Source organism: Diadema antillarum, unplaced genomic scaffold (genome assembly GCF_040938485.1).
Source record: "Diadema antillarum isolate AM-2024a unplaced genomic scaffold, OU_Dant_1.0 scf00000017, whole genome shotgun sequence".
Lineage (NCBI taxonomy): Eukaryota > Metazoa > Echinodermata > Echinoidea > Diadematoida > Diadematidae > Diadema > Diadema antillarum.
In genome coordinates this window covers 5,124,915-5,176,027 of record NW_027270906.1, presented here as the reverse complement: position 1 = coordinate 5,176,027, position 51,113 = coordinate 5,124,915, and the positions used below count along the sequence as shown (strand labels likewise).

The 51,113-nt window shown below is 39.5% G+C and overlaps 3 protein-coding genes across 3 annotated transcripts; 1 reads left to right on the top strand and 2 right to left on the bottom strand.

Moving 5' to 3' along the window:
• Positions 1–10,195: 10,195 nt before the first annotated feature.
• Positions 10,196–17,119, bottom strand: LOC139725947 (uncharacterized). The gene is made up of 6 exons (XM_071637033.1): positions 17,083–17,119; positions 15,980–16,213; positions 14,574–14,963; positions 13,657–13,755; positions 12,931–13,052; positions 10,196–10,363 (listed from the first exon to the last, which is right to left on the bottom strand). Exons 1-6 carry the CDS (start codon positions 17,117–17,119, stop codon positions 10,196–10,198), a joined length of 1,050 nt encoding a protein of 349 aa, XP_071493134.1.
• A 1,406-nt stretch (positions 17,120–18,525) lies between these two features.
• LOC139726807 (DNA polymerase delta subunit 2-like) lies at positions 18,526–27,958 on the top strand. Its single transcript, XM_071637801.1, has 11 exons — positions 18,526–18,552; positions 20,345–20,533; positions 21,250–21,371; positions 21,750–21,873; positions 22,430–22,544; positions 23,732–23,927; positions 24,390–24,470; positions 25,104–25,261; positions 25,648–25,775; positions 27,236–27,337; positions 27,828–27,958. Exons 2-11 carry the CDS (start codon positions 20,353–20,355, stop codon positions 27,956–27,958), a joined length of 1,338 nt encoding a protein of 445 aa, XP_071493902.1. The 5' UTR covers positions 18,526–18,552; positions 20,345–20,352.
• A 6,115-nt stretch (positions 27,959–34,073) lies between these two features.
• On the bottom strand, positions 34,074–43,910 carry LOC139725937 (ubiquitin carboxyl-terminal hydrolase 1-like). Its single transcript, XM_071637023.1, has 8 exons — positions 43,780–43,910; positions 41,359–41,722; positions 40,610–40,713; positions 38,396–39,684; positions 38,275–38,284; positions 37,718–37,894; positions 36,379–36,584; positions 34,074–35,224 (listed from the first exon to the last, which is right to left on the bottom strand). Exons 1-8 carry the CDS (start codon positions 43,908–43,910, stop codon positions 35,004–35,006), a joined length of 2,502 nt encoding a protein of 833 aa, XP_071493124.1. The 3' UTR covers positions 34,074–35,003.
• Positions 43,911–51,113: the final 7,203 nt, after the last annotated feature.

Genomic DNA, 51,113 nt, shown 5'->3' with positions numbered 1-51,113 from the left:
AAAAATTTTGCGCGCCGGAATGGTCGCGGAATTCGTCGAGGGGGGGGGGGGGGGGGGGGCAAGGTAAGTTAGGGTTAAAGGTCCAGTTTACCTTTGGGAGCAGTGATTTCAGAAATGTTCAAGATATCACATTTGATGCATATGTCTAGGTCTGTTGTATCACAAAACATGCTACCATATAAAATTTTTGCAATAAGGCCTAAAATATAAGGAGATATCAGTGTTTTTCTCAATAAACTGTAACTGTAGACGGTTTAGTCTGAAAACATTTTTATTATAACTATTGTTCACATTTTGTGTATTTAGCGACACTTAACATTGATTATACGGATTCAAATTTTTACAGTGGTTGTTTCTATACCAAACTCACATTTTAGAGTTATTTTGAAGCACTAATGCTGGATTTTTGTTTCACCTGCAAATGGTAAATTATGCCTTTAATATTTCACGAAGTTGAAACAGTTTATATATTTGTGAACGGGTGGCTTTACTTCAAAGTTGGAATGTTAGACTGATAAATGGTAACATTTCTCACTCCTTATCCCCATGAACTCTGCTATTCTCTACCACTCTTACATACACTGTGCAGTTCTATAAACGTTACATGTCAGCATCAATGGGCTTTGTAACTACCTGTGTATACAGCACACAACTCCACAATTGCGCAAGAGACACTATTTAGTAGAGTTATATGATTACCTCCTTTGGTGTTTCACACCAGCCGATGACCATTTAAAACAAAAACAAAAATGACTCAAACATATTTGATGAATGCTCAGAAATGTTCAAGAGTTTGTGCATTAAGATATAATTTACACATTTTTTAGGCCATGTTTTACACAAATATTCCACGGAATGATAATAATGAATTCCTTTAACTTCTACAGGTTGACAGCATCTGGCTTGAAACGTAATGCTGCATCATTTTATTTGGCCTTGCTGTCTACATGTAATGCTTGATAACAAAGTCGTAATCACTGCCGCTGCAAATAATGCAATTCCGGCTATAATCACGTCGTATCCTGCTGAGATTTAGCAGCAATATTTTACCAGGCGATACTCATTTTGTTGTTTTGAAAGCAATCCTGACTAGAGACATCTCTGAAACATGATCAACTGAGATACTGCAAGCTACAGAGCAGAGTGACTTCAAAGACAATATTGAAATGGAGAAACAGAGACACAAAAAAATAATCTGTAACTAAGTTATAATGATGCTATCCCCCTTTTTATCCCCCTGTGACTGTATCTCGTCGTCATGGTAACCTGACCTCCATGCATCCCTCCACTAGTTGCAGAGGAGCGTGGGCGGCACCCAACCAAACATCATGAGTGGAGGTAGACTTATATAGTTTTGTGGGTGGGTATACCGCTGTCATGACAACCACAACGGCATGTAGCCACAGCAAGAGATAGCATTTAATATTTTTTTCTTTCTTTTTCTGACATGTCTTTTTTTTTTTTCAATTTGAACATTCCATTGATAGCAAACTATAAAGCTCTTTTATAATACTCTCATGCCAGATTATGAACAAGTGTAAGAGACATAGGTGCAGGAGAAGGAAAATTTTTCATTCCTCAATTTTCATATTTCAGATGCTCTTGACTTTCAATTAGTGAATGTTGCAGCAAGTGTGGTACAACTAGTGGATGCAATAAATAAATTGCTTTGTGCATCCTCTCTTATGAATAGTGCCTTTGTTTGAAAAGATAACAGGAAAAAACAGCAACATTGCTTTAATAAACCATGAACAATGTAATGTGCTATTTTGCTCATGCATGTATCATCATTGCTCGAGAAGCAAAACGGCACTAATGCAACAGACTTTGAAGAGTACTATAACATATCCTCGTCTGGCACTCATCAGAAAAATAATTTTTCTGACATATTTTTGCTTTTTAACCCATTGAGGGCAAGCTGATTGTGCTATAACATGCATTTCCTACAGACACCTGCCCAAGTGTACTCAGAACTAGTCTTTAACGGGTTAATGCTCTCATAACCATAGACACCTATATGCTGCATAAAATATAAATTGTGTTTTTCAGAACTCATCCTGAGGGGTTTTGAAGCTTATTGCTACTAACAGCATGCCTTGGTTTTTGTGCACACAAAACAGAGTCTATTACTACCATGTGCAGTGACTCACTAAGTCATCCAATCAGCCATATTATGGTGCAGTATACAGAAATTACAAACCGTGGTCATATTCAAAGGAATGTAAAATACCGCCTATCAAGAGATTAACCAATGTAACATGTCACCACAAAGACTTTATAGATCAACATTTTAAATTCTGTTGTTGATGGTTGTCATGTTACTGGACAAAATGAAAACAGTCTTTACTCCATGCTAAGACTAAACTAAATCTGCATTTTTATTGTTCAGAAGGGGTGCTGGATGCAAGATCTCAGAAAAGCAATACAATCCACAGGGGCTGTGGCAGAGAAGTGTTTAACAGGATTCGATGTGGATTTAAAACCATGAATATGGAACAAGTGTATACATTGCACCCTGTGTATGTTACGTGTAAGCACACAGTGACCTTTCTCATTTAAGTTCTACCCTCATCAGTGCAAATAAGGCTCTAATCAAATGAGCAAGTCTTTTATCATATCACTATATACTGTAGTATAGCATTCTATGATCATCCTTTCCAAGGAGTTTCACAAAAAAAAAAAGACATGTTCTGAGCTCACCATTTCATGCTGATGTAGTTACAGATTTCATCCCATTCAATTCAGTACCATGAGAATCCAAGATGTTGTTTTCTACTCTTTGATGTTGAGAAGACAACATGTAGCTGATTTTAAATATATCATCATGCATACATCTTTCCAAGGCATACATGCAAAAGAGAGAGACTGTGTGTACAAGCGTGCAAGCGTTGACTATCTATAGTGTAAGCTGTTATGCACTCTTTAGTGCATAATATGGCCATGCTTGTTTGCAGAAGAACACAATCTTTTCTTCTTCTTTCTTTTTCCAGGCTGATTGCAAGTCTCTACACTACGTACAGAAAACCATGAATGTGATGTGATATAAGTCCTGTGTGTATAACAACTGACAAATCTTCATGTACTATATCCACAGCTGTACATATAGGTCAACTCCTGAAGCATAGTCAAAGTCATAGTAGAAAGTTTTAATGCAACAGCCGAGTCATACTTTCAACTATACCATGTTTGCTTTGTGCACATTTACGTTATGTGATGTAGAACTGTGTATAAGCTCTAACAGTGCTCTAGCTATAGGAGGTATCTCATGCAGTGCTACAATGGAAAATAACATTTTTTAATGAATCGGCACATTCAAAGCCCCTGAGAGAAACTGACTCTGACAAAAATATAGATGACTTTATCAAATATAGATGATGCTTTAACTGTCATGGTAATAGTGGGTACACATCACAGACATCATATGACAATTAACATTCCCTCTACACATGAGCATGAGATTAGATAGCAATTATCAAGGATTTTATGGCAGAAATGGACCTAATTCACTGGTCAAGATTTTCTCTTCTGAATGATTATACTCCTCTTTATTGAAGTATGATCATGATGTCATTATATTCACATCATCCCCATGTTCACCAAGTCCAGTATAACAGAGCTGTGCACTCAAGCTTGTCATACATTCAGACCCCTGTTCAGCTAAAATGTGGCCTTGGGATTGTCTCTGTTTGTGTATATATATGTGTGAATGATTCAAAGCCCCTTCATGACGTGTTTACACATGAGCTTCAAGGCAGCTTGAGCAGCTCTTCCCTCGCAGAACCTGGTTCCCCCCCCCCCCCCACGCTTAGGTTGGCCTCATGTTTGCTTTCCAAACTCTTCCATTGGGGTGTCAAGGTTATTAATTCATTTATTTATTATGATTATTTTTCCCCCATGCGTGTAATTTTTCAGTCTTGATAAAGAAGTTGCTATTACATAAGAAACTTAAGGCTATGACCGAGGTTGAAAGAAGGAGAAAAAACAGAACACAGCCTAAACGCCAGTTAAGCCTCAAACCAACCCCAAACTTTACATGTTTCTTTTTTCCTCTCAGGTTAGTTCTTGATGGTGGGATTATCTTTGATGTTGATAATGAGATCTTTCACTTTAATACGCAAATGACATGAACAACCAACTCTTCTGGAAAAAACATGCACCACATTACTATAAAGCAAATCTGGACAAGACATAAAAGCATACATTGTATGCAGTGACATGCACACTCACACCCATACCATGGGCGTCACCAGGGGGGGTGCGTTGGGTGCGAACGCACCCCCCTTCAGATCCTTAAAAAAAAAATAAATAAATAAATAAATCAGTCTGCGAGCGACCTCAACGCCGGACGCTAAATAATTACTCTTTTCTAATTTGTTTTTATATTTTGCACCAGGGACACACACACACACACACACACACGCACAAACACACAAAAATAATAATAATTCGCACCCCTGGTTCTGGCAGCACTGATTTTGTACATATCTATTAGTATTCTACAGTGTTTACTATTTATCGACCGTACTGTACATCCGTACGATACGGAGCACTTATACACGTTTGCCCCATCCCACATAATCATAATTCCCGCGTTGAAAAGATTTTCTTGCTTTTTTGTTAGAATTCAAGAAATCTGTTCACCCAAAAGCAGTGGCGTAACTACGGAGGGGGGGGGTGCTAATATAAAATATATAAAATATAGCTACAAACGGCAATTTGGGGACTGTAAAATGTCAAAATTTTCAAGATCGCTCGCTCCGTTCGCTCGCATTTAATCTTTATGCCATTCTTCTGATGTTGCTGCCAGTAATTGCCTGCAGGTGCGCCCGGTGCGCCCCCCCCCCCCCCCTTAACTTCCAAAGCGAAAAAATATGGCTAAGAACGGCAGTTTTGGGACTGTAAAATGTAAAATTTTCAAGCTCGCTCTCTTCGCTCGCTCGCATTTAATCGTTATGCAATTCACCTGGTGTTGCTGCCCATGACGCAAATCTCTCGTTTGAAGAGGCTACACCCCAGTAAATAATGCCAGTGCATATCTTGGCAATCAATGACTTAAAGTCAAAGATATAAAACACCTGTTTCTTGACCCTGGCCTAATCTAAGCATCAGTCATCGCCACAGCGCCACAGGAGGGGGGGGGGGGGGTGGGGGGGGGGGTGGGGAGCACCGCGAGAGGAGGAGATTGTTTTGGTTTTGGCATGGGCCATGTAGCTCCATGGTGCGTGTGTGTGTGTACGTGTGTGTGTGTGAGTGTAGACATTCAGCGTATGCAGACAGAGCATGCCTGTACTGTAGTGACCGGAACTATTGTCATTCCATTTTGCTCTCCCCTTCTCCCTCCCCCATCTCTCCCCCCTCTCCCTCCCTCTCTCCCCCTCGCTCTCCCTCTCTCTATCTCTCTCTCTCTCCCTCTCTCTCTCTCTTTCTCAATGATCCAGTCAGCAGGCTGATTGTAACCAGGGAGGTAGTCTCACCTCCCCGTTGTAACTCACTGCCAAATAGCACATTGTCAGCACCGGCAAACTGGCAATGCTCTCCTTCTTATTCCTGTATTTTCGTTATTTAGGGGTCAATTTTTTTCGTTCGAAATGTAAAATGGATGACCATAGAATTTCTCAATAGAATATAAAATTGAAAACTTTAGAAAGGATAGAGAAAATTGAGTTCACTTTGAATGGTCTGCCACAGGCAGATATCCTTATCATGCTCTTACGTAATACGACAGCTGCTTTCTCAACGATCCAGTCAGCAGGCTGATTGTAACCAGGGAGTAGTCTCACCTCCCCGTTGTAACTCACTGCCAAATAGCACCGGCAAACTGGCAATGCTCTCCTTCTTATTCCTGTATTTTCGTTATTTACGGGTCAATTTTTTTCGTTTGAAATGTAAAATGGATGACCATAGAATTTCTCAATAGAATATAAAATTGAAAACTTTAAAAAGGATAGAGAAAATTGAGTTCACCTTGACTGGTCTGCCACAGGCAGATATCCTTATCATGCTCTTACGTAATACGACAGCTGCTGGAGTCTTCAAACCCTGGCTTGGCCTCCAGGTTTGTCACGCCTGAGCAGAAAGTTTATTTGCAATGAACAAGTACTTCGACTCCCAACTCCCAAACGACAAATATACGCACCCCACTTTGGGTATACCTCAGTTGGAGACTCGCCTCAAACGAGGGATTGACGGCATGCAGTAATTGCCAGCAGTTCCGCCCGGTGCCCCTCCCCCCTTAATTTCCAAAGCGAAAAAATATGGCTAAGAAAAGAACGGCAGTTTGTGGACTGTAAAATGTAATATTTTCAAGCTCGCTCGTTCCGCTCGCTCGAATGTAATCATTATGCTCTCCTGATATTGCTGCCAGTATTTGCCAGCAGTTGCGCCCGATGCGCCCCCTTAAATTCTAAAGCGAAGAAATATAGCTACAAACGGCAGCTTGTTTGTTTGTTTTTTTTACAGTAAAATGTCAAAATTTTCAAGCTCGCTCGCTCGCTCGCTCGCTCGCATTACATACGCAATTCTCCTGATGTTGCTGCCAGTAATTGCCGGCAGTTGCGCCCGGTGCGCCCCCCCCCCCCCCTCCCCCCACCTCCTTTATTCCCAAAGCGAAAAAATATGGCTCCAAATGGCAGTTTTGGGACTGTAAAATGTCAAAATTTTCAAGCTCGCTCTCTTCGCTCGCTCGCATTTAATTGTTATGCCATTCACCTGATGTTGCTGCCAGTAATTTCCAGCAGTAAGATGCGCCCGGTGCGCCGCCCCCCCCCCCTTAATTTCCAAAGCAAAAAAAAAAGAAAAAGATACGGCTACAAAAGGCAGTTTTGGGACTGTAAAATGTCAAAATTTTCAAGCTCGCTCTCTTCGCTCGCTCGCATTTAATTGTTATGCCATTCACCTGATGTTGCTGCCAGTAATTTCCAGCAGTAAGATGCGCCCGGTGCGCCCCCCCCCCTTAATTTCCAAAGCAAAAAAAAAAAAAAAAAAATACGGCTACAAAAGGCAGTTTTGGGACTGTAAAATGTCAAATTTTCAAGCTCACTCGCTCACTCGCTCATATTTAATTGTTATGCAATTCTCCCGATGTTGCTGCCACTAATTACCGGCAGTTGCGCACGTTGCGCCCCCACCCCTCCTTTATCTCCAAAGCGAAAAAATATGGCTCCAAATGGCAGTTTTTGGACTGTAAAATGTCAAAATTTCCAAGCTCGCTCTCTTCGCTCGCTCGCATTTAATTGTTATGCCATTCCCCTGATGTTGCTGCCAGTAATTGCCAGCAGTTGCGCCCGGTGCGACCCCCACCCCCCTTAATTTCCAAAGCAAAAAAAATATGGCTACAAAAGGCAGTTTTTGGACTGTAAAATGTCAAAATTTTCAAGCTCGCTCGCTCGCTCGCATTCAATTGTTATGCAATTGTCCTGATGTTGCTGCCAGTAATTACCAGCAGTTGCGCACGTTGTGCCCCCACCCCTCCTTTATCTCCTAAGCGAAAAAATATGGCTCCAAATGGCAGTTTTGGGACTGTAAAATGTCAAAATTTCCAAGCTCGCTCTCTTTGCTCGCTCGCATTTAATTATTATGCCATTCACCTGATGTTGCTGCCAGTAATTGCCAGCAGTTGCGCCCGTTGAGCCCCCCTTAATTTACAAAGCAAAAAATATGGCTACAAACGGCAGTTTGGGGACTGTAAAATGTCAAAATTTTCAAGCTCGCTCGCTCCGCTCGCTCGCATGTAGTCGTGATGCCATTCCCCTGATATCGCTGCCAGTAATTTGTCGTTTCACACCGTCATTCCATAATCCATCTATAAGGGGTATAACCCTCTCCGGCACTTCCACACCCTCCCCCCACCCTTGCTCGCTCCCTCGCATACTAACCCCCCCCCCCCCCCCAAGATGAAATCCCAGCTTCCCTCAAAAAACAGTAAAAGTCTAGGGATTGAGAGCTTCCTATATTCCAAATGTCTGTCAAAAAAATCTCGTAAACATTTAGTGTCAAAACGCACCCCCCTTGAAAAAAAGCTGGTGACGCCCCTGCATACACACACATACATGCACTCACACACAAATACACTCCCTTTAGCAGCCGCTATGAACAGGTTTGACTGTATACATATAAACCTACCAGAAATTTATCAAAGTTGCAATATTACAGTAGGGCAAGATTTGGAATAATCACTCTCCCTTTCTTCTTCTTTTTCTTCTTCTTCTCTCTCTCTCTCTCTCCCTTCTCTCTCGGCTATTGCTGTACAGATCAGTATTAAATATCAGCCGGTAAAGTACTCCACCATTATTCGGTGGACAAATCGCGTATCAAAGTGCACATATTGCCTTAAATAGGATACAATCTTTGAGAGAAACTGACTGATATACAAACATTTTGCTATAAATTTTGCATATTTGTTTGAATACTATAAAGTTCTTTACAAACTGCTAGCCAAAATGAGGTCATATTGATAGTATTGATAGATTGAAGGCTTCAGAATACACTATTTGTTACTCAATCTAGAAAAGTTCCATCCATTTGATAACAATTAAGTTTAAAACGACAAACAATTAGGAAGGTGCCACTGCACTGTCTTGCAAATTCCATTACAAAATATAACAGTATTGATCTTTCATGACAGTGAACCTACATATAGGATGGAATCATCATAACATTATTTGAAACTTTTTGTTTTAAATGGTATTAAAGATGAAAGAATAATACAAAAATATCAAATAGAATAATTGTTGCAAAAATATTCAAATTTGTGTTACCGGCACTGATCTTTGCTGGAATGAAGGCTCAGTAGATAATCTAACTTTAATGCTAAATATCACTATTATTGTTCAATCAACAGTGACACATTTTCTCTGAAGTCCATCTGCTTTGTTTGTAGCCTATATGGATTGCTAAACTTTTAAGTGTTTTAGTCAGTGATGTCCATTTAAATTGAAATGCTGAGTGAACCATGCTATTAAAATGAGTTTAAGTCTTAGTGCCAAGATGACATCATGGCAATTTATGACCTCAACCAAGCAAATTTGAGAGCATTCTCAATTCATTTACTTGAGTGTATTTTACTCTCAATCATTAATCTGTGCTAAAAGAGAAAAAAGGGTTTGTATGAACCAGGATACTAGTAGGTTACAAATATTGCAAAGAAAATAACTTCTATACAAAAAGAGTTGAGTAACCTACTCTGAATACTGTTTTCAAAGTGAATTATTGTTCGAACAGCTTGCCTTTTAATCCTCCTGCCTTGACCACTTTGTGAAATAATGCCACCATTAAATATCCTCAGATTGAACTAACTGTAAATAACGCCATTTCAAATTGACACGCACATGCACAGAGATACAGAAATACAGCACATCCAAAGGAATGTGACAAGGAAGAATATTAACACACTTTCTGGCTAACTGAAAGGAAACACAGGATATACTGAGTGCACTGAAGGGCTTTTAGAAGTGAAGTGAAAGGAATGAACGTAATATTTACAAACTGGCTATGAAGCACTATGCACCTTACTGCAATTACCTCTGTAAATAGGGCAGCACTGATTTCAGATTAACCTATGTACATTATTTACACATAGAGGAAATGGTTTAGATTGCATTGAGCGAAGAGAGACTATTACCCAGCTATTTCTCTCATGAGGGAAAAGTGTTCCTCATTTGGACTGTATGGCAAGAATATGCGAGTGAAACAATTAGGGGGATACTTACTTGTTGGATGATGTGCAGGTGTCACAAATTCCATGTGAACCCACACCTCAGCTAAATGCATGGAGTATTCTGAGACATTAGCTGTCACATGAAAACTCCCAGGATAAAGTAGTCTGCATAAACCTTGATAATTTATTTGTTACAGTGACAATCACATTCCCCTACTTCTTCTCATAAAGTAACAAAACGCTTTAATGGCACAAGGACTGCTCTTTGTGCATGTATTTGCAGTTGAATCTGGGGTGACTTAATTCCTTATCCAGGTACCACAATTTTCTCATGGTTTAGAATAAGATTTATGGCACTTCGGATGTACGATCTTCAGGTTTTTCTACCCGTCTGCTCAGTTACTGTGAAAAAAAAGAAGAAGAGAAAGACAAGAAAAAAAAATCCTCCAAAGAAGTATACCCTGCTCCACTTTTGAAATTGATATCTGCAGTCTGTGGTGGGTCAGCTCAAGAAAATGTTCTGACTTGTTACCATGGATACTATGTACTCAGGATGATGCTCTCAATGTCGTTTGCCTGGATCTTGGCGTCTATATCTTCCCCGGCGACCCGGAAGGAAATCTCCGCATCGTAAGAGATGCTGATCTGCCCACACGTTGCATTCCACAGCCATCCCTCGCCACCTCGCTTGTAGATCGTCACAGTGACCTAGTTTTCATGTCGTGAAAATCAGAAGACAGGTGGAAAGAAGATTGATGAACATATGACCAAGATGATTTGACAGAAGAGAGATTTCCTATCTAAATGATGCAAAGAGTATTCTCAAAGAGAGACTCTTTCCTCTATGGATCATGTGACTAGTCTGTCACATGATCCATAATACTGCCTTTCCCGCCATTTATAACAAAATATCTGACTGCTTGCTCCGTGGCCTTATTAGGGAAATCTAAATTGAAATCCAAATTCATTAAGATTGCTGTCTAGGATATTGCTCCTTGTGATCACATAAATTTGAAATAACTAATGGAAAAAATCAAACATTATATCAATTTCATGAAATTCCACGCATGCAAATAGCTGAAGCAGGGCTGACACAATTTCTTTCAAATGCACAAAAATGCAAGTAACATGTTGTAAGATAACTATACTCCATACATCAGTATTTTCCAGGTTTATTGGAAGCATTCAACTTCTTGGTATCATGATTATATGTTTCTGCTACATGACTATTAACAAACATATAATTTAGATGGGTGTTTCAGAGATATTTCTCATAATAACATTTCACAATGAGTATTCAAGAGAGAATTAAATCCAATAGCTCTATGCAAAATCATATCACACTCTATTGTGATTACGGAATCTTCAAAGCAACCAGCACTATTACTCATCAATGTCTACTGCATTCTCATCAGTGCGTCACACACACACACGTTCAATCATTGAGATTATATATATCTGCATAATATTATGTGATGCTTGAAACATCACTACCATAATTGCCTTAACCCGTTGAGGACGATTTGATTTTGCTACAACATGCATTTCCCATAGACGCTTGCCCGAGTATACTCGGGACTCGTCCTCAATAGGTTAAACATCACACATGCCTACACAAATGCTGAGCACTATATATTAAAAAACAACAACAACAATACCCAACACAGAACCTAAACCATTAACGACTTCATATTTCCAGCAAGGCCTCACTGCTCTGCTTGCTTTTATTTTCCTTAATAAATTTTCAGAAGTGTAATTGATACCTTGTGTAAAGAATAGATGAATATAGATGTAGAGGCAACTTACACTATGCAAGCTTAAAACTTCTTGCAGTTACAATAGGTTACAACAACACTGCATTATTATGATCCCTCATAAATGATTGGAATTTAGACCTAAAACATACATTGTATGCTTCACTAAATTACTCTTGATCTGCAATTGAAACTGCTCAGTCCAAAACAAAAACAAAATGAAAACAAAACAAACAGCAGCATGAATGGGACATTAATAAGGAAATTGCTTGAGGTGTCTATATTGCAGGTTTACCGTATCAGTGTACAGCTGCCCATTCCCGCAAGCAATATACACAATGTATTCTTACCTGAGCAATAGGTCTTCATATTGTCATATTTGATAGCTAAACCACAGTGATAATGCTAAGGTGCGAAACTGAGAAAAACAGATTGCTTTCTTGCTGATGCTCAATCATGAAGTAAAATTGTAAAATGTTTCCCTCATCATGTAGTGACTCGATGAATAGATCTACTATTTAAGCTGGGGTTTTTTGCGTACAGATATTTTCACGAATGAAGAGCAAATTGATACCGAGGCTATTGTAAATGCAAGATTACCCTAGCGCATCGTGTCGTGTCGTTGAATTTGCAATCCAACAATGATTCGCATATACAGTATACAGAGGGTACACTTGAGTAAATATTTGGCATCAAACCTCAAATGAAATTGTCATTATGAGTCACATCTCACACAAATTGACAAAAACTAAAACTAATCACAAAAACTATGCACTGAAACTCAGGGATGGATTGAGCACAACTTCATCCGACACAATTAAATACCAGATAGCAGGTGTTTGTAATTGAATAAATCTTTGGCATGAGTCCAAGCGATACAGCTATGACATCTGTTTGTCACTTATTGACTAGGATGTGACCTCTTTCCCTAGTTAGATGACATGCAATGAATACCTAGTTGACCTTTATAGCATACGAGTTGAATCCTTGTATGGGTCATTTCCTATTGTTTTTGCAAGAATTGACCTTCTGAGTAGCTTGCATGCAGACTGTAACAATTACTTTTTTTCTCAACAGTCTGCAAAAAAAAAAAAAAGCAACTTAATTGATGGAGAATTTCCTTCTTGTTGGGAAATTGAAATACATGCCACTAGTTTTGAAAATCACATTCACCCTCTATTTACAGGGAAAGTACATTAGCTGATGAAGGTGACTTTCAACTGGAAAGTCAGTCTTTAATCCCTTTTCTTTCTCTAAATGAGATTCACATACGTGTATAGTGAATTGTAGGGACTGCTTCTGCTTCTTTTATTGTTTTCATATGGAAATTATAACTTCATGGCATGATCCCAGCATTATTCCAAATGTGATAAGACAGATTTTCCTCATGCAAATGACAGCACTAATTACTGTACACTTGTTTAACGGAATATATGAATGCCATTACAGCATGTTTGCTAAAGAGCATGCTGCACATCTGTTCTGTGTCCTGCAAAACAATTGAGCTGCACAAGGTCATACCTGTGGTGAGAAGCCCATAATGGCCCACATTGAGCCAAGAACTGAGCTGCGTTGGTGGCTGAATTCCATTCTGCATGCTGTCTTCCTGTTGAGAGTTAGGTCCTTATTGCCCTTGAAGTCACCTTGAAACAGAGAATAATAACATACGCCACAATGCTAACAATACAATAAAAATTTGAACATGATGGAAAAAACATGTCACAAGCAAACATTAAAATTCTTTCCAACAAATTATAGTACTCTCTGCTATGCTAAGCTGTGGAAGAAACACAAAACTTTGACATTGGTAAGAGATCTTTAAACTCTGCCTAGACTTTTAAATAGTATGTGCTGTACGGTCTGCTTAGAAATAATCAGGTTTGTCAAAATTCGCCACGTGTTGCAACAAGTGCCCTCTCAACTGCAGAGATAAGGCAACTGCACCTTTTTTAAGAACAGACTGCAAACTATAAAGAAATAAGACAGCACAGTTAATTAACCACTTGGGTTCCAGAATCTGAATTTCTGAAGTTTGTTCAAATTGGCAAAAGTTTTATTTGTTAATTTAATGCCAAGATAATAGTTTCCACAGCATAATTCCCCTATGACTTAATGGAACCTCTAAATCAGGCACTGCACAAGACAGTGCAATACCAACCTTTATACCAGTCCCTCCCCCCCCCCCTTGAAAGAGGAGGAATTACTAAACATAAAAAATGTGTGGAGTTGGGGGTAGGGGTGGCTTACCAATGATCTGTTTTCCTCCGTTGAGATTCACAATGTCCCATGTGCCGATCTGACTTAATACATTCCTTGCGGCCTCCATCGCACTGAATGACAACTGGCCTGTACATATTTAGACAGCAGGGGGAAAAAAAGAGCAAATTTTTTCACTTTAATACTGCATTGTTTCCACATGATGAAAGCTGCTTGCTGGCCAAATATGCATTAGTGTGGCCATAACAGGCCTCTTCAGTGGCTACTGCCTCCATCTAAAGTTTGCAGAACAAGCTCTTCTTAAAGATCTTTTATCCAGCCTGTGTTTTTGTAAAATACAAAATTGGTATGAATTTATTACCTTTTTATATACAAGCTCCCTAGCTCACCAGTAACAACTACATAATCTGTTGCATTTTGAAATCTTATTACTGCCTCTAAAAACCCCCCACATACAATAGCATGACATCCTACCGAAGTATGATGCAAGCATATTAGTTCTCATGTACACCATGCTTTGTAATATTTGATCTAACTGTATGAGAAGAAATTCCAAAGATAAGGGAAACTCCCATCTACTGTAAAAGTTGTTACTTTCGTGCAAGTAATTTTTCGCACTGGGCTGGGTAAGATGAATTTCGTGTGTTTTTAATCCCATAGAATCAAGACATTTAATAGTGGTACATACAGCAAGCAAAAAATATTCGCGTAGGCCTACTTTTATTTTCGCACCAATTTCCATTTTTACAATACTCATCATTATTTACCTTTCTACAATATTGTTCAACACAAGGATCTGAGACAGCGTTGATATACAGTGACATATCAGTGTTTTGCTTGCTGAGATGTAGATCGAATCTCTTCTGGGACACTTTGCCTGGAACAATACAAAAAACCCCACAAACATTTTCCAGAGTAATGGACACTAATAATTTTGATATTCTCACCGGAAATAAATGATGGTACCATCGAGTTTGCCAGCTTCCCAGCGTAACTACGGCAGAAGGACTGCACAAAGGTGTCGTAACGGTCTGGTGTGATGACTTGGTTCTCTGTCCAGAGGGAACTGTCCAGCTCTGACCGTTGATTTGTGAGCACCACTCGTGGGGCGAAGAACTTTTCTGCCAGGCACACCCCCTGCCGGACCAGGTGGTTGCGAAGGAGCTGGGACTTGGACCTCACTTCGTTGAGGGCGTTGTTGTGCGAGGCGTCGTACGTAACACTCGACTGGGTGTTTGAGTCCTTGATGTGTCGCTGCTGGACCCACGAATTGCCGTCCTTGCTGAGAGAGATCTTTCCAGACCAGTTCTTCACTTCAATGGAGTATATCCCATATTCTGAAATCATATACAGAGAAGAAAAAAAATAAGTGATATAATAATTACAATACTTCTTTACTACCACTTACAACAACAACTAATGACAATAAGTAATATGGCACTAAAGGTATAATAAGCAAATAATCAACGTTGGTGAAGGTGAGACAAACTATCACTTCCGAGGCGATCTGGATGTAGCTATCTTTCCGAAGCGCAGCTGAGGAAAGATAGCGTACACATTCAGATCGCCGAGGAAGTGATAGTTTGTATCATTGCCTGAAACTAAAAGTTGATTATCTGCTTTATATTCCACATCTAGGGTCCTAAAAATTCCCATTTTATTCCACATCTGAAACCGTTTTAGCTGTCTTTAGGTATCCTTAGGGCTTAGGCTACGTGTGCGCGTAGATGACAAAACAATGAATTTGCTGCGCGCACCGCGCGGCACCGAAGTGAAAGTGCGTTGCACTGTGTACTATCAAGTGACCTAGGTCACATGATAGTCCACAGTGCAATGCACTTTTATTTCGCACATACTCATCTTGCGTTAGGACTGTGTGGACTGTGTGGAGATCAACATAGAGTGTAACAAACTTTTCTTCTCAGGTGATGTGATGGGCAAAACTACGCTTCGTCACGTGATCAGCTCTGGACCAATCCTATTGCAACATTCTTAGTATGTGGAATATAATTCTAACTATCCTTCTGTAACAAGAAAAAAAAAAAAGCCTTGGATTTTTTTTTTCTGCTGGAGGATTGGCTGAGAAACTGAGGATCATCCCTATTTTTTGTCTTAACAATATTTTTTTTTAGGGTGACTTTATTACATTTGAACATCAGGTTCCTGTCGTCATAAGTGTACCAAGCCTCTTGACAACATGGAATTTGAGCAAACAGACCAACATTATGAAGCAACAAAAGATGCATGACAGCAACAATGCACATCAATAATACACTTTAGCTCTAAATTCACACATAATTTGAGACACAAAAAGACTATTTTGGCAAAGTTAAGTCATGAGAGAATTTTGCACCTGTCAGCGCGACAACGTCGATTTCATGGCGACTGGTCTGAAAAGTGTCCGGGACCCTGAGCCTCCTGAAGATGTGGTCATAGGGAATACTTCCCCTTGACACTAAGTCCCTGATTAGCTTCTCCTCTGCATCTCTCCCAGCTCTGACCGCTTCGTCTTCGGTGTGAGACATTGGGTTGCTAGCCTCCTTGGCCTGCACAATTCTGTTCGTAGACCGAACATGACACCCGATTCCTGTAAAGAGCCAATGCGATTCACAATCAGTGTGCAGCCGGTCAGAGCTGTTATACACACACACGTGGTTCCAAAGTGGGGGAGGGGAAAGGGAACAAAATGATGAATGAAGATGTCTTACAGCACTTCTTGGCAAGGCAAACTCCAACATAGAATGAAGAGTAGGGTATTGGTAGCGCTATATTACACAGCATAGAATGATCCACCACATTCTGTGGTTAACTTGAACTCAGATGAAAAATTAATAATCTTCTCACAAGTCATATTCACATCATCCTCTTAGTAAAGCCACATTCCTCCTTAAAGTAAGCACCTGGTCAAGTCAAATTCATCTACTGTAAAGTGGAAATTTTGCAGTGTTGAAATTTTTCGCGCAACCAGAAACTAGCGCGAAAATAAAAGCATGTGAATGTACTGCTTGCCATTGTTCCAGTAGTTGATGTCTTGATTCTGCGGAATTGAAAACATGTGAAACTCATCTTACCCTGCCAAGCATGAAAATTAGTCGCCTGAAAATATCCACTGCACTTTTACAGTATGTGATTCTCTGATAGGCTGCATAGCCCTTTGAAGATTATGGCAGAAAAATACAATACAAGCTTGTAGAAACATAAAGAAGATCTGTGGTCAGTATACAAATGACGCACAGGTCTGAGTGCGTCAGTCGGAATTGTGTGCATAAGGTAACTATGGAATGCTTAACCCACGAGGCGAAGCCGAGTGGGTTTAGGCTAAATTCCATAGTTTCCGCAATGCACACTATATTCCGACTGACGCACGAAAAGACATGTGCATCATCTGATTTATAGAATGGGTAATTTTCTGTCAAAAACCCATTTTTCTATCGTGTTACCCGATGACAAAATTACTGGATGCTTTTCCTTTTGGCTTGGCATAGACGACCATGTATCAGTTTTTACTGGACGCACGGCCAGCCATGCATCAGTAAATACTGATGCATGGTTGTTTTAGCCAATAGGCATCTCGTACTGAGTGCGTGAACGCTTGCTTGAGTGCGCGAACCTTTGTTACAAGTACGCGTACTCTTGCTACAAGTGCGCTATAACGTGTTTACCACTGTGACTCAGCGTGCGGCCAGTAAAAATCAACACATAGCTCTCGACCAATGAGATCACAGGATTCTCGCTATACCCATACTATAATATAACATGATTGTATGCCCCTGCCATCCATCATATTCACTATGGTATGATGCACTGCTTCACATAGCCACTTCATGGTAAAATTCTAGCTTAGAAAAATAAAATTTAGAGCATTATCCACGCTAAATTTTAGTTTTGACAACACCACTGAACACAATCTCCTCAATGACAGAAACGAAATATCTGTGAAGCAAACTGAGGTCTACTGAGACTCAGAGCTAGTCAGAACTACTTACCTGGATTGCACTGGTATTGGACTATTTTACAAGACTCATCAAAACGTATTGCACAATCCAAGGAAATAGATTACGACACAAGCATGGCATGGCAAGCAACCACTGGCACTGCCACTGACATTAAAATTTTCAGGCCAGTGTGAGGGCATGCATGGCTTAGATATAGAACGTCGCTTTACACAAGCCTGCACCTATTCCTCTGCTCAAAATGCAAATCCTTTCGCCTTCATCGATCTGCCTCTCTGGCTGGCAAACTGCTAGCTTCTTTATTGACATGCGAGAATGTTTACATGTTTTGCTGCTGCCTTATTAAAGGCTTCAACTATCACAAGTTTTCTTCACGAAAATGTGTGGTTTTCTACTCACTTTTACGAAACTACTTTTGCAATAACATCACCATCATTTGGCTGCACTTTGCATGACTTGCTGCCGCTTATCTCCGGCCAGAGCAGTCCATGGACAACAGAGGAGAATAGAAGTATCTTGTGACAATGCGTCGATTGTTGCCATCTATTACGGAGATTAGCGGGACTTGAGCTCAGGAACGGCTGGTGAGATGGTGCATGCTGTGACGCATAAAGCTTTTCTGTGCTGAGCGTCGTGTGTGACAAAGAAATCCATATCGTGTAGATCGACCAGCTGCTCTGATGTAAACAATGATGACGTAACTCCGCAAAAACCAATACGCGTGTAAAGATTTGCATCCCATACATTTTCCATTTATTTTAGTTTTAAAGAACAGATAAAAGATTTGGAAAAAGGTCAAAATTATAGTTCATTTGTCAATCATGCAAAGATTGTTTATCTCAAAATTCCTAAAGATAAGTTAGAAATATTGTCATATTGCAAAGTATCTGAGAACAATGCATGAACGAGCCTAATAGGTAAAAGCAGCGCGCGCGGGAATCGCAGCTTCCGGTATCATTTCAAAATTTATTCGGTAAGTTGCAGTTACTATTTACCTAGAACTCTGATTGTCTGAACGTGTAAAACCAAGTTAAGCGTCACCGGGACACTTACAGCATTTAATGTTACATATTCCCCTTTTCAACATTTTATCTTATAGAAGGGCAGCTGTCTACTAGGTAGTATTAATAAGATTGAGATTGTGGTTGGAAAGTACGTAATATGAAGGATGGGACTATTGCTGAGTTGTGCACCCGTGTTCAGATCAGGTGATTATGAGTGACAAAGGAAGACCGTGCCCTTGAACAGTTTTAAATCAACTGTTGTCATCGTATGCAGAAAATCGGCAATCGTAGAATGTTTTCGTCGACGTCATAGGCTTACTACACATTTTGTCGAACGAAGCGATGTTTAGCTGAGCAGCTGCTGGACTGAAGGTGCTGAACAAAATGATACTGTGATCATGCTGTTTTAGTCGTAGAAAATACTAGTAGAATATAGACCTACTAGTTCTAGACGCGTGGTGGATAAATTTACAACTGACTGGTCTAAAGTTCAACTCTTTGAGCGATATTAAATGAGGGCTTGCCTTTGACACATTGGTATTTACAAATCAATGTTAAAACCACTGGACTGCCAGAAATAAATAGAGGCAGTGTTCCTAGACCAATATAGAACTCTGAACAAGGACATGATACAAGTTATGACGGGGTAACTGTTAGACTTTTTCGTACTAAACCGAAAGATCAGTCTGCAGTGTAAATAAATTATTCATTGTCTGGCCCCTGGTGGGTCTGCAGAGACAACATTTAGCTTTACAGAATTCCTCTCATGTAACGTTTACAGACTCTTGTTCGACCTAGCGGGTACCAGTAGTACTGTAAGTGTAGGGGGATGCTCTGCCCACAAAAACCAATGTGAGTGGCTAGGGAATGCGTTCACTGATGATCAGTTATCAGCTAGTAGTAGTACAACTATTCAGGGTGGGGCCAGGTGGGCTGCGGAACATTTTTCAGGGTAGGGAAGCTGCGGGGGGGGGGGGGGGGGGGGATGTTGTGGTCAATGATAAACTGCCCCCTGCCTGCTTAGGTGAAAAGAATCAAAGACAGAACCTCTAGAAATTCATGGATAACCATGTTTTGATTTTTTGTTCCAACTCCCTCCCCCCCCCCTTTTTTTTTAAATGACCCGAAATGGTGGGGGGGGGGGGGGGGGGGGCTGCTGGAGGGTGAGGTACTGTACTTCACTAGCACATCCAGCTATATAGGGACAGTGGTTATATTATTATTAAGCATCCCGCCACACCACGGTCTAATGAGAGGCTTCCGTCTCGATTCTCTCTCGGAGGAGAACCATCAAAGTTTTAAAAAAAAAAAAATCCTGCTGGAATCCCATTTTCTTTGCTCATTTCCAAAACAAAAAACAAAAAAAAAATGTTACAAGACTCCTCCAAGCAGACGGATTTTTCTGTCTAGGGCTGGAACAGCTGGACCACTATAATTACTGTAGTCATGCACACTTGTAGTACCTACTAGATCTAGTACTACTTCTACTTGTGCTCAAATCGCACTTGATGAGTTATTTATTCAGAAAAATTACAATTTATACTGCCCCCCTTCATGCATTCTAAGCTCTCAATATTTCTTCTTTTTTTTTTAGTTTGTATTTCATAACCCTGTGCAGTGTTTCTTATGTCATAAAATTGCATGTTTTCTATCAATTACATGTACATTATAAACTTACATATCTGATTTTTTTTTTTTAGGTTTTTTTTTTTTAAAATTCAACTCCTCATGTATATTCTTGCATTGAAATTGCTGCTAAAGGGTTGACAATGACAACAATGCCTTCGGCTGAACCTGCAACTTTCCAGCGTCCCTCTTGCCGGTATGAGAACCTCTCTTCCCGCTTTGAGCTGAAGAATCGCAGCTTTCAGCGCCAGTATGCCCACCTCTATGCAGAAAGGCTGAGTTGTATGAGGCCACGCTTGCAGAAGGTGGCCCAGGAAAAATGGGGTAGGCAGAGTTTCCAAGCAGTCTGTCTATGCATTATTTAGTATGTTTATTTTTTTTTCTTCAAAATTGCTCAATTTTGTCTCAGGTGAGAAGGAGGCAATTCTATGTTTCTTGCTAGATTTAATGATAATGCTAATCTATATGTACATTTCCTTGCCAAGTATGGGATGTGTATTTTGTGATTGCGAGGAGTAAGAAATAAAACCAGAAATACATGTACATGGAAGTTGGGATTGTGTAGATCAGATACTACATATTCCACAGTGTGTTTTCATTGTTGTTTTGCTTTTATATAGTTTTGAACTAACATAGTATACAATCTGTAATAACATCAGTTTTGTTTTGTTTTGTTATTTGCTCTTCATGTCGTTTCTTTTTGGTCTTAATACCTTTGTGATCATTATTATCATTTTTTGTGAAATATTGATATTATTATCAGTATGATTATGAGAAGTAGTACTACTAGTAGTGTTATTATTTTCATTATTATTGTTATTATTATTATTATTATTATTGTTATCGTTATCAGCACTGCAGTTTTATTCTCATTATCATCATCGTCATCAACATTGTTGTGAAATTTGTATCTTATATTCAAATGTAAAGCTAAATTATTCTGTGCCAAATGTTTCTGTATAGTATCATGTATCTGTACAGATAGATCTGTATGGGAAAGGAAGAAAGGAGATAAGACATTATTGTCTTAATCTTTCCAGGTCAAGATGCTCCCCTTCGTCAAATCTTCCAGCTGAAGAAGGGAGAAAAATGTTTTGTCATCGGGACGCTGTTCAAGAAGATGGAGCTAAAACCAAATATTCTCAGAGAAATCAGTGAAGATGTAAGTTTAGAGCAGAATGCATTGCGAGTCATCACAGCCATCATATTTCTGTCAGCTCTGTGTGAATAGCCAGTGACAAATGGAAGGTGTCTCTCAGTTACTTTTATGAGTATTCAGAGTTACAAAGCGTAAAGAGTTTTTAAGTTATTCTGATTTTGTACTGAGTCTTCAGGGTCACCTTGAAGTTTAGATGCTTCTCCTGAATAGTGGGAAGTGGCCATCATGATATTTGATGACCAAAAAGATGATCAAAAAAAAATTGATTAAAAAAATAGAATCAGGTGTGATAACAAGAGGATTATAAGATTCCAGCAGTGTAAATGTTACCATGATATTTGATTGATGTTCTCTTAAAATATGTTTTATGTACGCTTACAGAGAAATCTGACACCACAGCCTCCCAGAGAGCGATTCACATCCGATGATGATTTTGTTGTGCTTGAGGATGAGCTGCAGAGGGTGAACTTGGCCGGTGATATCAATGTTCAGACCACTATGACGGGTGAGTGATATACATAGAGGTGAATCCATTCATTTGTACTGATGGAGGTGTGTGTGTTGGGATGATAGGCAAACACACCAATTCTGACTTTGCCCAAACATCACTTATTACAGATAGCAGGTCTCCCAGCAAAACAAGTTGCATTTCCAGGATGCTGATTTGCTTAGATGATGAAGTGAAAAATTTTGTTGAGATATTACTAAGATATGCTAAGGCATGCATATAATCATTTATGCTGTTTGAATGTCATAGAAGTAGTATATTTGTGATATTCCGCGCATATTTTTGTTCCGCCATTCTACTCTTTTGCACACAAATAGAGTATGCAAGAGATTGGAACACGTCAATATAAACAAAATGTGAATAATTCAACACTTTTTAAGACAATCGATGTCTGATTTTCACTGAGTGTTTCTCTAATGTTTCAAAATTTTACTGAGTCCATGCTAGAAGGATATTCAATGGAAGAGGTAAAAACTGATGTGACCAGGTTCTGTGTCTGTTACATGGCACATTTCGGATCATCAAACTGGAATCTTTTTGTCTTCATGTGAAGGTGTGGTGATGGCTGTCCTAGGGCAGGAGAATGAGGACGGCATGTTTGAGGTGGAGGATACATGCTACGTAGACCTGGTTGAACCTGACGTCGTGCCCAAGTTTGAAGAGGATAGGTGGGTCATAAAGTGTACAATATGACATGTTTGTCAACAGTTTGGAACCTTCACTGCTTTATCGTGCCAGTTACATTGATGTCACCACTTATGTAAACTGTATACTGGAGGTGACGGTGCTTAACCATTCATCTTCTAAACTGTTATTGATGATATTATTAATGACCATTGGTATTTTTTTAATTGTAGTTGATATTGGTGTTGTTCTTGTTGAACCATTTCAGTCTTTAGAAAGTTATTGTAAGTAAACTGAAGGATAAAAGTTTAAATATGACTTACATGCATTCATACATACATGATTATACTTTAGGCATCAAAGCAGGGGAACAAAAACTGCAGTAAATGTGTGAACAATTTATGCTCACTTATTTGAAGAAGGTAGGATCTTTCATACTCATTTTAAACGAAAGCACCAAAGAAAAGTACAGATAAAAACAAAAACAAGGACAGGACATATGCTAGTGCCACAGGCTTTCCCTGCTATCGAGTTTCTCCAAGTTTGTGTGTATTCTTTGTGTGACATGTATTGTGTCTGAAATGTATGTTCAAGCTTGTACAAATTAAAGGACAAGTTCACCTTCATAAACATAAGGATTGAGAGAATGCAACAATATTAGTAGAACACATCAGTGAAAGTTTGAGGAAAATTGGACAATCGATGCAAAAGTTATGAATTTTTAAAATTTTTGTGTTGGAACCGCTGGATGAGGAGACTACTACAGCTTGTGAGTCATATGCGTACAACAGTATAAAGAAAATGTAAAAGAAAATTCAACATATTTTCACTTTTTTCGCATAATAAAAGAGCTCTTGACTTGCCTCTTTCTAAAGGCAGGGGGAATAATATTGCCCATAACATTTGTCGGTAACGAGTCAGGGGAATGTGTACTTTTTTCAAAAGATGGAATTTTGTGAAATTCTCTTTATATTTTCCTTACATTGTTGTACGCAAGTTATTTATACACTGCAGTAGTCTTCTCATCCAGCGGTTGCTGCACAAAAATTTTAAAAATTCATAACTTTTGAACGGATTGTCTGATTTTCCTCAAACTTTCAATAATGTGTTCTACTAATATTGCTACATTCTCTCAATCCTTATGTTTATAAAGGTGAACTTGTCCTTTAATGTGAAATGGTGCATGTGCACCATTAACTTTGCACCTTCAACCTTCCTTTTGTTTTGCCAGGTACATCGTTCTGATGTGTGGGCTGGGAGTAGGGAGCGAATCTACCGACATGATGAGCCTCCAGCTGATGTTAGACCTCATCACGGGCCAGCTTGGCACCGAGGAGCAGCAGGAGATGTTCTCCAGGGTGGTGCGGGTCGTCGTCGCCGGCAACTGCCTCAGCAAGAGCATGCAGGACAAAGATGTCCTCACCACGGTAAGCAGAGGAGGAAAGCAGCTTGAGAGTGTTGTGTATTCTGACAAGTGCTAATTAGGTCAGGTGATGTGTGCTGTTGAGCCTAGAAATATTCGTGGTTCAAGTTCACAGGAGTTGTTTTGGCTCAGGTGTTACGACCAAAGACTACCAATCATGATGCTCCTGGTTCAAGTCCCTCGGCTGTGGTGATCGTGCACCTAGCCAAGGCACTCTAGTCTATCATTGCCTCGCCCTTCACGGGAGGCTTGAAGTCGACAGTCCCATGGATGCTAGCTTACATGCATCTGATGTTTCATTTATAGTAGTCACATATGATCAACTTAATATTACATAATACCGCATTCTTTATGTGGAAACATTTGTCTTTGCATATTCTTATATTTTTTCTGTTTACTGCATATTGTTTATTCATATCTATTGCCATCTATCTCTTCCATTCCCGCAAATGTTCCACCTGATCAGGCCAAGTATCTTACCAGGAAAACCCAAGCAGGAACTGTAGAAGCAATGAAGTCTTTAGATGACTTCCTGATTCAACTCACGGTGAGTAAATCTCGCATTAGTTTTCTGCAGTTTTAGGAACATCATGATCTTTTGCTTACAACTTGCTTTGGTCTAGTCAGTCACCCATGTACAGTTTACAAGATGTTGTTCTGGTGTGGGTTAGAGTGTAGTGCAAGATGGAAAAAAGTTACAAGGGTAATTATTAAAAGACAGCTGAAAAGTGCATGAGAGCCAGATTATAACCGACAAATGGACTGAAAGTCTACCCTTGGGAAGGCATCATGAAAATTGCTTGAACTTGCTGTAGTGACATAATAGCAATTTTTGAAAACCAATTGAGCTCTCCTGAGATTCTGATTATCATGTTATCCATGTAATTTCAAAACAAGTTACAATCAGCCACTGGAAATGGCAAGAGAAGCTTTGGTGCCATATTAAAGTGATTCCTGGAACCTCTGGACATAGTTCATGAAGAAAAAAAATGCTGTTGTACAGCATCTTGAAGATGACCTCTGCCGCAATATTAATCAAACAATCCTTTTCACTGATGAATTCAGGAAATATTGATTTTCTCAGCATTCCTCAGCATTTTGTTGCAAACTTTAATATGACTAAGTTTACTGCTGGTTGCACCACCTAGTATTTCCCTCCATTACTGTTTTCTTCATGTAGAGCTGTGTGCCTGTTGACGTCATGCCCGGGGAATATGACCCTGCCAACAGTAGTCTTCCGCAACAGGCTCTTCATCGCTGTATGTTTCCCCAGGCAGGTCTCTACCCAACCTTCAACTGTGTCCCTAACCCTTACGAGGCCAAGATCGGAGGAGTTAGGTAAGTCACATCCATACCCAATATCTACACACAGAGTGATAGAATTAAATACTCTTCCTGCATGCTCCAACAGGTAATTAGTCAAGTGTCTGATTAATTGATAGAGACAAGTGCCGTCATATTTTGTCTTCCTACCAGTGAGTCTGTGTTGTTCCTGATTACCAGGCCTGTTGGGTACTACAAGTAGATTACATGGTTGACAACAATTCAGTTTTATTTACCCTTGCTGAGACTTTAATACATTCGTTATTTATGGCAAACATCCACTCTGTTAAAATTGCTATTACTGTAAATTCCATAATGTAGTCGCTTCCTAATGTACCCGTACTCATTCCTTACATACTTGCTTGTGATTCTCATATCCATTTGTTTGTTTGTTCACACAGAGTGCTTGGCACATCTGGGCAGAACTTGACCGATATCTATCAGATTACAACGATGGACGACCGACTCACGATACTGGAAGAGACACTTAAAGTGGGTCACCTTGCACCAACAGCTCCAGACACGTTAGGTAGGAGCAGTCACATCTTATGAGGAGGGGTGCTCACCAAACTCAAGTTGTCATGATCACAGTTGAGGTGTGAATTTTCTTCAGTTTGTCTCCCTGTGCGAATGAAATTTGTAAGATCGCAGCTTCTGATCTGTAGTCTAACAAACATCTACTGCTTTCCGGGCAGCAACACTACCACTAGGCTATCCCTGGTTGCTGACAGTGGCACAATGAACTTGAAACAAATACCCAAGCTCCAAAATTCTGACATTGTTATGTTTAGTTGTCCAAGGTGGACAAGGCATTAATGAAGCAAGAGAATATTAATCAGAGGGGTGACGGTCATCATGTCACTGTCGGCAACCAGGTATAGCCTGGTGGTAGTGTCGTTTCCCGGAAAAGCAGCAGATGATAGGTTCGAATCCTGTGGTTCCTCTTTCTGACATGTTTGTTAAATTACAGATCAGCAGTTGAGATCTTGTAAATTTTATTGTAGAGGGAGACAAATTAAAGAAAAGTCACACCTCAACCGTGACCCCTCTGATTAATATTCTCTTGCTTTCATGATCACAGTTTGAAAAAAAAATAAATCCATTAAATCTTTGTGTGTGATAAAAGAAGACCTTCAGATCAAATTTGTGAAAGATACATATCTTCAGTTGTCATGTGTACTCTTGATATGAAGAGTACATTTTATGCTCACCTGAGCCAAATAGCTGAAGACCATGATTTGATCATGGTAGCCATGCTGCACCCTGATTGTACTGCCTCATAGCTGTTAAAAATAGTGTTGTCATATTGCTGGTGAATATGGTAGTTTGCTGCAGGCGTGGAGTGTCAGAAAAGCGAATTGTTCTGCTCAGGTGAGAACTAGACCTGTGGGTCTCTTGTTCTACTCACTAGGATTCCCATGGTCATGGGAAACTTGGAAATGCCATGGAATTTTAACAATGATTTTCCAAGCCTGAAAAATTCATGCAAAATTTGTTTTGCCTTTCAGTGATCTTGTGGTTTTTTGCCATGGTATTTTGCTCTTGAGGAAAACATTTCATCGAATGAAATTGGACCTACTTGTCTCCCACCTACAGTGTTGATGTGGTATACACACCAACATTTTACATGGACACTATTTATCTAATAGCAATTTCCAGTTATTTAGCATCAAGCGCTTAGGTTCTTATGAAGTTACTGCCTGAAAAAGGGTCCTGGATTTCTGAAATTTTACATGGAATTTAATTTAGTAAAAGATGCTGGAACCCTGACTTTCTAAACCTGAACAAAGCTCTCCAGTCTATGTAACATGTCCTTATGTGGTGTTCTTTCATTATTGAATTCATGTCTCATTAATGAGTGCAGGGAGGTGAGTCTCATCTCACCTCCCTGGCGGTGGGCATCTTTCTGTCTTTTCCTGCTCTACGTCTGTCTAATCCTCGTATCATTGTCTCACCACCCCCTTCTCTCCCTTCATGTTATTTCTCCAGCGTGCTACCCCTACTATGACCAGGACCCGTTCATCATCAATGACTGCCCAGCCATCTACTTTGCAGGCAACCAACCAAAATTCCAGACTAAGAAATGGACAGGTGAATATGCAAATCGGATTTCTCTCATCAAAGAAGATAAATATATCTAAATAAAAAAATTAAAAAAAAAACATACAAATGTATCAATGAGAAAAGACTTACACGAGAGTATAGTGATAGGATAGTAGGTTTGTAGAAAACATAAAAAAGAGCAATTATATTAGGATATTTTAGATATGACCAGAACAGGCATAATCTTCGACGACCATAAGAGAGCCTGTAAATGAAGTGTATAGAGAAATATATGATATATGTTGAAAACTAGAATGTGATATTAGCAAGGGAGTGTAACTGTTGCATCGCTGTAACAATAAATGTAATAAATTTGCTTTAATATTTAATAACAAATGTCATCATAACAGAATATCAAGTTACTTGGTTGAGAGAATAAAAATGAGCATGCACTAGCATGCACTAGCAGTTTCAGATTGATAAAACATATTTGAATTCTCGAAAATGTTGTTTCTCTATCAATATTTCATCCTCTCAGGATCCGGTGGAAAGGATGTACTGTTGGTCACTGTGCCAAGCTTCCACGAAACGAAATCCTGTGTGTTCGTCAACCTTCGCACGCTGGACTGCCAACCGTTAGTCTTCTCTTCAGACCTCAACGCGAGCTGATCGGCCAGACAGTTTTTTTTTTTTTTTTTTGCTGTTGTTTTTTGGAGATCCATCAGGCCGGAGCACAATGACAGCAAGGAAGGACAATGGACTGATTTTTCTTTTCTCTCACGCAGTGCCAAACACATTGTGATGTCATGAAATACTCTTCCTCCAAGCTAATCAAATTGCATCTTGGGATCCAAAATATTGTGGCAGTGGCACCTCAGTGAGAAGATTGATGGGATTTCTGTATCTAGTACATCCACAGTCAGAAAGGATAAAGGATAGATGTCTGGTAGAGTGTTATGTACTGCTAGAACTGTAATTTCCCTGTTCACAAAGTGTGTCTTCAATATCTTTCAAAATAGAGGAAAATATAATGCCTGAGCAAGGTAGTAACTACCATGCTAAACTGAAATTCCCCCTTCTGCTTTGAAAGACAAAGTGATGTCTATGACATGGCAAGAATTTCATGGGATATTCCAGTTTTGTGTACCTGTGAATGTAACTTTGTGTTGTAGAGGAAAATATTGAGCAACAAAGAGCAATGGCTGAATACTGTTATTGTTTTGTCGCAGTAGTCCTACCTTTATGTCGGGGCACTTACAGTACCCTGTTACGTTTCAAAGGAAAGTACATGTAAATTATAACTCTGAATTCCAATTTCTCCTCTGTATCAATTAATCATTGTGGGAACACATGAGAATTTCTACAGCTAACCTGGAAGTCAACATAGGGATATTTTCAGCCTACTCACAGACAGGCAGATTTTTGTGCACTTGGATTTAATTATTCTGTCCATCGGGGCACGATCTGTCATATGTCACAAACTCATATGTCAAACGTCAGTCTCACATACTCCATGTAAATCTGTTATTGTATTAAAACATCTTTGATGTCAGCTTGTAAAATGTAAGATTATCAAGCAGACTGTATCTCTGCGTGTGTGTATGTGTGTGTACGTGTATGTATGTTAATGATACTACTGTACATGTACAGTCAACCTCGCCTAAGTTGAATCTTTTTGGACTGAAGAAATAGCTTAGACTTGGAGAAATTTCGATGTATGAGGGATTAAAATTAATAGACTATGAAGAGTAGAGGACTTGAAAAGACCTTCAACTTGGGCGATTGTTCGACCTATGAGGGGTTGACTTAAGCAAGGTTGACTGTATGTACAGGCGACTTCCATCACAACGCAGTCCTCAGGACTGGCATTTTTTTTTTTTTTTTTTTAATATCAAAATTTCACTTTAACCGAACTAATAAAGTACATAATGAAAACATACAAACAGTGCATATATTGTATATTATTTATTGTCCATTCATCATACAGTGCACTCAATACGCTGAAGAGCAATGTTGATGCGATCAGGCTATCTCATTCATTTCTTTTAGATTTTACATTGAAGAGAGCATAAAGTTGTTTGTGCCTTACTTTCATGCTTAGTGTGAAAATGCATGTATGAGAAGTGATGGTTTAGAATCCCACATCTTTCCTTCTCCGCTCCCCACTTCACAGCATTCGAGACACACCTCCACTTCACTATTAAATGATGTCAGTGATTCTGTATGTCATATTAACTGCTTTAAATAAGCAAATTTCATCTAGTCCTTTATGCATCACTGTGCTAAAAATATATCTCCACACAGTTTTCTTGCACATCAATTTTGTCATGCCACATGGTGTGTATTTTTCAGGGCATTTGAGCAGAGATTTCAGAGGATAAGTACAGTGTAGTAATGATAACTTTGAACATACATGGAGAATAAAAGTTAAAGATCAACTTTTTCATTGATTTTGTCCATACTTTGTCTACTTCAATAAAGTGGTATGGACATGGTGTATTGTGCATGTATATTGATGTGTAAATAAAACTTGACAAACGAGGATAAAAGCTCTCTGCCATATTTGATAGAAGTCTATGAGTGCATACAGATACAACTCGGTAATTCTTCATAAATGATTTTTGTTTCTGCTAAAAATCGTAACACAGGTTGTTACAAGTAAGCTGTAAGAGATCACACGGCCATTATTGCATCACTACCAAATGGTGCTTTAAAGGCATTACGTTTTTTTTCTCTCTCTGATAAAAGTAAGAAGTTATTTTATGAAATTGTGTATTTTTTTTCCCCTGAAGCGTGTGTAGTGTATGTATGTGTGATTTACCCATTTTTATACCCACATGTTTGACCTGCAGAGGTTAGCAACCCTCTTAGTATGACATCGGTAACACCTACAGGGCTGCAAACTTCTGACCTGAATGAGTTGTAGTTTCATACCATGAAATTGTACATTGTATTTGGATTGATTCATTATTTTTATAATTTTCATTGCGGAGGGTCCTATTGTAATTTTTTTTTTTTTTTTTTTTTGAGGGGACTGATTAACACCCCCATAACCATCCTATCAATATGCAACTGATATTGCAATTCAAGCCAGTAGGCTGTCTATGGTCATGATAGAGTTAAGGTAGAAACTTGCATGATTTCTTCAATTGAAATGGTATGTGCACAACTGGTTGCCTGTAGCCCTCTTTGTAAAAGCATCGCTGCAATAGAATGACAATTAAAATGTTTCACCTACATGTAGATATCTGCGTTTCACAACGAAACACATCAGCAACAGAACAACTCTATTCCTACCTTTCCACAAAATATCAAAAGAAATGTCAGAAGACAAACAGCTGGACACTATATGCTGAATTGCAGTACGTAACACTTTATTAGATCTGAAGAATATAAGAGTAGAAAAGTGAGAAAAAAGCAACCTGTGCAAACGTACATGTAGAAGATACATATGAGGAAAGCATTACACATAATACATTTTATTTCCATCAATGTTAATGCCAGACACATGTACATAACTATACTCTCCATTTGTAATACATCTAGAGTAAAAGATGAGTATATTATTAAAAAATTGACTCTGATTATCTAGCAGTATGACCAAGGGGTATAAAAAACTAAAGCTGTTGCATATATACTCTACACATTTACATATGTACACCTCTCTTTTTCCTTTTCTACATTTATAATTTGCCTTTTAATAGGAACTTACTACAGTGCACTCCCATTATAATGAACACGGTTATAACGCAATTCCGGTTACAAGGGAGTAAAAATTCAGGCTGCAATATTTTCCACTATGTATTTCTATTGTTTATTTGTTCGTTATAACAAAATTTCAATACATGTATAACGAAAGAGAACAGCCGATCCCGAAGACTTTGTTATAATGGGAGTCCACTGTACCAAAGTTGCAGCTTCCAACAAGACTCCAGTTTTTTAAACAACTGTCGGATTTTGTGCCGATGTTGTAAAAAAAAAAAGCCAAACAAACAAACCTAGAGATATTTTCTTTACCACCCATTCTAATCTCATTATTGCTCTTTTACAGATTAACTAGTCCCTGAAATTTCTACAGAGGGAATGAGAGCGAGAGTGAAAACAGAAGAACCTCCTAGATTCAAATGTATTCTTTGCAAGTCACAGTAAGTAAAGTTACCTCAGCGTGTTTTTCATGTTGTAATATTTTCTCTATTCCTCTTCCATCCTTTCGTCTGTCTGTCTGTCTGTCTGTCTCTTTCTTTCTTAACTCTCTCGCCCCTGCCCTTCAACTTTTAAAGCTTTTTCTTTCCATCCTCAAATATTTGGTGAAGACTTCCTTACCTACTGAATTTAACCCTATATGTACTTTGAGTGTCGATTGGCACAGAAAACCCCATAGCTTTGTATGAAATGTCCAAAGTCAATCACACTGAAAAAGGGTTAATGGCACTGGGATATCTCAACAAGTTTTGTCAGCAGAATTTGTCCTCAGTGCCAGTAACACATCCCACAGAACTACATGGCAGAGTGATGATTACAAAGAGGAATACACTGTACTTGTTTATCTGACAGACCAAAGTGGTCACTTTTAACACTGAGCTCAATGCACTATCAGTATTAAACAGTGACTGCTATACTTTGCCTTCAGTCACAATAAACTGAAATATGCACTTAGACACTCATATCTTATAATAGGCCATTCAAACTTACATACACTGTAGAACATATGCAGTCCATCTTATATCTTTAAAAAAAACTGATATTCAATACACCACACAATATGTGTGAAGCTGCAACACAAATTTAGGCAACAATAAGTTATCATTATTTTACAGTAATAAGTTATCATTATGTCATATTTGTGCACACACACAAATTTCCTCTTTTTGGCACATGTACAGTTATAATATGCATGAAAAGTTATATGTTGTGGTTGCTAATAGCAACAGCTACGTCAAAGATGAAAGCCGGGAATCGGGACAAAATGAGAATACTCTTGCTTTTAATTTCATACTTTAGAGTTTGTTTCTTGACACAATATAAAATGGCATAATGAGCATCATATTATTACACGATACAATATACAGTCAATACATGAAAATAGTGGACTTTACTTCCATGGTCTACATTGACAGCTTGGCCAGGCTTCAGGGCACGGGCCTGAAGAATTCACTCCACACGATATTGGCGACTACAAACTACCACAACTTAAAACTGGAATGTGCAGTATGTTGGAATGACTAGTTTGCAACCTGAAACAAGGTTGTGATAAATCCATTTCTCTCCCTTAATATCAACATTACAATAATTTAATATGCATACAATACAGCACTTGAAAAAAAACCTTGTAACTAACATCAAAACTTTGTCATTGTATGAAATACCTGCTTGGTTAGTTGTTGGCTTCAGTTAGCTTTCAAAGAGACGTCATCTATATTAACAGTACCATCATACAGCGTTTTAAATTGTTAGTTTTTAATGTAGTGCATGGCACACACTTTGATTGCTGGCAGAGTGTACAGCTAAAAAAAAAAAAAATAGCAGTAATTGGCAATGTATGGCTCCACAAGAAAGAGATTAGCTGACCATGAAAATTTGCTTTTGCAAACTGATGGAACACAGTAATGCTTTTAAAGTAGTGTTTATTACTGGTGTTCAATTTTTCTGTACATTATTATTTCATTAGTTGTAATCTATCAAACATTGTCATGATTCAGTTGTCATTTTTACTACTTTTTCTTTTATCATATTAGCTGAATTGTGATCAAACAATTTCATATTTATTAATTCATTTCTTATTTCATTTAAAAATGGGACATCTACAAGTACTCCCTAAAACTGGCTTGTACAAAAGTACAATGTCAATAATCCAATGTTACATATTTATATCATTCACAAAGCCTCAAATAAGCTCAGATAATTTCTCCTTCCAATGAACATGCACTCTTGAATATGATGACAAAAACAGAAAACAGACACACATGTTCAGAGTTTTGAACACAATCCTGTCCCATCGTGTACATCATATTGGCTGCAATGACTAGGAAGGAAGAATCTATATTCTGTGGATCCCACCATCAATTCAGTGTGATCTGTGAGATGTTTCAATGTGTTGTGATGATAAGTTGACATTTTTGTTCGACTTTTAAAGTGCCAGGCTGAAAAATAACATGCTAGCACATTAACAAATTGGACACTTGCAACTGAGTCGAATGTATCTACAAAACAACCAAAATCTGACTAAAGATCTTTTTGTTTGTTATTAAGTCCTTGCATTACAGCTCACTTGCCGTGGTCAAGTGTTAAAAAGGAATAGGGTAAAGATATCAACCAAGAGACCTAGAACCCCGACATATCCACAAGGGACTTCATGCTCCTCACGTGCACTTTATGCACATATGATTCACACACGATATCAAGATGCTTTTCCACACACCAGGCTTAGCTGCCAGTTATGGACCACCTTACAGCTAAACAAAGCACAAGTATGGCAAACAATGTATGCAAGTCGATTTGAAAACAAGTAAATATGAGGTATGATCCACAGCAAATAACAGACATTACCATACACAGACAAGTTGTCCCTAAGTGATAACCTCTGCAGCTGCCCACTCTAACTCACAGCACAAAGACTGGGATACCATGCACTCCCGTTATAACGAAATTCCAGTAACAACGAAGTAAAAATTCAGGCCGCCAAGTTATCCACTCTATGTATCTTTAATGTTTATTTGTTCACAATTTCCATGTAACGAAAGAAAACTGTCGGTCCCGAGGACTTCGTTATAACGGGAGTCCACTGTACATCAAAATAACCATTACATAACATAAACCTAAACTATAATCCAGTCTTTTCAAACACAAATGGAAAATCCACAACACGCACGAAACAGAACTGTCCACTGGTTAGAATAATTTTCTATGCTATGTCTTTACCTACATAGACATGAAACAACAACAAATTAACAAACAATTAGACCTTGCTGTAGGATGAGAATCTAGTATGTGATTTGAGAAAAAAAAAAAAAAAAATGTGTTTACCCTTTGGAAAGTGTACGCGGTAAAGACCTATTCAGTTTTTACTGGCTGGAATAGTAAATATCACATTTTATGAAAAAGACCAGTTACTATAAATATCATCTCATGCATCATAACAAAGGGTAAACACACTACAATCTTGGTCTCAAGATCAGCTACCTACTATGTAACAACTTCACAAGTACTGCATAGTAAGTCAAATTGAGTATTGATTGATTTTGTGCGTGTTGTTCACTCCCTCTGATTTGACTTCTTTAAAGCCAACACAAATTACAATTGACTCTGAAATTTAGATTTCTGGAAAATGTTTGATCATACTAGGATCAGGTTATCAATATGACATTGTATCAAGTTTTTGGCACTGAAAGCGCTGTGAAAATGTTTTCAATGAAACGCTCTTGATTGTGAACTGAACTCTGATCTACATATATGGGGTGAGTTGTTTCTGACTACAAATAAAACAATGCCTTGTTAGAGATTCCTTCTTAATGATTTTCTAGTCATGGCTGCCCTCTTTTTGAAATGCAAACAAACAAAAAACCTACACCCCCTAAAAAAACCCCCCAAAACAACAACAACCAGTGGTACATCCCCCTTCGAGTATACACCCAATCAAGAGGTTGCCATGGAAACGACCAAATGTACTCCAATACCTGATGACCAAAGGTTATGGTATCAGACGGCCTTTTGTAATTCACTTCATCTCAGAGGAGGTTTTCTGCCGGTAGAAAAGGAGGTATGGGGTGGCAGAGGTCTCGCTCCCTGGAAGGGGGTTGAGCAGCGACGAGAAGTCATCCTCGGACATCACGTGTACGCGGTCGTCGTCAAAGTTGGCCCAGGACGAACTAGAGGACATAGCTGGGCCTGGACCTTGGCATGAGGTAGAGGAAATGCTAGACGAATGTTCAGCTGGTCCTGAGGGAGAGACATAAGAAGTTCATGAGTCATGGTAATATCTTCCCCTCGGCCTTCCACTTTTTTACAGAAGTAGTAGACTCTATATGTGTGATGTGAAAACTAAAGAATGACGACACGAAGAGAACTTCACTTCCAATAACCCCTTAATGTAACATATCACGTCAGAAACTTGTCATGTGATTGAGCATCACAGGAACACAATATAATGTTATAATGACGTACATGCATTTGAAAAGGTAAATATGACACTTTTGATAGGCAAGGACAGTGATTTTCTGTTTGAAAACACATCTCTTCCATTTCAAACTAGAAAAGCACTCAGAGAGCACAGACCTCCGCCAAGCAGCTCATTTCCACCCATACATGCATGCTGAAAATCGCGATCGTCCAATTCCCGAAGATAAAGAAGCCTCTGTTTACCTCATTAGCTTCCTGCATGCTGTGCGGCGCCTTAAGCAGAGCTTATGCTTTAGTGCGCGTATGCAAACCTCAAGTATGCGCAGCTTGAATTCCCAAGTTCATTGACCCTATTGGGCAAAAGACAAAAAATTCTTTAAAAATTAATAAAAATTCCCACATCACTGCTAAAATTTAATCATCTGTTCGTCTCATTATCAAATTTTTCCTGTAAGTTTCATCCAAATCAGTTCGCAACTTTTTGAGTTATTTTACAAACAGGCAGACAAACAAACAAATCTACGCCAATAAAAACAACACCTCCTTGGCGGAGGTAAAAAGGCGGAGGCATTTCACTGCAAATTGGCTGAAAAACAGACATCATTTGGACTTGGTACAGATACAAACAAAACCATAATCTTCGAAGATTCATAGCACTTGCATGAAAGTCAAACAGTCCAACGTGTGTCACTGTCCACTCAAAGCACTCGGCAAACCATCCCTGGAAATCTTGGCAATGGGTGTGACGACAGACCACATTCGTACATGATCGAAAACTGACCAATGGTCAATCCTTTTGAATAGGGGTATGATCCCACAATCTAGCAAAGGAGGAAAAGCTGACCCATGAATAACATGGAAATTGCATAATCATATGAAATACGTGAAGACAGTGCTACACAATCACATGATATACTTGAAAACTTGTATGTGGATAAATTAAAAGAGTCCAGTCTGACGTGATGGACACTAACCTGATGGAGTGCTCCTTTCTGGCACCCTGGCATAGGCCATGTAGTGACCGCTGGAGCTTGAGATCCCGCTGTGGGCAACGACGGCGCACAATTCAAACGCCCCGCCCCTCTGACTGCAGGAGCTGGCACACCATCTGGCCAAGCTGAGGGTCAACGGCACTGCGAGATGGTCGTTGACCTTCGTCACAGAGCCCCCAGGGGAGAAACTACAGTGAGAATAAAAGACAATGGTATGAGAAGTAATCGATCAATCGGCAACAAACATCAACTGCTTTCATGTTCTCATTGAATTTGATGAAAATAAGGCCTAATATTTACCTTTACACATTAAAAGCTGAAGTTAGTGGCTGAAAATGGCATTTGTAACCAAATGTTCAGTACAGTGACCATTGACCTTGACCGTCGACTTATCACAACTATCATTTCTGGTATTTTCACTTTTTTTTTACGTGTGCCAATCTGCAAACCCCACCCCTTTACTGAATTCATGTGTTCACTTTTTGTTATTGTAATTCATGTGATATCGGAAACAAAAGCTAAACTGAATTGACACAAATGGAATTTTCAATTTCTGAGTCCTATGAAACATAGTTACCACAATACTTTCAAACATCAGCTTTGGACAGATGAAGGCAGGACATCTCGATTAAAAAAAAAAACAGAAAAAAAAACAGAAAAAAACCTGACAGATCTGAACATCAAAATACCATATGTGTAGTAAGGCTGTTCATATGACGACAAGCATTGTAGAATCAAGCTCAAGTTGTCCCACTTCTGTTCAGCAAATGAAACAGGATGGTGCTACACAAAACAACACTCTTGACAGAGGGTGCGTTCGAGCGCTCTCCTAAAGCGAACTGTACCGTACTGTACCCGTGCCAGAGGAGTGCTCGAACGCTCCTAAAGTGTACCGTACCGTACTGTACCGAGCCAAAAGTGGACCACTTCCCGATGTGCTCCAAAAGCCTACCAAAAGCGTATCAAAAGTTCGCTGTAAAGCATGCGCGTATCATGCGCATACGTCACAATGCAGAGACATCATTCTCTTTGTTCGGGACAGGTGCAAGTAGTTCAAGCGCCAGGTGGATGACATTCTTGCTACAAAATGCATGACCTTTTCTAAAAATAACTAACGAGGTACGCTTTCTCAACAGAACGCTCGAACGCTTCAAAACTGGCACAGTTCGGTACAGTACGCTTTGGTTCAGTTCGCTTTGGTTCGCTTTAGAGCACTCGAACGCACCCACTGAAGTTGGAATAAATGCATCACTGGTTGGTATCTATTCTATTCAAGTACCAACCAGTAGAACTGGTGCCTTCACTCAATTTGCCTTCTCACCAGTTGATGAATGCACTAAACCGCTTCAGCTGGATGATGAGCACGTCTGGGAGCCGGCCAAACAGGACAGATCGTTCTGCCTCTGTGTGGTGATGGCAGTGTTCACAGTAGTACTTGTTGTCGTCAGTCAGCCGTTCCACACTCGTGAATTCTGACAGCGCCCAACTTAAGGATAGACTGGGTGGGTTGACATCTGGAGAATTGACAAGGAAACAAAAAAAATTTGCAGTCGCCACTGAACTCTTGTCAGATAAAAAGACCCTCATAGAAATATGGAGATAACTCATGACGAATTTTCACAGCAGAAGCCAATCAGAGAGAAAAGGGCAACTTAGAAAGGTTGCTATAGAGTACCAAAGTGTGATATCATAGCCATTCATCGCCATGGAAACTGGTTCTAAACAACCTCATCTGGTCCAAGTGTTTATGCGCGCACCTGAATCCAAGACACACTAAAACAAGAGACTATGACATCATCACTTTGATGCTATATAGAAAAAATGTTTTCTGTTATGTGAACTGTTTAGAAAGAGAAATGACTATTATTCAGTTTACACCATTCTGTATCTAGACTAAGCCTATGACATGTGGAAAATTTTTTTGCTCCAAAAGATCACAAAATGGATGTGCTTTTTTAAGCAGTTAGTATCATTAATTTTTCAACATCAGCACACAAACCTGGCTCTTGGTCTTCATCGTCACTCTCACTGCTGCTGGGAGGAATGCTCTGAACCGGCACACTCACGTCCTGAAAGTCTTCCCTCTTCTCCGAGCAAGACTCGCACTCTTGGCATCTCGTCTGCAGGACCAGCGTGCCCCGGAACATCCTCTCCACCAGGTCCACCTCGCTCTCCTCTCGCCTGGCGGTCTGCGTCAACTCCTTCTCCTCCTCCACTGCCGCATCATTCACATCCTGTTCAAGCCGGCAGGAATTCCCATCTGTTCTGAAGGGATTCTCTCCTGTAAGCATTTGCTCATTGTTCTCATGGATCGACTGATTCGGTTCCTTCTTAGATATTTCACTATGATGGATTTCACTTGATACAGAGTGCTCCTGTGTGTCTTCACTCAGTTCCTCATTGTTGTTGGAATTATTTGTGGTGACATTTCTCTGAATGTTCATTTCCGAGGTCCCTTGTAATTTAGTGGTGGAGTCAAGATCTGCAGAATGTCTTTCCGTATCTTGAGAAGTCTTTGAGGTGCGAGAACTGTCCGTTTCGTGATTGTCGCTGGGCTCAGTTTTCTCTTTCTTCACGACAGTGAACTTGTGGAGAGTAGACTGGTGGATGCGTCCAATGCCCAGACGTTTTTTCTTTGAGCTCAAGCAATTGCTCTCTCCATTCTTGTCGCCATGGTGACCTGGGGATGAGGCACTTCCATTGCACTCGTTTCCAGGGGCGTGTCCATTACTGAGACCACTCTTCTTATTGCCACGTCTCCTCACAGAGTCATTACTAGGAGATATTTCTCCTGGCTGATTTCCGTGCAGTCTTTCCAGCTTGTTCTTGGATTTTGACGGAAGGCCATTTGAGAGTTTGCTCTTGAGTTCACTGGGAGCAGTGACGCCATCTTTGCTGCCGTTGCAACTGGAGATGGTAGAAGCATCGCCCTTACCATTTTGGTGACTCTTTCCCCGCAGGGCATCTTGGTCACTGTGGTTAATCTTCTTGAAGCAGGAACCCTTATCCACACTTGTGCGAGCTCCTCCCAACAGCCTCCCATCTCCCCCTCCCACCATCTCCAACGGAACGCAGTCTCCCGTTCTCTCCATGTCCAGCTTCCTCACGGCCCTCACACACGGATTTGATGGAGCGGGGATCGGTAGTGGGTCGCTGCCCTTTCTGTGAGGTGTTCCCTGCTGCTGAGCACAGAGCCGCTGGCATGCCTCCTGGACATTGCTCAGGATACAACACAGCAACTCTTGAGCATCATGTTGGAGGTAGCCTTTGAACATGGGGTTCAAATCCCTGGATTTATAAAACAATTCAAAGACAGAATTATTTATGCCCGACAAAAAAAAAACAAAAACAAAATAAAACAAAATAAAATGATAATGAGGAGGAGGGCGAAAGAGATGATGGGTACAGATAATAAAGGAATGAAAATAATCTCACTTTGTCTCAAGGGGGTTACAGAAAACCTCTAAATGTGAGAGCAGTTTGTATGACACTGCATATCCAAATGTTACAATAAATAACCCTGATCTCACTGGACCTTAACCCATTGAGGACGAGTCCTGAGTATACTCAGGCAAGTGTCTATGGGAAATGCGTGTTGCAGCGAAATCAGTCCGTCCTCAATGGGGTAATTTCTCTTGCCTTAGCTATTTGCTGCATGGTCAAAGTGCAATACTCAATTCCAAGGAAGTTAGGTCAATTTTCTGACCGTCCTTGCATTCAAAAAGACAATAATTCTTCAAGATACAAGAATGTAGAGAGTGAGCACAAACATTTTGTACAAATATGAATATGTGAGTGATATTGAGTCAAAAGCATGAATATGTTCTAGGAACACAGTGAAGAAGCCAACTTCAGCAGCTACAATGCAAGTGGTCATAAGATGGAGTAACTGTCTCAATGGAGCAGTTTGCCAGTTATGCAGTAAGCTGATGAAGATTTTAAATGCAAAACGATATATTCATTTTCATTAACTTGAGATAATTGAGATTAAAGCTGCTAAAAACAGAGAAAATAAGTAAAATATATGTGATCATTTTGATATCACAATGAATTCTTGTTTTGTAACAAGAAAGTTGAGTATCACTGCAAAGATTATTTTTTTCTATTTGATGATGGCATTACCTAAAAAACTTTGAAAATGAATCTGTTTTTTGCATTTTTCAGATTAAAGCAGATAAAAGCAAAAAGAGGTTGATAAGGCTAATGTTTGTACCTGATTGCTTCTAAGATGTCCTCAGGATACATGGCCAGCTCCTGGCCCGAAGGCATCATTCGATCCAGGTAGAACCGCTCCTTGTCCGACATGGTGTTAAACAACTAAAGATAGAAGACAGGAGACCAGTGAGACCATAGATGTGAGTCTGGCTGAATCTGTGATGTCATAGTCACTTGGATCACAGCTAGTTTTCACTATGCACACAGTTCAAATGTGCCTCCCTTTGATAGGCTGACTTGGTCATCACAAAACAGAATGATCCATTCTCTACTTTTCAGCATGGAGAGTAAAACCTACTTTTCCTACCACTTGCCTAGAAAACTGATAAACCTTATTCCTTTTGTAAAAGCTTATTTGGAATAGACCTGCATGTTCAAAGCACCCCCAGAGAATGCATTTTCTTCTTTCTGAACATGTTTTTCTTTTTCCAAATTCAGATCAGTTGAAAAATACAAGCTCAATATGCAAATTACCTTCTCTGATTACTTGAGCAGTAATTCTTTGAAGACCCGATTACCGTAGAGTTATTGTACCAGTCACAAAGTCAACACTCGTTGTAATTCAACAATAATGCCATGACTGCCAAGTTAAGATGAGAAAACAGTAATTTTACATGCACAACTCTAAATAACAGACAGTAGAAAAAACAAGCAATTCACACTGCAAAGAAATGTATTACCATTAAGCCTTGTTTGATAGGGGTGACATAAGAAACAACACACATTACAATGGGGAAAGGCACATACCACATTGAGCTTGTGGACCAGCTTGAGTTGGCCTAGGAACTCCTTCCTGTTCCTCCTGGCTCTCTCCTCCTCCTTGCACACAGCCTCATCCCTCTCTTGGTCCTCTCTGACCTCTCGCTCCTTGGCCTCTATCACCACGGCAACCAGCCGCGACAGCCTCTCCACGTTCTCCGAGAAGCCCGGGCAGTAGCGGAGAACCTGCAGCACGCTGTTCAGGTAGCAGGTGTTGCCCAGGTTGTGCAGACCCGTGTAGGGTGCCACTGTGACAACATACTCTCTGGGGATGCACGAAGATGATTCTGCTGCTGGTTGAGGTAGACCAGCCTCAGGAAAGCACGGCTGGGTGTTGTCATCGGCCTCAGACCTGCGAAAATAGACCACACATATGAAAGCTTTACTACATCATTTTTCTTCATAATAGTACGTATGTCCCCAAAAAAAATTACAACGGGCCCCTCTGCAATGACAACTTTAAAAATAGTGAATCAATCCATATACAATTTCAGGGTATGAAATTATAACTCATTGCCCACATCTTACAGAAAACCCCATTTGATTTGCTTCAGTGGTCAAAGAGTAATGAGGAATTTTGTAGAGCATGTCAGGAATCTCTTCCCTCCCTCCAAGTTCTGTCCATTGTGTTCACAGTCCAAAAGCAACCAAGTGCTTAACTAGGAAGAATCAGACTCATGACACGCTTTACAACAAGCCATATTTCTCTGTGACCACGTAACCAAATTGAACGGGGTTTTCTGCAAAATAGAGCTAATATGTTATATTTTAAGACCCTGAAGTAGTATTTAGACAGTTTAGTCATACTGGGACTTATCAATGCAAAAATCCGATTGTAATTCTTTTTTGGATATACAAATGTAGTGTATAAGGTGTAATTTTTTTTTGGATATACAAATGTAGTGTATAAGGTGAATATCAATAGCATCTGAAAGTAAGAACATTTCAAAGATTTCTTTCATTTCGTAGATAAGTAAGGAACATACACTAGTCTTGATTCTGTGGTTCATGAGCAAACTGCCAAAGAATTGCCTTCATAAAACTAATACAAGCACAAAATTTTGCTTTTCAGATGCATTCAACTGAGTGCTTTAGGTTCAATTGATTTATGTTGATGTTAAAGGCGTACAGTATTGTAACAAAGTAGTTCGTAGCGATATCCCTCCAGTCCTGACTCTTCCAATGTGTAGCAATAAAACTTGTTGTCGACGATGTGTGCTGATAGATTGGTATCAGGTGAGGCCCTACAATGAAACTTTGATCAGGATGGCCGAGCTAGGCATGAGTTCGTTTGGCCGCAGTATACGGCCAAGGATACCAGTTAATTCTTATCTACCAATTCATGGCTACCAGTTCGCGTCTACCAATTCTTGTCTACCAGTTCATGTCTACCAGTTCGTATCTTCCATCAGCTCCATCATCAGTCCACCATACCAGCTTCGCACATCATTCTTTTTATTACTTCTACCAAAATATCTTTACTACCAGTCACTGCTACCATTCATCACCAAGGTCCACTCACCTGCACCTGCACAGGACTCGTTGGTAGAAAAGACCACCCTTCCAGTCCTTGGTATAACTTCAACAGTTAATTGGTAGTATTTTATTCGCGAATACTTCACAACAAACAGTCCAGCTTGTTCCCGGATTGTATGTACATGTACACAGTTACTTCTACCACCGCGCAGGCCCAGTCCCGAACCTCTTCCAAATCCGGTCCCGGCCTACTACGTACATTACACAGATCTAACTTGTAATCAGAATTAGGCTATTCTGACCACTCCCTCCACTAGACTGGCCTGTACAAGGCTCGGACTCGGAAGCTCGATTCAACTCAACACGTAACTAGACGTGCCTACCATATCTGTCCCAACTCAACGACGAAACCAAATCACAATTGCCATATTATATTTTTACTCAATAATTGTTGCCGTAGTTATGCAAATCATACCTTCCACCACTAAAACACCAATTTGTGGAACAATTCTGGCCGAAACCCTACAATTTTGGTATCAAAATACTGGTATCTATTACTTCTAACCAAATCCGTAGCCAACTTACATTTGTACCCCCTTGATGCCCATACATGTATCTTACGTAATATCCGAAAAACTTACCCAAACCGCGGATTTGGACCTCACTAAAACAACATATCTACAGACAATAATTGACCATTCTTTAAATTGATCAATAATGAATAATCGATACCCAGCTTATTGTACAATTTTAAGCCATATAGCGGAATTGATCGATTTCACTACAATATGTAACTACTAATTGAGTAATTTTACTTATGTTTCCACAAACTTGGGCTTCATTTTGCTTTGGATGCCAAAACCATTCATTGCCACTGATTGTGAAATGGGTGGCACACAACACAGACTAGCCGGTATCAAGGAACCAACTCACCGTGTGCCCTCAGCCTTATCATCTTCAGTAGGTTCTTCCTTTGGCGTAGGGTGAAGCTCCTGGCGGATGAGCTTTAGGGAAAGCTTGGCTCTCTTTCTTGGGGGACTCAGAGGATGGTCCGAGGTTGCCATCCTCCCTCATTTGAGCTGACCTTTGGTTGATTATGCACCAAGACTGTGTATCAGCAGCTGACAATCTAGCAGATTCCTGGGGCCACTTTCACAGTGGAGGCACCACCACCTATGAATACAACATCCTGAATAGAGAGAGGAGGACCATAATGTTGATCAACATTAGAAAGCCTCCATTTTTTTTTTCACTTACCATTGGATGATCTTTTTATTCCATCGAGGCCTAACCATTTCTTTCTTTTATGTTCATAGCATTGCACAAATTGGGTATTGCAGTAATAATAACTTCAGAATCTTAACTTCATGACATTAGTATTACATGAAGAAATGTATTTTTTTTTTCTCATGCATTACTATTCCTTCAAATAATTCATAATCTGTCAAATTGGCAACATTGCAGGTCATGCCCGCGACATACAGGAGACAGAGACACACAATTATAATACACAAAATGCATTTTGTGTATCAAGGTTAAGGAAGAAATGATGAATGGGCAAACTGTCATACCATCAGCCCCAGAACACCTGTGTATTTGTACGTGAGGCTAATTATGATAAAACCTCATCACCTACAATCTACAGAGGTAACAAGGATATCATTTCACAGGAAAATGTCTCTGATTTCTCTGAATTCTTCAGTACCTGTACGTATGTTGTGATAGTATGTTATATGTTGTGATATTAAATACACCAAATCACTCTAAGTTCCACCCATGGAAAGTTATGTCAAGCCTTGCTCAAAAGTCTACTCATAACCAAAAGATATTGCAGAACTGCAGTATTTAGCTGTCTATTCAAATGGCAAATTCTTTCAAGTGAAATTCCAACTGAAAAGGAACACAGCCTTCACAATGACTGACATGATTTAGACATGTAGTAGAGTAAGCTTACCAGTATTTGGTCACCCACCGGAATTCGGTCACTTATCACTAATCACAAGCCAGCAAATTCTATTGTCAAAACACACACAAATCACATCATTTTACATACTGGCACTGTTCACAACAGTAAAGTCCAACAGTCCCCTCCAAAAATCCATCCAAAATCCCAAATTTCACCGTCAAAAATGCAGAATCGGTGCAACTTTTCCAAAGCGCGCATGAATTAAGTCTATTGTTAAGAATCGGGGTTGCAGAAAAAAGGCTAAATATCAAGGAATACGCCATTCTCTTGTGAGATTTTTTGCTTATTGCAAGCCCAGTCTAATTGCATCCGCAAAAATGCAGACGAAAAGCAAAATCTCCATACATGCCAATGCAGTGACGACATGTACAGGGGTTGAATGCAAGTGCCGACTAGCCAGAATTCAGTCACCAACAGGTGCCGCAAGGTCCCCAATGCAACTTAGCCCCAACAAGGTATGGTGCTGCACATTTTTCAGCAGTCTTGAATGTGCATTGATTATGAACGCGCATATTGCCTGACCGAATTCTGATCGCATTGATAGGATTCTGGTCGGTTATCATAGCAATATTTTTTTGGATTTTCTGAAATTCTATGATGTATTCAACAAAATAAAAATTGAGATGAAGGAAGTTTGATAGATCTACAGGTAGGCGTGTGGCTGTATCCAGCGACTCGGGTCATGCCATGGGCTATGGCTACAAAGACAAAGTAAAACCACACGAGTGTGGTTTTACTTTGTCAACTTTAGCATACCGCAGGGCGAGAGGTGACATGATTGAAGCCTTTAAATTATTTCATAAATATGATCAGGAAGTAGTGCCTGACTTGGGTTTAATAAAAAAATGCACAAGAGGACATACTAAAAAATTGTATATTTTTCGATCACAAACCACTACAAGAAAAAATTCATGTTACATGCGCATCAGGAAACCATGGAATAGTTTACCTAGAAATTTAATAGATGCACCCAGTGTCTTCAGCCTTGAAATTGGTTTGGATAAACTCTGGGAAAATGAACCCATAAAATTTAAGTTTGACGCCACGCCACCTGGTCACTACCCAGCTCATCTTAAGGACTGAACCTGGATCTGAATACAGAGGCTCAGCCTGCATTCAGAGTCTTCCATAGGTATCCATAGGTAGGTAGGAGTGTGGCTGGATGGTTAACTTAACGACACACGCGTGTGGTTGCATACACTGGTCACTGCCTTTATTTAATGTGGCCTTAAATCTATCTAGAGATCAATGGAGATGGCACTGATAGCAAGATGTAGATCTGACTAGATGTCTAGACTCTATCTAGCTAGACAATGTAGACCCCTTAAGGTAGTGTTGAATACTGTTGCAGTGGCAAGGCGAAGCCAAGGCAAGGCCAGACCAGGGACGCAGGGGAAGATCATTCCACCACTAGCCACTCAGTGCACAGTCCCGTAATAAGGCGTAACGGTAAGATGTAAACTTTTCTTAGACTGTTAGAGATCTATGTTCTGGGCAGAAAAGAGTAAGAAAAAGTGCCTGTAGGACTCAGTTATATTGTTGGCATCAGGTGTGAAAAGCCGACTTTAGAGGTTAGAGTTTCTGAGCTTGGTTAATATAACTGGGGAATTCCCCCTGAAAAAGGAAAACTGGCTGGCTGGCTAATGCGTGTACATTTTTCTCTTACACAGGAACGAATACATGGGACCGAATATTCCACAAAGAACCTGCACAAAACAACACGTGAATTCAATCAATAATGGCCCTCTACACAAAACATAATTTGCAGTTTTGATAGCCACTAAAATAGTATGCAAAGCTCCGATTACTATATATTTTCCGGGAAACTTACCTCCAAACTGGGCAGTTCAATAAAGTTTCTGTCGTCCTTTGCACCGACTCGTAGTGAAAACAGTTAGACGAAATTTAGCGCCAGGTTACAGGGATGGCGGCCTCAATATTAGAGCATTGCGCATGCGCGAAGGAAACAGTAACAGAGTGCCTAAAAACAAAACAAAATAAAACAAGACCGATTTCGACAAAGCTCACGACTATCATGTACTGTTACTGTAGTAGAAGAAAGCAAAGAGTTTACGATGATGTGAGGGCCTACGTTTAGGACTTCCATTAATGAAAGAGAGAGAGAGAGAGAGAGAGAGAGAGAGAGAGAGAGAGAGAGAGAGAGTGCGAAATATTGTGAAAGAATGAACAAAATAATTAAGTACATCGAATGACTGGCGAGTAGATAATGACTACAGAGCAACGTAAGGGCGTGTAGTGTGTTTGTGGGATAGGACGTGGGTGCGTATACATAGGCCCATATGCAGTGGCGTATCTAGGGGGGGGCAAGGGGGGCACGTGCCCCGGGCGCCACTCCTTGGGGGCGCAAAAAACGAAAAAAAAAAGCGAAGAAAAGAAGAAAAAAAAAAGAAAAAAAAAAACGAAGAAGAAGAAGAAGAAAAAAAAAAACTCGCCCGGAAAGGGGGGGGGGAGGGAGAATGGTGGGGGAGGGGCAGAAAACCAAATCAAACAAGATAAAAACAAAACATGATGATGACGCGGACAAAATGACAATGTTTATTGTGTTCACACAAGAATTCCATGTTCCGTAAGCTGAAATACAAAAATTTTCGGCGCGCTCGCTGCGCTCGCTCGCCAAATATATATAAAAAAGAAGGTAAGAACAAAACTTGATGACAACGCGGACGAAATGTCAATATCTATTGTGTTCTCACATGTTATTTAATATTTAGCAGGCAAAATGTTTCACTGAGCAGCGGCTGCAATTTCTTTCGTTCTGAAGCGATCGCCAATTGGATCAAAAGGCGCCAACGGTTTCGAACATACGGGGGGGGGGGGGCGCAAAAAACCCCAAATCAAACAAGATAAGAACAAAACGCAATGATGACGCAGAAATATAAAAATTTCGGCTCACTCGCTCGTACTATTAGAGTGTTTTTTCAAGTCCTCAGTTTGGTGGTATAAATCGTTATCTATAAGGCCGTCACTATATCATATCTTGATTAGAATTGTAAGATTTAATGAGCAAAAAATGACAAGAGTTCCATGTTTAGTAAGCTGAAATATAAAAATTTTCGGCTCGCTCGCTGCGCTCACTCGCCAAAATTTATCAAAAAAAGGAAGAAAAAGATAAGAACAAAACGTGACGATGACGCGGACAAAATGACAATGTCTATTGTGCTCACACATGTCATTTAATATTTAGCAGGCAAAATGTTTCACTGAGCAGCGGCTGCAATTTCTTTCGTTCTGAAGGCGATCGCCGATTGGATCAAAAGAGGACGCCAACGGTTTCGAACATACGGGGGGGGGGGCGCAAAAAAAAACAAATCAAAAAAGATAAGAACAAAACGTAATGATGACGCGGAAATATACAAATTTCGGCTTCAGTTTGTTGGTATAAATCGTTATCTATAAGGTCGTCACTATATCTTGATTAGAATTGATTAATATTAAGCAAAAAATGACAAGAATTCCATGTTTTGAAAGCTGAAATACAAAAATTTTCGGCTCGCTCGCTGCGCTCGCTCGCCGAAATTTATATATATATATATATATATATATAAAGAGATATAAGAACAAAACGTGATGATGACGCAGAAATATACAAATTTCGGCTCTCTCGCGCGCACTAATTTAGAGTATTTTTTTAAAGTCCTCAGTTTGTTGGTATAAATCGTTATCTATAAGGCCGTCACTATATCTTGATTAGAATTGTAAGATTTAATAAGCAAAAAATGACAACAATTCCATGTTTTGTTAGCTGAAATACAAAAATTTTCGGCTCGCTCGCTGCGCTCGCTCGCCAAAATTTATCAAAAGAGAGATAAGAACAAAACGTGATGATGACGCAGAAATATACAAATTTCGGCTCACTGGCGCGCACTAATTTAGAGCGTTTTTTTAAAGTCCTCAGTTTTTTGGTATAAATCGTTATCTATAAGGCCGTCACTATATCTTGATTAGAATTGTAAGATTTGATAAGCAAAAAATGGCAAGAATTCCATGTTTTGTAAGCTGAAATACAAAAATTTTCGGCTCGCTCGCCAAAATTTATCAAAATTCGCTACATTTAAATCACCCTCAAAAGACCCCTTTTAAGTGCTTTAAAAAAAGCATATCATGTAGACTTTGTTTAAAGTCCCTACCGGGATGGGGTTGGGGTTGAACACTTTTTCAGAAATTAGGGGCGCAATTTTCGCGCTTGCCCCGGGCGCCGTTTCCCCTAGATACGCCACTGCCCATATGGGAATTTACAAGGAGCTTGACAAATCTATAAATTGTGTGAATACTTTGATAAACCTCCAAGAGTTTGACGAAATTATGTCAAGTTGGGATACAGTCAAACCTTGAAGAATGAGCTTCTGTCATGACAGGGGGAGCTACACTAACACGGAAAGGATTTTCAAGGAAATTATTAGCACAGGCACCCTACCCCTATGACACACACTTACATCAACAAAATCCGTAAGAATCTTCAAGGCTGAGGAAGCAGACTACCGACAAGAAGAAGAAGGAGGAGGAGGAGATATATTGTTGTCAGTCATCTCACCAACACAAACTGCACAGAAGTGATGGAGAAAGTGCTTCTGAGGAGGTGTAGTAGTTAATCCAGCCCCTACCCCAACCAAGAAACCCCGAAATTGATAATGGTTTGAGTATTGCTTACACTTGTTTGTAATTATTGTATTGACTGTAAGCATTGTTTACTGCACTCTAACGTTTTATCAGAAAGAAAACTGCCCCATAGATTCTTTCATGACATCATGTCATGTGTTGTTTGACGTTTGAGACAGTAGAAGAATGTCCAAACTCAGTCAGACACAGGCTATATGCTGCGCGGCCATCACTTTAGAGCAGTATATATATATATATATATATATATATATATATATATATATATATATATATATGTATATATATATATATAATGATGTACACATGAATATATATGTATATATACATACATATATATATATCATATATGCATAATATACATATATACACACACATTATATATAATGTGTATATATTTATACATTATATATATTCATTCATTTATTCATTCATTTATACGTAAACCTATAACGGCAGGTCAGACGACATTTCGCTCCTGCGGCAATTGCTCTGGTCTTATTTTCCGGTCTTATTATAAGAGCTCTAGGGTTATGTTTGTGAGTAGAATAAATTTATGATTGGCTTATCGTGCAGATAACTCATGGGAGCCATTGTAGCAGGAGCAAGTGTCATGGAACCAAAGGCGGCCACTCACTAAAGACGTAAAAAAGTGGCTGTCGTATGTAAACGACTTTACTTACTTTTTTGGAAAAATTCCTTGGCCATGTAATATCTTATAATATTATTATGTGTTACGTAATTTTGATAATGTTTCTACTTTCTTTCTTCAGATGACTTGCATACGCCCACACACAAGAAACTTTCAGGCTTGGATTCTGCCGGTGTCATCATCTGTCAATCATTACTAAAGTGCATGTGCCAGGACTTATTGCAGATAAGCCTCGTTACACTATATATAATTGACAATTCCTCCACATTTAAATAATATCATGAATGATAAACGAAATTCCTTTATATCTACTTCAGAACAGCTGTTTTCGTTCTTTGTCTGTCAAATACTATAAAGAGAGTACATGTAAGACTTCTCTTGAATGTAATCATGGTAATGACACTCATTAATCCATCATTGCCGACAGAAAAATAGTTCTAGTGGATCCAGTGCAAATTTTCATGGGGATTTCGGTTGTAATCGGCCAAAAATGTCAAGACATGCCACAGTCTTCAGGCATACACAAATTTAAGTCACCGTTATGGTAAAAAAAAATCAAAAAGATTACATTAACATACACAGTCATCTCTCTCCCTCTCTCTTAAAGGGGCATCAGTCAAGAAGATTTCATTCAATTTCTATCTCGATCCCTGAAACGATGGGATTACATTGCATTCACGAGAAAAAAAATACAGAGAAAATTGAGGCTTTATACAACTTGATGTACAATAAGCACGATAATTTTCAAAGTTATGAATGTGCAAAGTTTAAAAATGTGAGCATTGATCTGCACACCGCCAGTTTACAATGAAATATAACTTCTGTTGTACGTATTATTTTGTTTTAAGTAATGTCTCAGAGCTTCGAGGAAGATGGCGACAGGTATGACTAGATGAACGGTTCTGTTTGTTAGCCGTCATTTGGCAATGTATAAACACACATACACACACACACACACACACACACACACACACACACACACACACACACACACACACACACACACTCACTCAC

Bases quoted from the DNA above. Each gene is read 5' to 3' on its own strand.
- LOC139725947 (XM_071637033.1), bottom strand. From the start codon at position 17,119: ATGGTCGTCTATGCCAAGCCAAAAGGAAAAGCATCCA. The intron at 16,214-17,082 runs GTAATTTTGTCA...GGCTCTTTACAG, and splicing joins GCCAAAAGGAAAAGCATCCA to GAATCGGGTGTCATGTTCGG. The intron at 13,053-13,656 runs GTAAGCCACCCC...CTCTGTTTCAAG, and splicing joins CGGAGGAAAACAGATCATTG to GTGACTTCAAGGGCAATAAG.
- LOC139726807 (XM_071637801.1), top strand. From the start codon at position 20,353: ATGACAACAATGCCTTCGGCTGAACCTGCAACTTTCCAGCGTCCCTCT. The intron at 22,545-23,731 runs GTGGGTCATAAA...TTGTTTTGCCAG, and splicing joins CCCAAGTTTGAAGAGGATAG to GTACATCGTTCTGATGTGTG. The intron at 24,471-25,103 runs GTGAGTAAATCT...TTCTTCATGTAG, and splicing joins ACTTCCTGATTCAACTCACG to AGCTGTGTGCCTGTTGACGT.
- LOC139725937 (XM_071637023.1), bottom strand. From the start codon at position 43,910: ATGGCAACCTCGGACCATCCTCTGAGTCCCCCAAGAAAGAGAGCCAAG. The intron at 40,714-41,358 runs GTATGTGCCTTT...TTCTATCTTTAG, and splicing joins TGGTCCACAAGCTCAATGTG to TTGTTTAACACCATGTCGGA. The intron at 39,685-40,609 runs GTACAAACATTA...TTATAAATCCAG, and splicing joins GACATCTTAGAAGCAATCAG to GGATTTGAACCCCATGTTCA.